This window comes from Hyaena hyaena, unplaced genomic scaffold, assembly GCF_003009895.1.
Source record: "Hyaena hyaena isolate Hyena2069 unplaced genomic scaffold, ASM300989v1 scaffold_72, whole genome shotgun sequence".
NCBI lineage: Eukaryota > Metazoa > Chordata > Mammalia > Carnivora > Hyaenidae > Hyaena > Hyaena hyaena.
In genome coordinates this window covers 1,723,500-1,795,588 of record NW_024080703.1, presented here as the reverse complement: position 1 = coordinate 1,795,588, position 72,089 = coordinate 1,723,500, and the positions used below count along the sequence as shown (strand labels likewise).

The window sequence follows — 72,089 nt, the reverse complement described above, 5'->3', positions numbered from 1 at the left end:
ATTGACCCCCATAACATGGACTAAATGTTTCCATTACTTTATGTTTACTTTTTCTCCTATCTGCTCAACTAGAAGTTAGATTTCCAGAAGACAGAGGCCATCCCTATCCTGTCTCCTGTTATATTCAAAATAACTGGTTGTTCTTTGGAATATGGTTCACTATCTACTGAATAAATGGATAGATGTGGGGAAATTGGGCCTGGCTGCATATTCCTCAGCTTCTTCACATGTCTCTTATATATCAAGGAAGCTAGGACTTAGGTAGTATTCAGTCTGTGGCTAAGAACTACTAACATACACTGGAAAATGTACATAAAAGCACTCTGTAAACTGTGCTTACTCTTATCATCACATTAGTCTTAGAGGCAATAAAAATCTCTTCCTCCAGAGTTTGAATTTCAACTGTTTCCAACAACTGCTGTGTTGTTTGCTTATTCTTCCCTCCTCAGTCTGTTTCTTTCGAATGTTTCATTGGTTTTCTCTCTGATTACAAAAGCGGCAGTTTATTTTGGTATTTGGGCACGTTGAAAGGTATAGACAAATGTGAAGAAGAAGATAAACCCATGTCCTGTTCTTAAAGCAGGCTTCTTTGCCCCAAATTCAAGTTTATGTGACCTCATGGTTTGCAGATTAATGAGACTCAGTGCTTAAATATTAAAAAAAAGTTTGTTTTAATGTTTATTTATTTTTGAGAGAGAGAGAGAGACAGAGCACGAGTTGGGGAAAAGCAGAGAGACAGGGAGACACAGAATCCAAAGCAGGCTCCACGCTCTGAACTGTCAGTACAGAGCCCAATGTGGGGCTTGAACTTGTGAACTGTGAGATCATGACCTGAGCCGAAGTTAGACACTCATCCGACTGAGCCACCCTGATGCCCCCAAAATATTTAGAGATTGAAAGAGCAATGAAAATTATGTTGTACTAAGTGGTTAAGAAAGTGATTCTGAAGGTATTTAGTGAGAGGACTCAGGAATGCCAGAAACCTTCCGCCAGTGAGCCAGTCACCTTTTTTCCTGGGTGAAGTCGGGGGGTGGGGGGGCGGTTGAGTTTGCTGTTAGGATAGAGCACGGGGACAGAGAGGATGGAGGGCTGGAGGGGAATACAAGAAGACTTCCTATCTCTCTGACTCTAGTCCAGGTCTTGATCTCTGACTTTGTGGGTGGCTTTATGGTTTAGGACCTCTTAACCATGATCAGCAAGTTCAGAAACTTATACATAGTTCTACCCCAGGATATTTACCGAAGACACCTTTCCTACCCTTGGTTATTCCTTTTATTATCTTCTCCAGGAGACTGCATCTTTCGAATGAGCTCATCCGGCCATATGCATCTATTGGGGGAGTATTGGTTTCAACTGTGTATCTCCTTTTTTCTCTTGCAGAATTGAGCCATGTATTTATCAGATAAAAATCATCAAAAAGATAAAAAATGTGAAGATTGCACAGATCAGTGGTGTGGTTCTGACACTGATAAGCAAAAATGTTAGTTGATCCCAACAAGCAATTACGTAAGTAACATCCAGACACGTTAGCGCCCTGTACGGCTATTATGGTCACTAAAATTTAGCAGTCACTCTGTATTCATGCATGACATTAACTAAGTGTTAGATTGATAAAATTTGGGTTGTTAAAAAAAACTCTAGCATGTTGAAACACTCTGGTAACCATCTGCTCCATTTAATAAATCCCAGGAATCTCTATGACATCATCAGCAGCCAATCAGGGCTTTTGCTGGCTGGTGGTCACTTCTCTAGATAACTGTTTACTTCCTTCCACATGCCAGGCGGGCTCTGAACACTGCTCTGAGAAAGATGAATGAAATAGGCTCTTTCTGGAGAGCTCATAGTTAATTACTGTTGGTATATTCCAATAAAAAAAGTAGAGAAATTGACATTTAACTAGCTTGCATAACTTTACGGAATTATGCTTTTTACTCATCTTTTAAGAACACTAAAAGTAGCTCAAAATCCTCATTATTATATTCCGGAACACCTGGTGGAAAGCACTGGTTATGTCACAAACCTCAGCAAATGTCACCAATGTCTCAAAACATCAGAGTCTCTGTTCTCAGTTTTATTATGACTTGCTTGTGGTTTTTAAAATGTCCTAAGTAGGTAAAGCTTTTAGTAATCAGTTACAAAAGGAGAAGGAATACAACAAACTAGTTTGAAGTTGTGAACCGTAACTGATTGAAGTGGTACTGCACGGACACCTTCAGTGAGGCGATCCCTTCTAAGTATCAGACTTGATCTCCAGATGCTGAAGCCCTTTCAGTTTCTTTTAGGATGGTCTTGGATGCAAAACTCCGGTTGTCACTAGAATTACCTTAAAGTCGCTCATTAAGTGAAGATACAATCGAAGAACTGTGTGGGAAGAGCCTATTCTCTATTCCTGACAGATGTCATTCTTTCATCTACATGGGTATCCACGCAATGAACGGTCCATCCGGCTCAACTGGATAAACACGGCATTTATGGAGCAGCATGTTCTCCTTTCAGATGCACATGATTTCAGCTGGATTCTAGAAATTTCACTGAAAAAAAAAAAAAGGCCAAAAAGATCTTCAGATCTGGACTCATCTTCATCACAAAGATCCATTCGGGAGACTAAAATGGAATTTCCGGGACACGTGAGTGGCTCAATTGGTTAAACATCCTCCTTCAGCTCAGGTCATGATCTCATGATTCATGGGTTCCAGCCCCGTGTCGGGCTCTGTGCTGAAGATGTAGAGCCTGGTTGGGATTCTGTCTCTCTCTCCCTCTCCCATGAATGCACAGGCTCCCTCTCTCTCTCCCTAGCTCTCTCTCTCAAAATAAATAAGTAAATAAACTTAGAAAAAATAAGGTGAGATTTCCTTTTCTCCATTAAAAGACCATAACCTGAAAATGCACCATGGCACAATAGTGTTTGTGCTGGAATGGGACAGCCTTCGGTTCAAGGCCTGGTCCGGCCTCTTACTGTATATTCTGTACCTAATTTTATTATCTATAAACCTGTGATAAGAATAGTGGCTACAGGGACTGTGAGGTTGAACTGAGCGTATACAGGTAAACTTTGTAAACAGTCTAAAACATATTAAGGATGTTGGTCATTATTACGTGGTTCCATCCAAAATTCTCTGTTAAAAAGATATTTCCTGGAGTGAAGATGATCAGATAATTTCTCAAATAGTAGTTTCAGAAGAAATAGACTACCTCCTAAATTTTTAAAAAAATTTGTTTTTTACTAACGATCGCTTGGTCTTTGTATATTACTGAGTAAACAGAGAGCCAACTGAAAGTGCCTTTCTTCTTAGAGGGTTTTTCAATAATGCAAACATTGCCATGCGGTTGAACTTTGCTTCTTGAGTCTAGTAATTTTTCCAAGGATCCAAAACTGACTGGTAGAATTTACTGGTGTACTAAGAACATTCTGCGTGTGTCTTCATTACCATACTCAGAATCAATGAAGCTAATCAATATATGCTTATGGTTGCCAAGTTACAGAAAAACAAATCCAGTATTCCTAAGGTTGTAGTAAAGGGGCTACAGTTTTAGCAATGCTCCCTGACTCATCTTTTATCATTCTGAGTCATTTGTAACCGCCTAAACTCTTCCCAAAGCTAATCCTGTTCTAAGAAAATGTCCAAGTAAATGAGACAGGGTGGTATTTTTGAAGCTCTGACCTCACTTAAAAAGCCAGAAAGAAAGAGAGAAAGAGAGACAGAGAGAGAGACACGCACACACACACACACAGAGAGAGAGAGAGAGAGAGAGAGAGAGGGAGAGAGAGGGAGGGAGGGGGAGAGGGAGGAAATTTCCCTCTTAAAAAAAAAGAATAAGAAGAAAAGCAAAAAACACAGTCAAAAACAAACCCTTTGGAGAAAGAAAAGTTGCTCTTTTCCACTAATCATCTTGAGATTGTTCTTTTGTTTGCTATGCTTAGCTCTGGGGGAGTGTGAGGGCCTGAAATGGAAAGGAGAGATCCATTCAGATTTGTTTAAAAAATAGATTCTTAGCAATCCCAAAATGTTTAACCGGAAGCTATTTTAATGAATGACAAATCCTCACATTAGGGAGATTTATACAGTGACAGCAGAAACTTTGCAGGACAAGCAAGCCATGTAGGTCAGAAAGGCTCACAGGACAGTAAGAGCGACTGGAATATTCTTGCAGGATTATGCAAAGATCTCTCTAGAGATTGCTTCGTTTAGACTCTAAGTTAAAATTTTTAAAAAATATTTATTTTTGAGAAAGAGAGAGAGATTGAGACAGAGTGTGAGTGGGGGAAGGGCAGAGAGAGAGGGACACACAGAATCAGAAGAAGGCTCCAGGATCCAAGCTGTCAGCACAGAGCCCTGATGTGAGGTCCGAACTCACGAACTGTGAGATCATGACCTGAGCTAAAGTCGGTCACTTAACTGACTGACCCACCCAGGGGCCCCCAGAACTCTAATGTTTAGAACAGTAATCCCTGGCCCAGAAAGAGGAGGAAGCAACTTGTCAACTAAGTTTTTTGTTTTTTATAAGAAAAATAGAAAATGTCGGGCTTGCTTCCCTAGGTACAGGGACACACATTCTATTCAAGAAAGATAACCCGTGAAAGGAAAACTCCACACTTGGAGGTAGGAGGTAAGAGGAAGAAAACTAAGTGTTGATAATATGCCTAGCAATCAATTCTTTTTTTTTTTTTTTTTTTTTTTTTTTTTTTTTTTTTTTTTTNTTTTGAAAGAGAGGGAGAGAGAACAGGACAGGGGCAGAGAGACAGGGAGAGAGAATCCCAAGCAGGCTCCGCTCCGCAGTGTCAGCACAGAGCCCGACACGGGGCTCCAACTCATGAACCTCGAGATCATGACCTGAGCCCAAGTCAGGGGCTCAACCAAATCAGCCACCCAGGCGCCCCTACATCAATTCTTTTTTAGCCACTTCATTGAGATCTAATTCACGTATCAGGAAATACACTAGTTTTAAAGCATCTGTTTCATGGTTTTAAATACATTTACAGAGCTGGGCAACATTCCTATACACTAATTTTAGAAAATTGTCACCATCCTCCAAAGCAATCTTGTACCCATTACCAGTCACTGCCTGCTTTCCTCGGTATTTCTTCCCCCACCCCCCAGGCCTAGGGGACCACGAATCTACTTTCTGTCTCTATAGATCTGTCTATGCTGAACATCTCACAGGAATGAAATTCTACAAGGTGGTCACTTGTGATGACTGACTTCTTTCACTTTGCTTAGCGCTTTTGAAGTAACACGTATCCGTACTTAATTCTCGTGTATTACTGATATTCTATTGTGCTGCCATACTGTTTTATTTATCCATTCATCATTGAATTTGTTTGTTGCCACTCTCAGGCTATTATGAATAATGCTGTTATGAACATTCATTTCCAAGTGTCTGTTGGACGCCTTCTTTCAATTCTCTTGCATAGATTCCGAGGAGTGGAATTGCTGGGTCATATGGTGACTATATTTAACCTTTTGAGGAACTGCCAAATTGTTTTTCAAAGTGGCTTCACCACTGTCTAGTCTCACCTGTAGTGTCTGAGGGTTTTAATTTCTCCACATACTTGCTAACACTTGTTATTGTCTTTTTTTTTCTGTTTTATTGAGGGGTAATTCGCATTACAGTAGAATTCACCTGTTTCAAGTATACAATTCAATGGGTTTTTAGCATATTCACCATGGCCCCAACCATAAGCACAACCAATTTTAGAACATTTTATCACCCAAAAAGAAACCGACACCGATACCTGTGACTCTCCAATGCACCACTCCTCACCCCTGCAGTCATTCATCTACTTCCTGTCTCTATAGATTTGTGTTCCTTTTCTTCAAAGATAGTCCAGTAAAGGGGCGCGTGGGTGGCTCAGTTGGCTGAGTGACTGGCTCCTGGTTTCCACTCAGGTTATGATCTCACGGTTTGTAAGTGTGAGCCCTGCATTGGGTCCTGTGCTGGTGGCTGAGTGCCTGCTTAGGATTCTCTCTCTCCCTCTCTCCCTCTTCCCTGCTCATATTCTTTCTCTCAAAATAAGTAAATAAACTTAAAGAAAAGTACAGTAAGAAGCTTTATCTAATTGTGGCTTTCGATTTACATTTCTGTATAGACTAATGGTGTTGAACATCTTTTCATGTGCTTATTAACCACTGCTGTATTTCTTTTGGAGAAATGTGTATGAAAACACTGTGCCTATTTTTAAAATTGGGTTGGGTGTTTATTGTTGAGTTGTAAGAGTTTTTTATAAATTCTGGGTAAGTCTCTTATCACATACATGATTTGCAAATGTTTTCTTCCATCCCCATGGGTTGTCTTTTCATTTAGTAATTTCTTTCTTTTTCGTTTTAATTTAATTTTTTATTTTTTAAACGTTTTTCTTAACTTTTAAAAAAAATGTCTTAACGTTTATTTTTGAGAGTGTGTGTGTGTGTGTGTGAGTGGGAGAAGGGCAGAGAGAGGAAGACATAGAATCCAAACCAGGCTCCAATTCATGAACTGGGACATGTGACCTAAGTCAAAGTCAGACACTTAATGGACTGAGCCACCCAAGTGCCCCATTAGTAATTTATTTCTTTAGATCACTCCTTATTCCTAGAAACTCCACATCTTCAATCCAGTTTGAGGCTACATCTATAGATCTGACTCTCCCCTCCTTCCTCCAACTTAAGCACCTTTACTAGCAATCTTTTCTCAGTCCCCTCCCCCCCCCTGCAGACAGTCTAAAAATCCATTTCCAGTTCTCTATGCCTCTTTTTCCCTAAAAACAAATAGTTTTGGTAAATTTGCCTGTCCTAAAGCTTTGGCTTCCATCAAAAATGTGAGCTCAGATTGCAGTGTGAAAGCCAATAAGCTAAAGGCAACAACACTCTTTAATTTGTAACATGGAATTTATTTAGTTTTCTGCCTGGAAAAGGGTTCTAGACATTTGGTTCCAATTTTCTTTCCAGAAGCCTGAAGTCCTTCTTTCTTTTCCAGCGTTAGTTTTGAAATAAGTCATTATTTGAGTGCCTAGAGCATTGTTTTCATCAAGAATACAAAATGATGTTTACCACTCAAGAGTAGAAATATAACCAGGAACGTATGGCCTATATATGTTAATTCAAAAAAGATTCCAGGGCACCTGGGTGGCTCAGTTGGTTAAGTATCTGACTTTGGCTCAGGTAATGATCTCAAGGTTCATGAGTTTGAGCCCCGCATCAGGCTCTGTGCTGACAGCTCCAAGCCTGGAGCCTGCTTCAGATCCAGTCTCCCTCTCTCTCTGCCCCTCCCCCACTCACCTCTGGCTTAGTCTCTCTCAAAACTGAACATAAAAAAAGAGAGTCTTAATTAAATTTAATTCCTAATTAAATATGATACAATTTTACTACTTATTTGCATTTATTTTAAGTTTTCACATCCATCTGCCCCTATAAGTTCTAAAGGTACATATGAGTATTTGTTCCTATCCTGTGACAAGATAGATTTGATTACAGGTTCCTTGGATTTAAAAAAAATACCATACAGCAAAATTAATTAAGGACACTATAATCATGAGATTTAGGAAAGATGTATATTAAATATAGATTATATTTTTTAAAAATATAATTTAGTCATATTCTGGGTACTTTTTAATCTCAAAAACATTTACTGGAGATATGTTTAATGGAGAAGGGATGTAAAATTTATATAATGAAATGCCTATTAGTCTACTACTAAAAATTAATAGTTGACAATGAAAAATATTTTTAATCTCCTTTGCTCCATAGTCCTTTAAGTTCAATACAACTGAGTAAATACTGGGCACCTAGGTGGCTCAGTCACTCAGTTAAGCATCTGACTTTGACTCAGGTCATGATCTCACAGTTCAAGTCCTAGATTGGGTGAAACCTGCTTCTCTCCCTCTCTTTCCCTCCCTCTCCCTCTCTCTTCCTCTCTCTCTCTCTCTCTTTCTCTCTCTCTATCTCTGCCCCTTGCTCACTTGCATTCTCTCTCCCCTCCCCCCCCAAAATTGAGTAAATATTCTTACCCCATTTTATTGGCTATGAAATGAAAACATAGGCTGCCGTCTAAAATGTAAGAGGCATATTAATTTATTTACACATGGTAATTAAATATAAATACAGATTTCTGTTTTGTTTTCAGTCTTTTTAGGTATATGTGAGTTTCCTCAAGGTGAAAGGGTTTATCCTTATTATGAGAGAAGCACACGTTCCTCTTTAAACATTGATTTATTCAAACTGACCATCTTGAGCCAAATCTAGCCAATTACAGTATTACTGCACAGTCTATGGGGATGCAGTAGGGAGAAGGGACTGATCATTTCTTTATGTTCGCAAAGCTTGTGATCTGGAAGATGGCAAACCAGTGTGATGAGGCCCAGGCTGCTATGAAAGTGTAGACATGAAGCATTTAACCTAGACTTGCAAGGAAGAAGCAAGTCTTCTTGAAAGTAGACAAGAGTTCCCCAAGAAAAGTGTTCAAGCAAAGGGACCAGTATGTGCCCAAGCCCAGTGACTAGAGAGACAGGGTCCAGTTAGTGGACTTGATGAAGTTTCCTATGATTTGAAGGTAAAAGGGAGACAGAGTACGAGTTTTGCAAGATGAGGGCTGAAAAAGAAGCCAAGAGCCAGACCACCAAACCTGTTAAACTCTGTTAAGAAAAGCAATGGGGAGGAGCGCCTGGGTGGCTTAGTCAGTTAAGCATCTGATTCTTGATTTCAGTTCAGATCATGATCTCATCGTTCGTGGGATCGAGTCCCGCATTGGGCTCTGCACTGTCAGCCTGCTTCTCTCTCTCTATCTGCTCCTCCCCCATTTTCTCTCTCTCTTGAAATAAATAAACAAACTTAAACATAAAAGAAGAGCAAAGCAATGGGGAGTCACACAGGATCTTAAGCAAGGCAGGATAATAGGATGAGATTTGCAGTTGAGAGAATAATAATAATCATAATAAATAACAAGAATAATCATTGCTACTCTTTATTGTGTAGATAACATGTGAGACACTATACTAAATGTCTTATATCAGACACTCTCTAATGTATTTTTCAAGTGCAATTACTGTAGCTGACAATGAAAGCTGTATACGTTATGCTAGAATTGTCAGAAAATGGAAAGGAGAATCGTTTTATTTCACATAAATGGAGCTGGATTCCATGATTACCAGCACAAGTGAGGTGTTACGTGATGTGTGGACCCCGGCTTCAGAGCATGTCATTTGACAACATAAACAAATAGGGTACTTTTCATTTTGAGAACATAGAATTATTTGGGAAAATTGGTTAAAGTACAGAGTGGTTCTGAATAAATTTAAATTATGTTTTATTTATTTCCCTACAGTGCCGTTTTGTGTGGGCTTAATGATTGTGTGTGTGTGTGTGTGTGTGTGTGTGTATGTGTGTGTGTATGTGTGTAGTAAGGTAAGTGGGGAATTGGTGGGAAGGCCTTGGAATAATGTTACAAATGTATGCCTTGAATTATGGAAATCTACATAAAGTCTTTGAGAAGACAGAAAACTATCAGCAGAATAGTATCTTTATGCTGTTGGTTTCTCAAAGGTGTTGTTGAAATGAAGACCTTTAGGAACTATCATAAAGTTACTTTGTTGTGGCGCCTGGGTGGCTCAGTTGGTTAAGCATCCCAGCTTAGTTCATGATCTCTGTGAGTTCGAGCCCCATGTCGGGCTCTGTGCTGACAGCTCAGAGCCTGGAACCCGCTTCAGATTCTGTGTGTGTGTCTCTCTCTGCCCCTCCCCTGTTCGTGCTCTGTCTCTCTCTCTCAAAAATAATAAATAAACATTAAAAAAATAAATAAAGTTACTTTGCAAGCCATAGGCTGGACATGCTTCCAGAGTGACATTAAAAATATTTAATAGCCATACAACACATGCTGAGATCACCGGGGGGCCTTGAAAGAGGGAGCATGAACGTTGGAGTGGCTGGGAGGTCTCAGAGGTCATAGGGTGTTGGCTTTTTCTTAAGGAATATAGAACTATTTCAATATTTTATTACCAACTGGTATGATCACACCAGCAGGTATTGGCTTAATATTAGCTGTACATGTTCTTATTTTTAGTATGAATAGGAACAGCTATATAAAGATGGCAGGATGGTAGGCATCTGTATAAGCTACAGGGAAAATGTGCTCTGAGAACACTGCATTTGAAAAAACAATCAGTAAATTTAACATCCTTCAAATAGACTTCTGTTCCAAAGAAAAATGAGTCAGAACCCCAAAACAGAGCACAAACAGAGCCCAATTCTAAAAAGTGTAACATTCATCATAATGGAGATAGATTGTGCTCAACATTGAAGGAAACTTAACATTGGTTCTTCACTAAGTAAGAGCATAAAATTGTCCGAATGGACGCTCCCATTTTCAAATTTTTGTTAAGCTCTTAGAATACACAAGAGCATTGGGTGGCTCAGTCGGTTAAGCGTTCGACTTGGGCTCAGGTCATTATCTCACTACTTGTCAGTTCAAGCCCCGAGTTGGTCTCTGTGGTGACAGCTCAGAGCCTGGAGTCTTCTTCAGATTCTGTGTCTCCTTCTCTCTCTGCCCCTTTCCTGCTCATGCTTTTTCTATTTCTCTCAAAAGTAAATAAACATTAAAAAACAATTTTTTTGAAGATACATAAGAGCATTGAGAGCAAAAGTAACATTCTTCTGGGGCACCTGGCTGGCTCAGTGAGTAAAGCATGGGACTCTTGATCGCTGGGTCATGATTTCAAGCCCCATGCTGGGCGTAGAGACTACTTTAAAAAAAAGTAACATTCTCCTTAACAAGGATATCTTCCCTGTTGAAGTGCATGGCTAGTAATAGAGCAGAAACTTGAAAGTGGCGATGTCTGGCCTGCCACTTACTGCCGGTTGATCTCTGACAGGTTCACTGTTGGTTAGAATATTGGTTCAATTGCATTAATAGAGATCAAGATAATAAGGGCATAAATAGAATATATTACTTTATTTCTCTCTCACTTAAAACTTCAACATGGAAGACAATCCAAGCTAATAGACAGCTTCAAGTGGTCATCTGAGAAGTTGGGTTTTGCAGTGTCATAAGGTTGTGGTCTTATTTGCATTGTGGAAATTGACTCAGCACTACAGCTATGTTCCTGCCTGGTGGGAGTGGGGGAAATACAGGTCAGTGAAAGGTACTCCTTAAAAAGGCCTGACCTATAAGTTACATACGTCTACTCTAGTCCCATTCCACTGACTATTATTGAATCATTTGGCTATTTCTGGCATGCAAAAGAGGTTGAGAATCATAGTCTCCAGTTGGCCAGCTATGTACCTAGCTGAAAGCATGAAGGTTCTAGGATGAAAAGGAAGAAGGAAAAAATGGATATTGGGGAATAATTAGCAGACCCTGACCCCTTTAACTTCTCTGAGCCTCAGTTTCACTTTTGTGAAATGCAGAGAATTATATTAAACAATCAGTGTGTGGAAATCACCTAGCCTGGTGCCCGGCATGTTAAATGTTCAACAGTAATTAGTTTCTCCCCTACCTGTCTTCATGCAATGGTAGCCCTGGTAGTGTTTGTGGGATTCATGCTCATACAAGGCCCAGCTAGGTAACAACGCAGCCCTGGTATAAGAGCAGTCATGTGGTGCCAGCCCTGTTACTATTTTTCATTCTGTGTCACATCCATGAAGATGGTTCACGAGTATTATGATGGCATGAGGTTTATTGGTTTATGGCTTTTTTTTAGTTCACAGGTTTTTTTTTTTTAAGTTTATTTATTTATTTTGAGAGAAAGAGGCAGAGAGAGGGAGAGACAGAATCCCAACCCCAATGCGGGGCTCGAACTCATGAACGGTGAGATCATGACCTGAACCGAGATTAAGAGTCAGATGCTTAATTGACTGAGCCACCCAGGCACCCCATTAGTTCACAAGTTTTACTACTAAGTAGTGTCTTCCTTGAGCCCCAGGATCCCTTTGTATTTGGATGAAATGAGTTTAGTGACCTAAAGGAAGTGTCTCTAGGAAATGAGACGGATCCCTTTGGGATTTAAGCTCTGAGGAAGAATCTAGTACAAATCCTACTGCCAGGCATTCAACTTTCTCTTGCCCATCCTACTTTCCTAAATATATTCCAAGGTGCTAGGCTCCACCGGGGGTCATCATCCTTTCTCTTCTATCTAGGTCCTAGGTTTCTGAGACCCTTTCTTTACAGCTCTTTCTCTACCTTTCCCCACAGTTTCAATATGCCAGTCTTGTTGTTGTTGTTGTTTATTTTTGAGAGAGAGAGGGAGAGAAGAAAGAAAGAGAGAGAGAGAGAGAGGCAGAGAGGGGGGAGGAGAGAGGATCTGAAGGGGGTTCTGCCCTGAAGAGAGAGAGCCAGATGCAGGGGCTCAAATCCATGCACTGTGAGCTGAAGTCGGACACTTAACCAACTGAACCACCCAGGTGCCCCTCAATATGCCAGTCTTAAGATATCTTCCATCTCTTATTCCCTGAAGGGATTAACTCCTTAACCAATTGTATTTGTATTTCCCTTATTTCTATAATATGTCATGTCCAAGATGGCTCCCAATAATCCTCACTTCATGGTATTCACTTTCCTATATTGTCTATTTTCACAATGAGTCAAGGCTGACCCATGTGGTTCACAGATTACGATGGAGATAATGGTATATGACATCAAGGCTGAGTCATAAAGGCCACCGAAGCTTTTGCTCTGCTCCTTTTTTGATTCCTTGTCCTGGGGGCGTGTGAGCCACCATCCCATGAAGACATGGAGAAGCCTTTGGGAAACCTGTGCCAATAGCCAGCTGTTTGCCACCCATGTGAGTGAGCCAGCTTGGAAAGAGATCCTCCAGCCCCAGGCAAGTCTTCTTGAACTTGCCTCCATCAACATTTGATTCTGACTTTATGAACTACTAAGCCAAGCTATTACTGAATTTATGTTATGTCTATACTGTAAGAATTAATAAATGTGCACGGATGTTTTAAACTATTATGATTTTGGGCCATTTATTACACAAATATAGATAATTAACATACTATTAATCTGTACTCTATATTTTTGGGGATAGTCATGCATTTCTTTTCTCAAATCTTCCACTGTACTTGAGCATTTTCTAGGATGAATCATCATGATTCTTTAGTCTGGGTGTGTAGAGCACAAAGTAGTTCTCATGACACTGAGACAATTGCAATCAGCTGTTAATAATATTAAACTTCTTTAGGAATTATTTCTTTTTAAAATATAAGTTGGAGTGGATCAAACTTACCTACTAGCTGGCTCAGTTGGTAGAGCATACAACTCTTGATCTCAGGGTTGTGAGTTCGAGCCCCATGTTGGGTGTAGAGATTACTTAAAAATAAAATAGTTGTAGGGATAAAAAGTTTACTTCCATATTTTACTTCCTCATATTCCCTTTTGCCAAATCCCAGTATATACATGGGAGCATAACACTTATGAAAGTTATGTATACCATGATAATAGATAGGTAGATAGATAAATAGATACTTAGATAGAAAGATAGGAAAAGAAAGATTGAGAATCCATTCTCAGAACAAATGGATTAAATTTCACATACAAAATATACTTTCTCTTCTTCATCTTTCCTATCCACAGTGACAGTCATCAGCATTGACAGTATATATATATATGTATATATAAACTAAACAGACAATGGGATGCCTAACCCAGGCATCTTGGCAATGTTACAAGCATCATTTATATAGTTGAAACAATCATATGATGTTATATATCAGTCATCAATGAAGCCAAATAATTGGCTTGGTTATGACAGTTTCATGCACAGATTCTGATTCTACAACACAGTTGCTTGTCTTTAAGATCTAAAAATCCTTTTTCATATTATGCTGAGTGAAATAGGTCAGTCAGAGAAAGACAGATATCATCATATGTTTTCACTCATATGTGGATCTTGAGAAACTTAACAGAAGACCATGGGGGAGGGTAAGGGGAAAAATTACAGAGAGGGAGGGAGGCAAACCATAAGAGACTCTTAAATACAGAGAACAAATTGAGGGTGGATGAGGGGTGGTGGGGGAGAGGGGAAAATGGGTGATGGGCATTGAGGGGGTGCACTTGTTGGGATGAGCACTGGATGTTGTATGTAAGCAATGAACCACAGGAATCAACCCCCAAAACCAAAAGCACACTGTACACACGGTACTTTAGCCAATTTGACAGTAAATTATATTTTAAAAATACAAAATAAATACAAAATAAAAATCCTTTTTCTCCCCCTGCCTTTTCTTCCCAGCTTTATCATTATTCCCAAGAGATTGTTATTTCTTCTTTTGAGTTTTCTTCTAGATGCATCTTTCTGGAATTCTAATGGAATGGTAATATGGAGTCCACTCAAGTTAAGCGTTTAAACTTACTTGTGAAAACGTGCATGTCTTTGCTGCTAAGATCATCTCTAGTCACTTCACATGGAAGGAAATCTCTGCGATGACTACCTTGTGTCCCCCAAATCATAAACACATCCATGTAGGCTTAAGTCTCAGAGTCTTTGATCCACTCTCCACGTGCCGCTGCTCGGCATCGCCTTCTCCCCAGCCAGCCTTGAACTCTCCCGCCTCTCCTGTCTCCCCTTGTCCAGAAGAGGGTCTTCGTTGTCTCATCGCAGACTTCTGTCCTTTAGGACAAGACTAACTTCTCTCCTTAGTAAGGGTTTGCTAGATCAAGCTTAGCTATGGTATATCCCTCAGTATTCTTAGTGGTACAAACAGCATTTCCTCCAAGTAGCTTCCAACACATCACATAACCTCAGGATGTTCACCAACTCCCCCAGGAGAGTCAGAGGGGGGCTAGAGCAAGCCCACAGTGTTTTTCAAGTTTATTATTTTTAAATTTACTTTGAAAGAGAGAGATACAGAGCAAGCAGGGGAAGGGCAGAGAGAAGGAGAGAGAGAATCCCAAGCAGGCTCTGCACCCTCAGCAAGGAGCCGGAACTCGGGTTTCAAACTCATGAAACCACAAGATCATGACCTGAGCCACAGTCAAGATTTGGAGACTTAACCACGTAGGCAACCACAAGCCCTCATTTTAACAGGGACTGCTGGGTGGGGGGTGGGGGGAAGGCCTCCATCTCCCTGCTGGCACTCACAGGGGCGCCACACTTGCGTAGATGATGCTGGTGACTCCGCGGCAGGAGATCCTTGCCCTGTGCACCCGCTTGTTCCTTTCATTCCCTTCGGAACTGAAGTCCGAGGCCTGCGGTGTGTTAGGTGGCTGGAGTCCCGGTCAAATCCTGGACCTCATTTCCTGGGTGCTGGGAGAATGAATCCCGTCTTCCTGCTGGGGAGGAAGGGCACTTCCCTTACAAAAAGGGTGTTTCAAGAGATGCTGGGCCATGCCAAACACAACAAATGCCCTCTGCAGTCGGTAACTCTTAAAACCACATGTGCGGTGTTTCATTCGATTTGAATAAAATTATGAGGATTAACTTATTCGGCAACCATGATTTTATTTATGTATTTATTTAATTTATTTTGAAAATTGTAGTTGACACATGGGGTTGCGACCATGATTTTAAATAAGATCTACCTGGGGCACCAGGGTGGCTCAGTTGGTTATGCCTCTGACTTCAGTTCAGGTCATGATCTCATGATTCGTGCATTTGAACCCCACCTTGGGCTCTGTGCTGATGGTTCAGAGCCTAGAGGTTGCTTTGGATTCTGTGTCTCTCTTTGTCTTTCTGCCCCTTTCCTGCTTGTGCTACCTCTCTATAAAGTTAAATAATAAATAGGGTCTACTCCTAACAAAATTGTGATGTTAACAGTATTGTCCGCCTCTCATTTAACCTCTCGGCATAGTTTTCTTCAACCTCAGACTCTTTCTTCTTACCTGTTTTTCTGAGTTTCATCTGAGAAACTTACTCTAACCTAATCATCTTGTCTTTTCTGCGGATTGTCACTGGATGGATAAAAGAAGGGGACCCTCTTGCGGCTTCTAATTCTATTACATATTTGGCTGTTAATTCTTTGAGCCCAGCTCAAGCATTCTTATTCAGACATTTATTTGTATTGTATTTATTCCCCCTTTGGGGGAAAGGCTGGGTGACTTAGTTACCTCATTTATATTGTAAGCTTTTTTTCCACATCGTTTCCTATGGTACAAAGTCACTTAAGTTTTTTTTAGTTTTTTTTTATTTTAAAATTTATTTATTTATTTTTAGTAACCTCTTCATAAACATGGGGCTTGACCTCGCAACCTTGAGATCAAGAGTCACATGCTCTTCCAACAGCAAGAAGCCCCAGAGTCATTTAATTTTAGGGTTGAAAGGAATCATAAAGATCATTCAACCCATGGGGCGCCTGGGTGGCTTAGTTGGTTAAGCGTCCGACTTTCGCTTAGGTCATGATCTCGCTGTTCGTGGGTTCGAGCCCCGCTTCGGGCTCTGTGCTGACTGCCAGCTTAGAGCCTGGAGCCTGTTTCAGCCTGTGACTCCCTCTCTCTCTGACCCTCCCCTGCTCACGCTGTCTCTCTCTCTCCTAGAAATAAATAAAAAATAAAAAAAAAAAGATCATTCAACCCTTATTTTATATATAAAATAATTAATGGTTGGGGAGATGTAAAGATTTGTTCCAAGCTGTTCATTTAGTTTTGAAGTTGAGAGGAGGATTGAGGGCTCCTGATTCTAGCGTATTCTAGCAAATTATCAGACTCATTAACCAAATATCAGAGATCCTAGATTTTCATGGATGTGACAGAGGAATGTGGTGTAGGAGAAAATAGGGAAAAATATGAAAATAACTCTTCCTTCACTTATTGGTAGAGTGATCACACCTGCCATTTTGTCTGGGACACTTGGGGTTGATCCCTGATGACTAGAATAATAATTTATTTATTTTTTAATAGTTATTTATTTATTTATTTATTTTGCTTTATTTATTTATTTATTTTACAAATAGTTTATTGTCAAATTAGTTTCCACATAACACTCAGTGCTCATCCCCAAAGTGCCCTCCTCCACGCCCATCCCCCCTCCCCCCCACATCCATCAGTCCTCAGTTTTGGTCAGCATTCAAGAGTCTCTCATGGTTTGCCTAGAATAATTATTAAGAGGAACCCCTTTCACTCTCAAAAGTGGACTGGAACATAAATGATAGGTTAGCTTACTTAATGAAAAATTACATTGTTCTTCAATGACTCTATCTTCTCAGCAAATGTAGTGGAGTAAAACGGTCAGCCTATACTGTAAATACAGTGATTAAATGGGGTGAAACTAAGGCTATAATAGTTTTCAAATCCCAAGTCACAATCATTGGTGGGTCATGAAATGAATTTGGGGTTATAGTCAACATTTGCTTATTTAAAAAGATTTTTTTTAAGGTTGATTTATTTTTGAGAGAGAGAGAGCAGGCAGACAGACAGACAGAGTGTGAGCAGGGGAGGGGCAGAGAGACAGGGAGACACAGAATCCAAAGCAGGCTCCAGGCTCTGAGCTGTCAGCACAGAGCCTGACGTGGGGCTTGAACTCACAAACTGTTAGATCATGCCCTGAGCCGAAGTCAGATGCTTAACCCTCTGAGCCACCCATGCGCCCCGGGATTATAATCAAAATTTAAAAGAAGGAATTGAATAAAAATAAAATAGATGCATGTATGTAGTAAAGGTAAGCATTATTTTAAGAAACTTATTTCAGTTCTACATTTCTACATATATACATACATACACACACAGTAGCGAACTTGGTCTTAATGTAACATCTGTTTCTTATTGTAGGTTGCAGTAAAAAAAAAAAAAAAAAAAAAAAGGGTGGGAAAGCCACTGGGTAAAGAAATCCAGAACTTGAACAGCTCTAAAAAAAAGATGAAAGATCATGACGGTTTATACCACTTTGCAGTAAGCTACTACGTGAATTGGCTGGATCAATAAGGTAACTAAAATTCACATGCTTTGAGACATGGTAAGGAATAAATATTAAAGCTTTCACTACAATTATAGAGTCAAGGGAAGCAATAATCACTTTAAAAGGTATATTCTTTAGTTGTCTTCATATTTCAAGGTATTTATAATGAAGCAGATCACACGATGTTGTCCCACCTGCTGCAAATACTATTTGACACTTACATGCACCTTTACGTAAAGATGTCACAAGATTTCTAAAAGACTTAAAGATCTCTGATCCATTGAAATGCCATCAGAGAAAAAGGCCGTCGAAGTATATTTTTCATACGAAAGATATTTTGACATATCAAGTAAAAAAAATAGATGACAACATAGTACCTACAGATGACCTCATTTTGGAAGACATTGTGTCTGTATCCATGTGTCATGTGTTTCAGGTTTTGCCAATCTTGGTACTCTTGACATTTTGGACCAGAGACTTATTTGCTATAAGGGGCTGACCTATACACTATAGGATATTTATCAGGATCCTTGACCTCTGATGGCGGGTAGCAGCCTCTGTCCATCCAACTGTGACGATCAAAAATGCCTCCAGGGGCGCCTGGGTGGCTCAGTCAGTTGAGTTTTTATTTAAAAAAAATAAAAAATTAAAAAAAAATTAAAAAATGCCTCCAGACTTTGCCAGACCACCTTGACTGAGAACCACTGATATAGATACAATCGACCAAGGAATTGTCTTTTCAGTGGATGGACTTCTTAGGAAAAACTTTCTCTCTTTTGCATTTTTGTAATAAGAAATCCCATACAACTGTATTTACATCGAAAAAAAAAAGCATTGGCTTTCCAGCAGTTTTTATACTTTTGATGATTGAGATTTTTTTTAAACATTTTATTTATTTCTGAGAGAGAGAGTGTGATTAGGGGAGGGTCAGAGAGGGAAGGAGACACAGAATCTGAAACAGGCTCCAGGCTCTGAGACAGCTGTCAGCACAGAGCCCAACACGAGGCTCGAACCCACAAACTGTGAGATCATGACTTGAGCCGAAGTCGGTTGCCCAACCAACTGAGCCACCTATGCACCCCTGATGATTGAGATTTTTAAGCTGGAAGATGTTCCCAGAAAATTGAGGGGTCTCAGATATAAAGCTGCAGTAGTCAAGAGAGTATGATTTTTTATTTTGTTTTCATTCATTTATTCAAAAATGTGTACTTATTAGCACTGTGTAAGTTTACATATGATAAAGAGAGACCCTTTAGAAATATAATCATTGGGGCACATGGGTGGCTCAGTCGGTTAAGCATCAGACTTTGGCTCTGATCATGATCTCACTGTTGGGGAGTTTAAGCCCCATGTAGGGTTTGGTGCTGACAGCTCAGAGCCTGGAGCCCGCTTCAGATTCTGTCTCCCTCTCTCTGCCCTTCTCCTGCTCACACTCTGTGTCCCACGCTCTCTCATTAAATATGTCTCACAAATGCAGTAATTTCCAAAACAAATCAGATTCACTGGCATTCAAAATCTATTTGGGTTGGTAAACCTTCTCGTGAATTACCTTCTAAAAGGTTTTGTCCTTGAAACCCTCATTTAAAGGTGCAAATATATGTACAAAGACGTTCTCTGTGGCATTGATTGGCTAGTGACAAAATTAGAACAATCTATATGTCATTAAAAATATATTACCCCACATCCATACTTTGGAAAATTTTGGTAGACATTAAAAAGAACAAGATAGGTCTATATATAGGACGTGAAAAATGTTCAGTATATACCAGTTAAGGACAAAAGTGCATTGCAGAGAAACGTGCACAGTATAATCCTACTGGGGAAAATGGTGACAGGCACCTAGGTATGTGAAATATACAAGCTATATGCTTATAAACGTTCTAGAAATATATGTAACAAAATGCTAATAGTGCTTACCTCTACAGTGTGAGACAGGGGAGATGAGATGGAAGGAAATGACACTTCTATTTTTACATGTTTGCATTGCTTTAATCTTTTACAACACACTTTTGTTTTTAAAGCACTTTTGAAGTAGCTGAACGTCTATCCTCCATCTTCTCTTTTTAAGTCTTGGCAAAATAGTTCGGTAAGGGCGGGGCATTTTCACAAGCGACCTCTCAGTCTTTAAGGGTGTGCCTCTCAACCCGGCCTTCCACCTATACAGAGGGGGAGAGGAGTGTGAAGGTGTTTCTTGCTCCCCATTGGTCTCTAGGAGTGGTGAGCTGTATTACCATCATGTTCACCTGTTTACAGATATTTAACTGTGTAAACACTCCAGATTGTGGATATTGAAAGTGTTGGCATACAGCCAGATGGCTGAGTAATGTTAGAACGACCACTGGCCACAGATTACAGCATTTACTGCACTGTTAGTGTGTGTGTGTGTGTGTGTGTGTGTGTGTGTCTTGTTTTTGCTGCTTTCTGTTAAGCCCTTTATCCACAGGGGCTGTCTTAATCCAGCCAGGCTTTTATAACAACATACCACAGACTGGCGGGGTAGCCTGTAAACAACAGAAATTTATTTCTCTTGGGGGAGGTAATAAACAAAGGTGGGGGAAGGATTACAATGGGGAATGGGGTTAAAGAAATGAAATTTATTTCTCACAGTTCTGGAGGCTGGGAGTCTGAGATCAGCGTGCCAGCTCAGTCAGGTTTGGTGAGAGCCCCCTTCTGGGTCACAGACAGCTCATTGTGTCCTCACATGGTGGGAGGGGCTAGGGACCTCTGGACCCTCTTCTGTAGGCACTGATCTCATTCCCGAGGGCTCCACCCTTGTGAGTTAAACTCTTCCCCAAGACCCCCAACCCCTAATACCATCATCTTTGTAGGTTAGGAGGTTAGGATTTCAACACAGGAATTTGGGCGTGGGGTGGGGGTGGGGGACACAGAACCCAAATCATATTAGGAACCATATCTTATAGTTCCATTTCTTCCTTTCCAACTAGCAGGCTGAGTTCTTATCAGTAGACCTGATCATCATATTGGTTAAGGCAGCCGGAAGCAGGTAACAGAGCACAGAACAAAATGTTTCTGGTCTAACCACTCCTTTGCTAATACCAGATCTGATGAACAGAATTCAGGGAACACCTGAGGGGTTTGGGCTCCTCCCCTTCGCGCTGGAATGATTCAAAGCTGTGTGGGAACTGATTATTCTGCTTAGATTATGTCATTTGCACCTCCCTGTGAATACCAGCCCTGGATTTGCTTCTATTCTCTTAATAGTCCATTGAATCCACAAGAAAAATGCCATTGCATGAGTAGGGACTTGAGCTGTATTGTTTGTCACTAGGAGACTGTTAGACTATTTATCAAAAGGTCTGCACATTTTCCAAGCCTAAACTTAGGAAATGATTACACATACTTCCCAGCTTTTTCTCCATTCCTTGTCCTATTTTTTTTTCCTATAAAAAGCAAAAATCTACTGATTACTTGATCTAGTTGTCCTGAACTAATTTAGATTTCCTGGAGTTAAGAGATCTTCAGATGATGGGACTTTCAATGATACTAATAAATACAATTTCAGAAGAGCTCTAAGGTTTAAAAAATTGAATGGAGCTTTCATTTCTGTCTGGATATTTCACTTCTAGCCCGTGACATGTCAGCAGTGGTAAATATGCTGGAGAGAACACTGAAGTGTTTGTGTGCTGTGCTGCTCTTTATTTATTTATTTGTTTACTTTAAATTGTCCGTATAATAGAAGGAATCTATATCAGCCCACACAATATTTCCCAGGATTGTTTTTACAAGCTTGTCTTTACTGCTTATGTTCCATTTTTTACTTGATAATATTTAGAAAATATTTATTGAGAGCCTGCTAAGTCTCAGGCACATTTCAGAATCTTTTCCCAGAATCCACTTTGTATTTTAAGTTTGGTTGGTTCCGTACACGGTTAGGTTGGGACATATTCCCATATGCTTTATGCATAGTAGTTCTCAATAGCTGTTAAACAGAATGTACAATTATTTTTTTATATCATGACGATTACACAAAAATTTTAAGAAAAAATTATGGATTCAAATGGCTTACCTTTTCAAATATCCTTTTACCTGGCCTTAAACAATTTGATTTCAGGAAGTTTCAAATCCTTTATACCATTTTAACAATTAATTTAAGCTGTTGACAATTACAATGAATTTGTCAGAAAAATCATTAAGATATATAAAATGTGTGATGCTTTGTAGGCTTTTGAAAAACAGCTTTATTTAGATGTAATTCTCATGCCCTAAGTTTCACCCTTTTAAAATGTTCAATTCAGTAGTGTTGTTTTTTTAAACGTTTATTTATTTTTGAAAGAGAGAGTGAGACAGAGCACCAGCAGGGGAGGGGCAGAGAAAGGGGGAGACACAGAATCAGACGCAGGCTCCAGGCTCGGAGCTGTCAGCACAGAGCCTGATGTGGAGCTCGAACCCACGAGCTGTGAGATCATGACTTGAGCTGGAGTCAGATGCTCAACGGACTTAGTCACCCAGGCATCTCCTCAATTCAGTGTTTTTTAGTATATCCCCAAAGTTAGGCAACCATCACCATAATCTAATTAGAAGTATTCCTAACATTCCAAGAAATTCATTCCCATTGGTAGTCCCTCCCTGTTACCCCTTCTACCTAGTTCTTGGCAACCACCCATCTATCTTCTAGTCTCTGTGGGTTTGCCTATTCTGGATATTTCATATAAATGGAATTATGTGACATGTGTGGCCTTTCACGTCTGGTTTCTTTCACTTAGAATGTTTTCAAGTTGTAGCATGTATCACTCTTTTTATGCTGAATATCATTTCACTGTGGATATACCACATCTTGTTTATCTATTGATCAGTTGATAGGTACTGGGTCCTTTGCAGGTTTTGGGTATTACAAATAATGCTACTATGACAAAGATGACTTGCAAGTTTTTGTACTTGTGCTTTACAAGTTTTGGACTTTCATTTCTTGGTTATATACTTAGGGCTGGAATGGCTGGATCATGTGGTAATTCTAGGTGTAACCTTTTGAGGGATTGCCAAATTGTTTTACAAAGTGTCTGCATCATTTCAAAATCCCATAAGCAAGGTATCAGGGCTCTGTTTTCTTCACATTTTCTCTAATACTTGCTAATGTCTGATTTTTTTTTTCTATAGTTATCCTAATGGGGTAAGGAGTAGATCTCACTGTGGGTTTTGATTTGCATTTCCCTGATTCTTTTTTACGTGCTTATTTGCTGTTTGAATATCTTCTTTGGAGAAATAGCTATTCAAATTATTTGGCTATTTAAAGAACTGGGTTGTTTTAATTATTGAATGCTAAGACTTCTTCATATATTCTTTATATATTTTAAAGTCTTATCAGATACTTGAATTGTAAATACAGTCTTTCATTCTTTAGTTTCTCTTTTCACTTTCTCTGTGGTGTCTTCTGATGCACAAAGATTTTAGGTTCGATGATGTCCAATCTGCCTACTTTTCTTCCATTTGTGCTTTTGGGGTCACATCTAACAAACCATTGCCTGATCCATGGGACTGAGATTTCCTAATTTCATTTAAGGATTTAATAGTCTTAGCTCTTCTATTTCATCCATTTCGAGTTAGCCTTTGTATATGTTGTGAGGTAAGGGTTCAGCTTTACTGTTTTGTCTTGCAGATATCCAATCGTCCCAGAGCCATCTGTTGAAAAGACTATTCTTTCTCCCACGGAATTGTCAGTGGCACCCTGGCAAAGGCGACTGACCAAAAATTTGTGGATTTACTTCTGGGCTCTATTCGGTTTCACTGATTTCTATGTTTATCTTTAGGCCAGTGCTACACGGTCTTGATAGCTTGGAAGTTACTTTTGAAACTGGGAAGCATGAGTCCTCCAACTTTGTTCTTTCTCAAAATTGTTTTTTATAGGGGTGCCTGGGTGGCTCAATCGCGACTGCGGCTCAGTTCATGATCTCATGGTTCGTGGGTTCGAGCCCTGCATTGGGCTCTGTGCTGACAGCTAGCTCAGAGCCTGGAGCCTGCTTCAGATTCTGTGTCTCCCTCTCTCTCTGACCCTCCCCTGCCCCTGTTGTCTCTCTTTCTCAGAAATAAATAAAGAACATTAAAAAAATTAAAACAAAACAAAATTGTTTTTTATGTCAGGGTCATATAAAAATGATTATTTCCTGAATGAGTAAATGGATGAATGTTTGCATTTTTAAAAGTTTTGTCTTGAGGGTGAGGAGGTTTTATTATCTTTAATGGAATCGTAGCTAAGAGATAGTGCTATTTAGATATACATATCCTCAGAAAACATGCCAGGATTGGTCCCGTTTTATAAAGATGACTTTGATGGCTAGGTTTCTACCTGGGCTGCTTGACAGAAATCATTTCTCAGGTTTCTGTAATTGGTAGCATGCTGAGGGCATAGCTGGCGCTCGATAAATATTCATCGATGAAATGCCTTGTTGTTTTGTCTTGTTTTAACCTATCGCTGGTTTTGTCGCTACTCTTTGGTTGACCGTTGCTAAAATTTCCCATTTTTCCAACCTATTCAATAATGGTAATTTGGTTTAGAACCCACCTTTCCCAAACTTCTGCCTGTGTTCCTCACAGCACCAAAATATGCTCCACGGATGCTTTCCCAGGATGGACGCATTAGGAATTCTTTTCAGATGGCGTATCTGGGAATTGGCTTTGCCTCTCTCTTTCCTACCCCAATCTCTTTGCTATCACTTGCAAGGGAGTAGCCTCCCTGGGGCGGAAAATTCCCATTGCCAAGGCTGGCAATCACTTCTGCTTTGAGGTTCCTGAAGTGTCATTTCCTCCAGGAAGACTTTGCAGATTGAGATACAGAGTGGACACTGATTCCATAGTGAAAATGCAGTCTTGCGTAGCCCACCACATCCTCGCACCGATCCCACAAGATAAAAGGGAGGAAAAAAGCCTTCATATACGTTAACATTTTGTATTTTCACACCTTTGTTTTTATCTGTCTGTTCCCAACTTGGTACATCCTGATTGGGTACAGTGTTCCTGTGTTTGACCCCCAAACCTGTGAAAAAGCATTCTCGCTTTAGGATTGAAATTGAAGTTTCCTTATGTCCGTCCAGGCTCCTTGTTATGCTAGCTCCGCTAGGCACTTAATGGGTACTTAGTAAACACTGAGCTTTTTTTTTTTTTAAATTAATTATCCTGTCTTCTGTTTCAGAACACCAACTAGTGAGAGGCTAAATAAAGGTAGAGCTCAGTGTGAAGCGCTTAATACACAGAGCAACAGACACTCCCACAAAAGCAGTGATGAAATCTTAAGTCCTCTCTCCCTTTTCTAGTTAGCCATGGGGGCTACGAGCTTCCAATAGGGTAGCCCACCAGCAGTTTTTATTTCCTTCTGAGTGGATTTACCTAACCGGTCGGCAGTACCTGAGCAAAAGGCTCACGGCCGGGATCCCGACGGTCACCAACGCCGCGCCCCCGTCGCCCCGCCTACCGTGGCAAATCAAAAGTCCTGGCCCGTGTCCGGAGACCGGGATCCCAATTCTGGTTTCCCCAAACTTTAAAGCCCTGGGGACTCATTCTGCGTTGATTAATTTATCCAGTAAATATTAGCTCCAGTTCTATGCCAGGTACACTGCTAGGTCACCGTAGCAGCGAACACGACAAACTATTTTCACGCATGGAATGTACATTTCAACGGAAGGTTGGGGGAGGGCGGAAGCGTACACCGTAGCCCACGGTTATTTCCCCATTTCTTAAAACGACTGGAGAGCTCCCAGGTTCGGTTTGAACTTTCGGGGCCTGTTACTGGCACGTGATCAAAGCTCAGAATGTGGCGAAAGCTGCCGCTCCTATAAGGTCAGTACACGGTCGATCATACGAATATTCCAGCTCTCTTCTACAGAGAGGGTACAACCAACAGTTGAGCATAACTCTTTTCACTGTTCTACTCGGCGTCGGTTTTGCACCGCGACTCGGACCCATGGTGAGTAGACGCATCTGTTTCCCAAGGGCCCGAGGTGGTTAGGCATGTGGCATTTAAGGCTGTTTGAAGGGCTTCCCTTTGCCCCAGTCATGCATGTATCTGCCAGTCGTCAGGGGCTAGGGGGGTGCGGAAAAGTTGCTTTCGGCTAAGCAGGGCAGCACGGTCCTGGGGAGGGCGCGAGGCGGCACGCTGCGTTAACATTTGAATCCACAGAACTGAATCAAGAGCGCGGCAGCGGTGCCATGGCCCTGCAGAGGCCGGGCAGGTTTTAAGGAGGCGCTCTGTCCTCCATGCCGAGCCTGAAAGTTCCTGCGAAACGCACGCTGTCAAAGCATCGAAGCTTCCCTGAGCAGCGCGCGTGCCGCCATGATCCGCAGCCGCAGTGCAGAGCGGCGCCGCACCCAAACCTGTGGCACCCAGCGGCGGGCAGCCACCGCCCCCTCGCCCGCCGCGGCCGGGAACGCCCAGACCGCGCAGGCCACCCGCGCGCACCGCTCTCCCGCCCGCGCCACACGCGCGCGCGCGCGCGCCCGGCCTCCACCCCAACCAGCGCCGCGGGCCACGCCCATGACGTCCGCCGAACGGGGCGGGGCGCGGGCCGGGGGGCGGAGCGAGCCCGCGCTGCTGAATGGGCCGCCGCGACGAGCCGCGCATTCCAACGGGCCCACGTGACGCGGCCGCGCGGCCTGAGGTAAACAACCGCGGCCCCGCCTCCCGGCCCCTCCGCGGGCCCTGCACTGCTCCTCGCTGTCGGGACGCGCTCCAGCGGGGCGGGCGACTTCCTCCGAGAGTCCCCAGCGGCCGCCGCGGGCCGGAGCAGCGGCGAGCGGGCGCGGCGCCCCGGGTCTGCGGGCCGAGCGCGCCGGCCGGGGTCGAGCGCGCGTCCCCTCCCCGCCCCCACCCGCGCGTTGTGGCGCAGCAGGAATTTGGCGGGGACCCGGGAGCTATTTGCGGCTCTTGACGCGCCGGCGGCCGGTGGCCCTTCGGTCATTTCTATTCTAGGGGCACTGGGTCATCGCGCCCGGCCGGCCCCCTCCCCCGGGCCCGGAGGGTGTGCCCCCCTCACCGGGGCTCGCCGCGCCTATAAGGGGCCCGAGCGGCGGGCAGGGACATGCAGCTCTACAGCAGCGTCTGCACCCACTACCCAGCCGGGGGACCGGGTCCCACGGCCGCAGCGCCCGCTCCTCCCGCCGCCGCCGCCGCCGCCGCCGCCGCCGCCGCCCCCTTCAAGGTCTCTCTGCAGCCCCCGGGACCCGCCAGCGGCGAGCCAGAGCCCGAGACCGGTGAGTGCCAGCCCGCCGCGGCCGCCGAGCCCCGAGAAGCCGCCGCCGCCCCCGCCGCCAAGATGCCCGCCTTCTCCTCCTGCTTCGAGATGGTGTCCGGGGCCGCCGCCCCCGCCGCGGCCGCCGCCGGCCCGCCCGGGGGGTCCTGCAAGCCGCCGCTGCCGCCGCACTACACGTCCACGGCGCAGATCACGGTGCGGGCCCTGGGCGCCGACCGGCTCCTGCTGCACGGGCCCGAGCCCGGCGCCGCGGCGCCCGCCGCCCAGCGCGGCCGCTGCCTCCTGCTGGCCCCGGCGCCCGGCGCCCCGGTCCCGCCGCGCCGCGGCTCCTCGGCCTGGCTGCTGGAGGAGCTGCTGAGGCCCGACGGCCCCGAGCCCGCCGGCCTGGACGCGGCCCGCGAGGGCCCCGACAGAAACTTCCGACTGAGCGAGCACCGCCAGGCCCTGGCCGCCGCCAAGCACCGAGGCCCCGCGCCGCCGCCGGGCAGCCCGGAGCCCGGCGCCGGCCCGTGGGGCGAGGAGCACCCGGCGGACAGGAGCCTGCGGGGCTGGGAGAGGGCGGGCGACCGCGGCGACCCTCCCGCCGCGGACGAGGCGCGGCGGCCCGACCCGGAGGCCGAGGCGCCCCCGGCGCGGAGCGGCGAGGCCGCCCAGAGCGGCGGCGCCGAGGCGGTGATCGTCTCCCGGCCGGATCCCCGGGACGAGAAACTGGCCCTGTACCTGGCGGAGGTGGAGAGGCAGGACAAATACCTGCGGCAGAGGAGTAAGTACCGCTTCCACATCATTCCCGACGGCAACTGCCTGTACCGGGCGGTCAGCAAGACGGTGTACGGGGACCAGAGCCTGCACCGAGAGCTGAGGGAGCAGACGGTGCATTACATCGCCGATCATCTCGACCACTTTAGCCCCCTGATTGAGGGCGACGTGGGGGAGTTCATCATCGCCGCTGCTCAGGACGGGGCGTGGGCCGGGTACCCGGAATTGCTGGCCATGGGGCAGATGCTGAATGTGAATATACACTTAACTACTGGAGGGAGGTTGGAGAGCCCCACGGTGTCTACCATGATTCACTACTTGGGCCCCGAGGATTCCCTACGGCCTAGTATTTGGCTCAGTTGGCTCAGTAATGGACATTATGATGCGGTGTTCGATCACTCCTATCCTAACCCGGAGTATGACAATTGGTGCAAGCAGACTCAAGTGCAGAGAAAACGCGATGAAGAACTTGCCAAATCCATGGCCATATCCCTGTCCAAAATGTACATTGAACAAAATGCATGCTCTTGAAGTGTCTGGAAACGTACATCCTGGGAGAATTGCATACGTAACTTGTGTTGGGAGAATTACGAACTCTAATCAGGGTAATAGCACTTTTAAACTTCCTCGTAGATTTACTCTAGGTGTAATGCCTTAATCATTTTGTTGAATGTTTTCTCCTCAGAGCTGAAGGTTGCTGGGCACCTCAATGATGTTTCATGATGGCTTTCGATGGTCCCACTGCTATTTATAACTTGCTGTATAAAGTTGGCACTCCTTCATTTGCAAGCTCGTTTCCCACGGTGTAAATGTGTTCATTCCTGGTAATCTGTTTTCTATACAAATGTATTTTTGCACAACGTTTTTAAAAATCGGTGTACCTTCCTCCCTGACGCGTGTTCCATTTTGACAGCTTCCCAGCGTAAATCCAGAGAAGTGCTTTATATGGAGTTTATTGCTTTGAGCAGAGTTTGTGACTTAGTAGTTATTTTGTGTTGTTCACTTTGAACTTTATGATGCTTCAGTAATTATTTCAAGTGGATATTGATGGCATTCGTGTTACCAGATGATTGGCCCATTCCATTTTGATGAAAAACAGATTTGTTGTTCCGGAAATCATTATTTTTCTAGAAATGGTAAACCTTTTAAAGAGAAATACTTGAGGGGAGGTTGTGGGAATTTTCTTTAAGGGATAGTACCAGCTCTTACTTGAATGAAAGTCTGATATTTGCTGATAGCGCAGTGACGACTCTTCTGTACTTGGGTTGGCGTTTAGAGTGGATTGTCTGGTGCTCTGAACTGTTTTTATTTATATTTGTTATTTTGTTAAAGAAGCATTTTAGCTTTGTGACAGCTAGGATAAGCCTCCTGCCTTGTATAGCTTCTGGGATTCAACTAAGATTTGAAAAACAGCATAAATGCCTTGAATCAACTGTCGCGGTTGTTTTTTTTAGCAGGAGAATACTGTCTTAATATTCCTTTTAAATTCTCTCCAAAGGCAAAATAGGACTACCCGGTATTATGTACAAATAAAAACGTCTGTAAACAGATCTTGTATGGTTTGCTGGGTCAAACAACTGTCCCCCAACCTGAAATCTATCTTATTTCCACTTTAACTACTTTCAGTCATATTTATTAAGTACTGCAGTTTGTACTTTTTTATTTTGTAACATTTTGTGATTTTTTTGTACAATGCTGTATTTGTACAATAGAGCGATTCTCAGCCGATGGAATGAATGAATAAAATGTGTAATTTTACTTTTACCATGTCTTTTTGGCCAAGGTGGTTTTTTGCATTTCAAAAGTGACACTTGGGGGGGAGCCTTTTCTTAAACTGGTTGTGGCTTTTTTCACGTGTGAAGCTGGGAGGTTTCTTAAGTTCTCACACAAGCAGGGTAGGATAATCATTAGTCATTTCAAAGGATAAGTCTTAGTGAAATAATAATTTAAAGGTGGAGTAACTCGGGGCATTGCTCTCATTATTTCTAATTATAATTCCTGTCAAGCTATAGAGGCTGGCTAGTAAACAGAGACGTGCAAGTGTGGTGTTAACGAGCACAGGGTCTAAGTATCATAGTTTTGGGTTTCACTTATTCACTTGTTAAATGCTTCAGAGAGTAACCAAAGCAGTGCCCTAATTTTTATCCAGTCTGGCCTCTGGAGACCATGGGGATGTATTAATTTTAGAATGTGTTTGGATTTAGTTGACAAGGACACTTGTGTATATATAATCTGGGTATATTGTTTATTGCGGAAAACAGCGAGTTTGGATGTTGTACTTCGCAGTTGAGATGGCCTATGTTTATATGTCCTGGTGATAGGCGTATTGGAGCCTGAGTTCATTGCTTAACCACATTTTTGGAAGAATGCCAATGGTTATCAGGACGATTTCCTTTAAATGTTAACTAGTGAGTTTTTTAAAATGCTAACTAATCCTGCATCTCTGCTTGTTTAGGTAAGGTAAGGTCTCCTTCATGGCTTCACTGACTGACTTGGGAAAAAGTTATTTCAATTACTTGGCAAAATATGGCTCTTCCCTTTTCTCCTGCTTATTTAGACATGTATAACATTCGGATATGCTTAAAACTTAAACAATTGGGGCGCCTGGGTGGCTTAGTCGGTTAAGCGTCTGACTTTCGCGTAGGTCATGATCTCGCGGTTCGTGGGTTCGAGCCTCGCGTCGGGCTCTGTGCTGACTGCCAGCTCAGAGCCTGGAGCCTATTTCAGAGTCTGTATCTCCCTCTCTCTCTGACCCTCCCCTGCTCATGCTCTCTCTCTCTCCTAGAAATAAATAAAAATATTAAAAAAAAAAAAAACTTAAAACAAATGAATAGACTACTTAGGTATAATTTCCTAAAAAACACTAGAAGCCCCTTACTGTTTGGAAGAAACCTATTCGGCTGGGTTCCCTTGTGTTTTGGAGTTAGAATCCCAACTCCTCCCCTTAGATTCTCAAGGGTGATGCGTGTAAACAAATTGTATTGCATGGCAGGACTTTTTTTGGTTGTCTTGCCTGAAAGATCTGGGTCTTTACTGTCCTCTTTTGATGGCTCCGTTTTTTTTTTTTTTTTTAAGAAGTGTGTATTGTAACTCCCTTATGCTCGGTATTTGTTCTCTGTTGTCATACCTGGTTTGTATATTAGCATTAGGAGTGCTGGGTCACTAAAGACAGGCAGTTGGAGAGGTGGAAAGGTGGTTGACTTAATTTACTTTCAGCCCAGATTTGTTAAACAATATTCCTTCAGATCCTCCTTACAGCAGCTAAGAGGCTCAACACCTTATGAAGGAAATAACTTGGATGCTGCAAGCCAGTTTCTTTAGCGTTTACTCCCTTCCCCATAAAGTATGATGGAGAAGGATAAAATCTGCAAGTCCGCCCAACTGCGGTTTGGTGTCCAGTAGTATGAAAATCCTGCTGTTAACTTAAAAACGTTATGCAAGTGGTACATGAATAAAAGCTGATACAGGTAACTGGTTTTTTAAAAAACTTGCTTCACTTAAAAATTAAATGGCATAGTACTTCCAATGTGTGGGCAAAGACCTAATTCTCTGAACCTATTGTTCATTTTCCACTTGGGCTTTTAGATAAGAAAGTGTACTCATTCTTAATATGTTTAATTGGACTAAGTTATTATTGATACTGCTAAGTGCCATAAGGACATGTACATATGATTTTTTTTAATGTTTATTTTTGAGAGTGGGACAGAGACAAGGTGGGTGGGGGAAGAGCAGAGAGAGAGGGAGACAGAATCTGAAGCAGGCTCCAGGCTCCAAGTTCCAAGCTGCCAGTCAGCACAGAGCCTGATGCAGGGCTTGAACTCATGAACTGCAAGATTATGACCTGAGCCAAAGTCGGCCGCTTAACCAACTGAGGCCACCCAGGTGCCCATATGATTTTTTTTTTTTTTACATGTGATTCTTAAATTACATTTTTCTGAACTTGTAGTCGATACACTGTATATGCCAAAATTTTCATTAGGCAGGAAGCCCTCTCTCAGAAACCACATTCTATAGAGGAGAGGAAATGCCTTAGGGTTCCTTGACCATCAGAATCGGTTTACCCTTGGCTTGGGTACATAGCCATCATGTTGCCATGTTTTCTTCGTAATTTTCGTATTAAAAAAGAGGCTCTTGAGCTCATCTCACTGCTTTATTAAAATTTATTCGTTTTCCCTCTTTCCCTAAAAGGTGAGAAAGTTGAACTCTAAAATTTTACCATGGTATTCGGTGTGCTCTTATGGAGGAAAAGCATTAGAGAATAAAAATAGGGTTTAAACCTTTGGACGTCTGATAATATGCAGGTAAACATACTGGATAAATTCAAGTGTCTATTTCAGATGTGTCACGTTCACACTTAACCATTGTTTGTTACGTGAAATCATAAGTCCAGACCTTATTTGATAGTCCTGGAGGGTCTATGACTATCTCAAAGAGGCACCGAAAAACTAGGATGGCATTGGATTCCATTTCATACCCTAAATATACTAAGTGCAAGAGGGATGGACGGTATTCCCTGTTGAATCCTGCGCTCAAACCTAGTAACTAACACAGTAAATGCTCAGTATTTCTTGAGTGAAAGAATGAATTGCAGGAAAACGTGAGCTTTGGAAAATATTTGGGGGATGTGAAATTAAGTAAAAATGATTGGATTCTACAATTACCGGGAATGACCGCTGACAAAGTTACTCTGAGCATGTTAAAGAGAAGTGGTGTTATAAAAAGACAGTAGAGTATTTCATTCTATAATGGAAAAAGTAGATTTTGAAACCCAAGGATCAGAAGTTGATGTTCCCTCTGTGTCCTCTTCCAAACATCTTGAGAACTAAAGTAAGAAAAATTATTTAAAAATAGAACCTCCATTAATCTGAAGTGATTTTGAAAGTGTGGCCTCACCCCAGGGACCTTGCCCTGACTTGCTTTAGGGGTCCCTTGTATCTGGAGTCCAGTCCAGGGCATTTCCTAGTTCTGTTATGTTTTCTTTCTACAGCCTGATTCGGAAGGAAATGTTGGACTGATTTCAAGCATGTTTTAGGGTTGTTGTGTTCCATAGCATCGGCTTCAGGCTAACACCATTGGTCAGCGGGGCCTGGGGAAGCAGATCTATTAGGGGAAAAAGAATCCGTGTATTTCCTCCCACTGTAAATTAGGTCAGTGACTATTCTATGAGTAGCAGTCAGAGGGAGAGTTCACTGTCATCAGATTACTAGTAGTAAAATCCTATCTAGCCTGGCTTTCACAAGTGAATTTTCTAATGGTGCAGTCTGTTTATGTATAAGATTTAAAACAGAACTGCTTTTGATAAAATTCTCTAAGAAGCCATCTATGGTGCACTTAGTTGCCTTTGTGAAATAACAATATAGTTTTATCTTCCTTTAATGACTGAGTGCTTGCATGGTGGCATGGGTACATGGCCGAGAAGCTTGGCAGCTTGCTGACGTCTGACAAGTCCTTTTATACTTTAAAGGATCTCAGAGTGCTAGGACTTTTATCTTTGTGTTTTATACTTTCCTGTCTCCTCCCTCCAACCCAGACTCCCGTCCTGATTTCCTAGGTTAAATTAAAAGACACCAGTAAGCACGCTTGTCAGAATTGACTCTAAGATAATAGGAAGTGGGTTTCTAATTTGAGAAAAGGATGTTCTGCTATGAGTAATGTGCTTAAGCTTCAGTTTTTGGGCAACCAGAGAGCTTTGCTTGCATCTTTGTCTTTTTATTTATGTATTTATTTTAGAGAGAGAGTGGGGGGGGGCGGGAAAGAAGGAGAGAGAGAGAGAGAGAGGGAAAGAGAATCTTAGAGACAGAGAGAGAGCAGTGGAGGGGCAGAGAGAGAGAGAGGGAGAGAGAATCCCAAGCAGGTCTGCACTGTCAGTGCAGAGTCCAAGGTGGAGCTTGAACCCACGAACCGTGAGATTGTGACCTGAGCCGAAACCAAGAGTCCGATGCTTAATTGACTGAGCTACCCAGGCGCCCTGAGGGAGAGAGAATCTTAAGCAGGCTCCATGTTTAATGTGGAGCCCAATGCGGGGCTCCGTCTCACAACCTTGGGCTCATGACCTGAGCCGAAAACAAGAGTCAGATGTTCAACAGACTGAGCCCCCCAGGCATGCCTCTCTTCTTTTATGCATGCTGTGGGTAGTATCCTGGAAATGCTGAATTTGTCTGATGAAGGGACCCTGTAATGAATGTAGTGCTGTATTAAAACAAGACAGCTCGAGATTAACTATCTTAGTCCTCAAAATTGCAGTCGATTTGTCATTGCCTGGTTAATACTTTGCTTCCTCTCTGCCATAGGTAATCCTTTTTAGTGCCTACCTGCCATTGTCTTCCTTTTGCTTTTTGTATTTAGTTTTCTGGTTCACCATATATGCTAATTATGAAGTAATTAAAATATCAGTTCTGCATTGAAGTCTCCAAAGGACAATACACATAGATAGGTCTAGAACAAATATGACTATTGTCTTTTGAATGGCCTCTCCCTAATACTCCTTTAATGAGTGTCCATTATGTCTGCATTGGGTAAATAAGTTAGTCTTCCTCATCCTGGCCTTCCCTTTCCTTTAAAGTATTTTTCCCTCATATTGATTAGAATGGTTGAATAGGCCCTCTGCATTAACATGTGGTTAAATAAAACTCAGGCAACGACAATTTGAAAAAAATCCCAGTGGGGTTTGTGCATTGAATATTTTAAAGCAGTTAAAGGAGCACCTGGTTGGATCAGTCCGTTAAGGGTCCGACTTGGGCTCAAGTGATGATCTCCCGGTTCGTGCGTTCGAGCCCCGCCTCGGGCTCTGTGCTTGCCAGCTCAGAGCCTGGAGCCTGTTTCAGATTCTGTGTCTCCCTCTCTCTCTGCCTCTCCCCCACTCACACTCTGTTTCTCTCTGTCTCAAAAATAAACAAACATTTAAAAAATAAAGCAGTTAGAGAAAACCTTCCCCCCACCCAAGACTTTTATGTTTTGAACTGGAATGATTTTAGCAAATATTGGTGCCAAGTAGATTGACAGTAGATAGAGAGGTAGCCGCAGCGACGTATGCTTGGAGTAATGACTGAGACCTAATGTTCTACTTAGATTAGAAGTACTCTCAATAATTTTAACCGTGGACTGTGCGGCTGCATTTTGTAGCTTATCAAAGTACAAAAGGGTGGTGTGCAAAGTAGGTAATTGTGAAGGGAATTTAAACCAACGGGTCATGTAACACCTGTGCAGCCAGTTTGTAAAATAAACTCAAATAAAGCTTTCAGTCCTAGTGACAAACAGGAGACATTCACACCTTTTGTCTCTTACAGTGAAATTCGAACTGTACTGATGATATAATAGGACTGGAGAAGAGGAACAACATCCCGAGGACATTCTCCGCTGTCACTTCACCGTCTTGGTCATCTTGCCGGAAAGTGCCAGACGTGGGGGGAGGGGGGTTGTTAACAATTACGTTTTTTTCTTCCTACTCTAAATCTAAACAATACTCCTATCTCAATAAACAGTCGATGCCTGAACCAGAAACCTGAGGCCCTGCTTATTCTGCAGAAATTTAGGACAGATTTAGAAGGGAGATGTAAGATGTGTGTTACCCTTTTCATTTTTTAAAAGTTTATTTATTTATTTACCTTGAGAGAGAGCATGAGCAGGGGAGGGGCAGAGAGAGGGAGGGAGAGAGAACCGCAAGCAGATTCTGCACTGCCAGTGCAGGACTCGAACTCCGGAGCCGTGAGACCACTGCTGGAGCTGAAATCAAGAAGTCAGACTCTCAACTGACTGAGCCCCCCCAGGCGCCCCAACGTTTTGCAACATAAAGTCATTTCCTCAGACAGATTTTTCATTACCTTCCCATGTTGCTGATGGTGGCCATTTTCAGCAGTCGGTACTGCTCAGAATTGAGGCGATTTGCAGAGAGATGGCTGGACTGGCTTAGAAAGCAAAGGAACCTCCAGAAACAGAGAGTGTGGGGGCGCCTGGGTGGCTCAGTGGGTTAAGCGTCCGACTTCGGCTCAGGTCATGATCTCAAGGCTCATGGGTTCGAGCCCTGCGTTGGCTCTGTGCTGACAGCTAGCTCAGAGCCTGGAGCCTCTTTGAGATTCTGTGTCTCTCTCTCTCTGTGGCCTTGTCCTGCTCAAGCTGTCTCTCTCTCAGAAATAAAAAAACATTAAAAAAAAAAAAGAAAAGAAACAAGGTGATTTTGATACTTAAGATAGTTAAGCTAAGCCTGTAACAGAAGCTCATTTCTCTTTCACTTAACTGTGCCGAAGGGAGCAGTCCAGGCTGGCTTGTGCTCGTAAAAGACACTTTCCCCAGGACACTGTCACTCTGTGCACGATCTAAGCTGGGCCGCCACCATGTCTGGATCTTAGCTCAGAGAGAAGAGCACACACCCCGAGGTGGCAGTCTTCATTTCTGCCCTTGTCTGTTGGCCCGAGCTTCATCATATGGCCTTATCCAACTGGGAAATACCATCCAGACTGTTCCCGAGAGGAAGGGTAAATGGATTTTGGCAGAAAAATAGCAATCTTTTCCAAATCTTTTTTTTTTTTTTTTTGGACAGGAAATGGCTTAGGATTAAAATCTTTAAGAAGAAAATTATACTATGGCAGTATCTGGGAATAAAATATACATGAACTTGTTTCCCTGAATTGATAGTTGCTGCCGAGTAGGGCTCCTTATCAGCTCCCCACAGTGTGTTTGCCGCGAGTTAAATACCCACGTGCAAAGCCTTCCTTGTTTCAAGAGGGCTGCTATTTTTCTATTTCCCTTCCATTCTTGATTGTATTTTAGTATATCGGAAATATCTTGGAAGTCTGGCCTTCAGCACAAGTCCTGGTTTTCTTCAGAGAGAACAATATAGAAAACCTTTTCCTCTTACGTTTTTATAGATCTTGCTTCTCTGGGATGTTGCTGCGCTTACTTCTCCTCCTTTCTCTACTTTCTAGTTCTTTTTTATTTACAGTTCCTGCTTGGTTTTCCCTTAGAATAGCGTTCTGTGCTTAAAATACGGTGATCTTTGCTAATTTTTACTAATTTACTAGTTTTACTGATTTACTCGGTCCTTAAAAGAAAACGTCTAAACTGCGCCAGAAAAGGGGGAAAAACTCACACCATTAGTGGGTACTGCGTGGACTAGAGGCTCCGTGTAAGTGTCGTAATTAAAATTTAAGGATGAGGCTTACCCTCTCGTAATTCTTAATCACTTTCGTTTTTAAAATATTTTTTTAAATTTCAAAAAAATTTTTTTAACTTATTTCTAGGACAGAGAGAGATAGGGTGAGCAGGGGAGGGTCAGAGAGAGAGGGAGACACAGACTCTGAAATAGGTTCCAGGCTCTGAGCTGGCAGTCAGCACAGAGCCCGACAAGGGGCTCGAACCCACAAACTGTGAGATCATGACCTGAGCCGAAGTCGGACACTCAACCGACTGAGCCACCCAGGCACCCCTTAATCACTTTCGTAAGTTTAATAAGATTCATCATAAATGGGGCAGAGCCGCCAGCTGTCAGCAGAACCCATCCTGAGAGATGGTCACGAATGCTCTTGTTGAGAAGGGCAGCCATCCGGCTGAGTCAGGACAGCTGTACTACGCGCATGGTCTTGGGAGGGGTTAATCAAAAGTCACTGATGTGGGCGCCTGGGTGGCTCCATCGGTTAAGCGTCCAGTCATGACCTTGCAGTCCGTGGGTTTGAGCTCCGCATGAGGCTCTGTGCTGACAGCTCAGAGCCTGGAGACTGCTTCACATTCTATGTGTCTCTTTCTGCCCCTCCCCCGCTTGTGCGCGCGAGCGCACTCACTCTCTCTCTCTAAAAAATAAAAGCTAAAAACAGTAATCGATGCAAAGAAAGCCATGACTCGTGCAAGTATCTGTATCTGAATTATCCAGCTGCCTGTCTATCTTGCCTTCAGGAATATATTGTCACAGAGAGGGGTAGTGTCCATATGATGTCTGGAGAAAAAAAGAACCAAGAAAGAATATTGGTCCATGTGTCTCTGTTCATGTAGGTGAGAAGGTGTCCTAGGCAAGCCACACTAATGTGCTGAATAGATGAGAGAAATAAAGGAAAACACTTCTTGGAAATAGGAAGTAAATACGCATTCAACAAATATTGACTGCCTTTAGAGTTGTAAGTACTGGGCTAAGTAGTAGGTAAACTCACAGGCTATTTGGTAATAGATCTATAAAAACTGAACGCTAGACTAATCATATGTTGCATAAATTATGTTGTGCATGAGAGGTCTTTGGGGTCAAGCTAGTTGGGATTCAGTTTGAGGGTGAACACCACTTCCTGGAAGCATGAGTTGGAGTGAGCTAGTTCACCTCCTTAACCCCTGCCTCATTTGTGTAAGGGAAACAGTTATTGTATTTATTTTAGAAGGTGGAGGAAGGATTAAATGAAAATAATGTATAATGGGGCTCCTGGGTGGCTCAGTCGGTTGGGTGTCTGACTTTGGCTCGGGTCATGATCTCAGGTTTGTGAGTTCCAGTGTCGCCCCCTCTCTATCCCCATCGGGCTCTGTGCTGATAGCGCAGAGCCTGGAACCCACTTTGACTTCTGTGTTTCCCTCTCTGCCTCTCCCCTGTCCCCCACCCCTCAAATATAAATAAACATTTTAAAAAATAAATACAAATAAAAATAAAATGGTGAGAGGCGTTGTTTACATAGCCAGGGGCGGTGCGGGGACCAGGACCCAGGCTTCTCTAGCCCAGCATGTTGTAGGTTAGAGTGCCATTTTGACATTTTCCCCCAGTGGACGGGGCTTGGCGGGCAGGGGCCCTGTGCTGAGAAAGAGCCAGGCTCAGGCTTGGTAGGGGAGAGCCCCAGCTCATGCGAGCAGAAGGAAGCGGCAGCCCACGTGACCCACATGTACTCTCTGTATTTTAGACCGTGTTGTCTACATGGCCTTTTGTGTGGATACTTTGCAGAGTTGGGGAGAACTTCCTTTATAATGATTCTCTATGAAATATTAGCTTTGTTTCGCTTTGTGACTCATCGAGAAAATAAATACGCATGCTTCAAATTTCACTGCTTCATTGTTACAGAGGCAAACAATGAAATTCTCGGTATTAAGAAAACAGGATTTTCAGGGCAATGCAAAGCCACATAGATGAGGACGATTAGTTTCATGAGGAGATGGATGTGTGTGTATTTATATAGGTGCGTGTATATATCTTTATTATGTTTGTATGGGTATATGTATATTTTTATATGAGGTATATGTGTATATATCATATCTTTACTGTATTTGTGTGTGTGGGTGGGTGGGTGTGCGCAAAAAATGGTTCAGAGAGATGTAGAAGGTCTGGGGTGAGGCATGTGTATTATAGATTTAGAAATCATGCAGGCTAGGGGCGCCTGGGTGGCTCAGTTGGTTAAGCGTCCGACTTCAGCTCAGGTAATGATCTCGCTGTTCGTGGATTCAGGGCTGGAGTCTGGCTCAGATTCGGTGTCTCCCTCTCTCTCTCTGTACCTCCCCCACTCGCTCTCTGTCTCTCCCTCAAAAATAAATAAACATTAAAAAAAGAAGAAGAAATCACCCACATGATTTTGACACTCAGCTAGGTGTAGGAAGCCCTGAACTGCCGGCAGATCTTAGGAGTCTCCCTGCCTGAGTTGAGCAAGTGCTCTGTGAAGTTTAGAAAGACCAAGCATACAGGAAGAATAAGAAGGAGTCTGATGAAAATTCAGAAAATCCTGAATGTCAGGAACAGGATGAACACGAATGCACTCACCAAATCTTGAAATACCAAGACGAGGTAAATTTATTCAATTTGATTCTTGCCCGTGTAAATATGTCCATATTTGTCCCTAACGTGTCAACAGAGGAAACACAGAATTCAGAGTGCCGGGGACCCTGTCAGGGAAGGGACCCTTTGGCAGGCTCCAATAGCTGGCCTGCCTGTGGGAGCAGCCCTTTGCCACCAACCCTGTAGATGGTCCACCCGGGAAGGTCAAGTTCATTCTGCTTCTTAAAAGGAAAGGTCAAGGGGCACCTGGGTGTCTCAGTCAGTTAAGCATCTATCTGACTTTGGCTCAGGTTATGATCTCATGGTTCATGAGTTCAAGCCCTGAGTCAGGCTCTGTGCTCACAACTCAGAGCTTGGAGCCTGCTTCAGATTGTGTCTCCCTCTCTGCCCCTCCCTTGCTCACAGTCTGTCTTTCTCAGAAATAAACAGACATTTAAAAAATTTTTGGAAAAAAAAGGAAGGGTCTAATATGAGTCAGGATTCTTTAGATTGCAAATGCCAGAAACTTGATTCAAAGTGGTTTCTTAGCAAAGGGAAGGGGGCTGTATTGACCCCTGTTGCCGGGGGAGGACCCGGGCGCAGCTCACGGAGCTGAAGATGCCGCTGAAAGACTGGGTTCTGGGGCTTGCTTGTGAGCTCTGCCGCGGAAAGTCTGTCTCTTCTCCAGCTTTCCTTTCACACACTCTGGCCTTCCTGACATGCTGGCCTCAGTCTTCCCAGCATGTGAGACCTCCGCGGTGGGGATGGTCCCCAGATAGCGCCTCTGATGAAAGGGAGTCCATTTCCTTGTCTCTGTATCGGTGGGTCCCAAACGGCATCTAAATAATCTGAATGTTTTATTAAAGGACAGATTTCAGGGCCAACTCCAGAGTTTCCTTTTTTTTCCCCCCCTGGTATATATTTTTTTTAATTTCTATTTTTTGGGGAGTGAGAAGCCAAGGGAGAGAGAATCTTTTTTTTTTTTTAACGTTTTTTTATTTTGAGACAGCGAGAGTGAGCACAAGTGGGGGAGGGGCAGAGAGAGCCCCACTCCATGCCGATGTGGGGCTTGAACTTGAAGACTGGGAGATCATGACCTGAGCCAAAAATCAAGAGTCGGACGCCCATCCAACGGAACCACCCAGGCGCCCCCCACCTCCGGCGTTTCCGTTTATGTAGTCTTGGGTGGGGACTGAGCGTCCGAATTTCCAACATGTTTCCAGATGATGCTGATGCCGCTGCTCCCAGGACCACAGGGAAGATCTTTTCCTTTCCTCTGGGCTTCGCACATGCTGTTCCCTATGCATTGCTTGGTCCCCATTGTTTTCACAATTACAAGTTAAATTCAGTGCTTTACCTGCTTTTCTCATTTACTTCTCAGGATAATCCCACACAGTAGGTACTATATTGTTGCTACATAAAGTAGGGAAGGGGAGAGAGGTAAGCACCTGGCACACCTTCGGCCTTACACAAGTTTTTCAAAGTATGGAGGGAATATTAGATTTTTTAAAATGGTGTTTTTAACATATATTCCACCTTTCCCTCTCACAATACTTCCTGGAAAATGATGGGGAAAAAAAAAATCACAATCCCACAAGGACAAAGAAAATGGAAAAGGAGATGATGATACTTAAAGTGTGGGAACTAGAAAGACGGGTGGCCAATAAGTTAGCAGCTCAGAGAACCAAACACCTTACCGGACTCAGGGAAGGTCCAGAAGCAGCCCCGCTCTGCAGAATCGCAGAGAGCAAAGAATTAGAGACACTGGTTACCTCTGCTGGTGGCGGTGCAGGGGGCGCTGAAAGCAGTGGATGTGGAGATGCGGGGCAGCCGCTCCCTGCACTCAGATCTGAGAGTACTGGCTGTCAAGGCTGATGCCTCTCCCCTGCCTGCCGCACCCAACCTGAGGCGGATCTCTTTCGGGGAAAATAGACTAGATCTAGAGAAAAGACCCCCTGGACCCTTGGCTGGGATCCTCAGGAAAGCGGGCCCTCCAGGTCCTGGAGAGGGAAGTTACCCCCGAGGCCACGCCTGTACACACATTCCAGACAGTTTCCGTCTGAGAAATATCAGTGCCATCGATCACCAGGCATTTAATATCATCTCTAACCTAAACGTGAGACACCCATAGATGACAGAGGAACAGTAAATGAGAAGGAAAGAGAAAGGAAACCATGCAGTGCATAGGAGAAAATTGAAAAGGAAAAAAGTGAGTGAATCTCTACTTGATATCTTCCGAGAAATAAGATAAGATCTTGGATCCTGGAGAACAGAGTGCTGCTATTTTTAAAAAGAACTCTTGTAAATTAAAAATAGCATAGCTGAAGTTAAATATTCAGTGGAAGTTTGGAAGATGAAGTGGAGGAAATCTCAGATAGTGGTACAAGGAGACATGGAATGAAAAATAGAGACCAAATAAGAAAATGAAGAGACTAATCTATGAAGCCCAATATTTGACTAATAGGTATTCCAGAGATAGAATGAAGACAGTGGTTGAGAAGAAAGTTGATATAAATGATTTCCCAGAGCTCAAGGATAGCAATCTCTAGGTCCCACAGATGTCCACAGTGTCATCATGGACAGCCACGTAGGTTGTGTCTGTGAATGTTATGGGAATAGTATTCCCCACAGAGTGGTGCAGTGCACAACATGTACAACTGTGTGTGGCAGCCCAATGAATGCAACCCATATTATAACCCATGTTTTTGTTTGTTTGTTTGTTTATGTTTATTTATTTTTGAGAGGAAGAGAGACAGTGTGAGGGGAGGAGGCGCAGAGATATCAGGAGACACAGAATCTGAAGCAAGCTCCAGACTCTGAGCTGTCAGCACAGAGCCTGATGTGGGGCTCGAACTCAGGAACCTGCAGGATCATGACCTGAGCTGATGTCAGACGCTTAACTGACTGAGCCACCCAGGCACCCCATACCATGTTATTTTGAATAGGTATTTCTAAATCCCGAATACTTAATTGTAAACAGCAGAATCTATATAGTTAGTTTCAGCAGATAAGAAGTTCACTGACCTTACACTGTTTAGGTTGTTTATGGACTTTTCTGGTAAGCAAGAGAATGCAGGCTTGCACACCAAAAAGCACTGTGGAGGCTGCACCCAAGCAAATGTCCCCACCACCACACCTCATCTGGACAGATGCCAGAGAGTGCTGGCAGCAATGATGAGTCAGTCAGCTCGGCTCTTGAGCCATCCCCTCCCCCACAGAGGAGTTGGCTGTTTCCACAATCTACCACAAAATAAAAAAAAAAAATTTAAAAAGGAAACAGCCACTTTCTCATTTTGCTTACTTTTTAAAAAAAATTTATTGATTTATTTTGAGAGCGAGTGTGTGTGGGGAGGGACAGAGAGAAAAAGAATCCCAAGCAGGCCCTGTGCTATCGGGTACACAGCCCTACGCTGGGCTCGATCTCACATAAGGTGAGATCATGAACTGAGCCAACATCAGAGGCCAAGTGCATAACTGCTGAGCCACCCAGTCGCCTCCTACATGGCTCACTTCTGAAGTCTTATATGCGTATGTGTCATTGGAAGCATTTAGGCTGCATACCTCCCTCCCAACCCCAGCAGCCAAAGAGCACATTCTAGATGTTACCTTGGAAAAGTGAGACCCGAGATGTGGCAGATTTACCAAGCGAAAAGTGACCAAGAGATCTTGGGGGTAGTACCGAAAATAATACTAGACCCGCCAAACTATTAAGAATGAGGGTGGAATAGATGTATTTTCAGATGCTGAAGTTTCAGAAAAATGTGCCTCCCCCTTAGCCTTTCTCAGAAAGCTACTGGCATGAGTCCTACACGAGGGTGCGAACCAAGGAAAATTAAGACGCGGGATCTAGGAAACAGGCCTTCATCTCAGCCGAGATAAAGGGAAGCCCTGGGCTGGTGGTGGAAGGAATATCCAAGCTGACGGCTGGGCGGCGGCCCTACTGAGAGGCTGGAGCAGGAGAGCTCGGGGCTCCTGGCTGGCTGAGGGCTGGGGGAGTGTGGTGAGGGGGCTGACCCTGCTGTTGAACAGTTTGGGGATAGATCAGTGACAAAAACCGAGAAAATCAAGTGAATAGAAGAAAAAGAGACAATTATTACTTTTAGGGAGAACGGAAAAGTTGAACAAGAAGAGGAAATATAATCAAAAGACCAAATGTTTGTACTCAGCTGTGCAAGATCACTGCATAACGTAAAATGTGCATCCTGGATATTGAGTTGGCCAAAAATGAAGTAAATAACTGGGAAGAGAAGAGAGGGGAAGTGTATATATAAATGCGTGTCGGAGAGTTAAAATCTTATTTTCCATAATAGAAAATAAATACTATCTAAAAGTAAAAACCAAGAAGTTTAAAAATAGTTTTAGTAAAGATAACTATAGTATATATTTGTATGAGTGTAAGTTACATCTGTATTAATAATTCACATAATAATGTAAACATTATTTTTAATCATGGAGGCATATGCCGGAATAAAGATTAAAGGGGTAGAGCCAGCTACTTCTGGGAGGGTGGGAAGACTATTGTTTTTCTCTTAAATTTTGTGAAATTTTAAAAATTTTAAGTAGGCTCCACACCCAACGTGGGGCTTGAACTCATGACCCTGAGATTAAGAGTCACACGCTCTATGACTGAGCTGGACGGGCACCCCTGTTTCTCATTTTAAACCGTGTTGAACCATTTGACTTTCAAATAGGAAGAAGAGGTTAAATCTGATGTGTTGAAGATGGCCAACTTTAAAACAAGGGTGTGCTTTTTCTTGATGTATCTTGGCCTAAAATAGAATTTCTTATTGTAGAATTAAGCATGCTAAATATAGAAAATGCATATATCTTAGATATTTTTTGACAGAGTTGCATGGAACAGCTTTGTTAGAGTGGAAATGCTCTTAAGCATTTGAGATTCGATCTGGGCTAAGATGTTTTCCTTGCCCTCTGGTAGTCTGTGACCTTCGGGAGACTTCCTTATTCTCCCTGAAGTTTGGCTGGTTTCCCCAACTTTTAAATTGGGCAAATGTGGTAAAATGCAATTTTCTCAGTTTTTACCCTTTTCTCTAGAAATTTCCCTTTGCCCCCATCTGCAGGGATCAATCATTGGGAAGCCTTACGCCCCCACCACTCTGGGGTACACATCTGACTGAAGTCATACAATCAGTTTCTTTCTTTTGGAAATTTGGAGCATTTGCCCACCTGGGATGGTAACATTTGAACTTAAGGCTGTGTGTGTGATCTCTTCCACAGAGTCCTGCGGAAGCGGACGAGGTAGCTGTTTACAGAAAGAGAAGAGAATAAGGGCACTGGGGTGGCTCAGCTGGTTCAGCATCTGACTATTGATCTCAGCTCCGGTCATGATCTCACAGTCTGTGAATTCAAGCCCCACATTGGATTCTGCATTGATAGCATGGAGCCCGCTTGGGAGTCTGCCTCTCCCTTTCTCCCTGCTTGCACCTTCTATCTCTCTCTCTTTCAAAATAAATAAATTTAAAAAAAAAGAAAGAGGGAAGAATCAGGTAAATGTGCTAAGAGATCTAGGTCCCAGAGGGAGAATGTCCAGGTTATCATTTCCAGCGTTGACCTCTTTCTAAGGCTTTGCTGCCTTCCTGCATCCTTGCAATAAATTAACCTTTTTCCCCCCTTAAGCTAATTCAAGTTAGTTTTGATTTACTTAAAATTAAGAGTCTTAACGCATGCAAGATCAAAATAGCTCTCGGTGCACCCTATGCACCTCCCCATATTGCTTGGCCTTACCTCCTTGACTCTGGTCCTTGCTTGACTGAAATCCCAGTCACCACCTCATCTCCTTGTACCACTGGCTGCCTCTGCAGTGTGGCTTCAGCATGGTACCCATCACACTCATTATGGGGAGACTCTCATGGTTCCAGTGACATTGGGTTGGGGTCCCAGAAGCCACAAAGCTCCTCCCGCCATGTCTGGACTCCAGGGAAACACCGAACATGGATCACAAGATCTTCCTTCTCCAGCAGCTGCCCAAAGGGCCAGATATCCCAAGATATCCAGATATCTCTACTGTGGGAGAGCCCATCAGTTGATTTTTGCTACGCACCCCAAAACGTAATGTCTTTAAACAGCAAATACTTTTTCTCCCAATTCTGAGGGTGGCTGGGCCATTCGGGTCCACCCTGGCTCCTCTGGCTGGATGGTATAGAATGAAACTACAGTCTGTTGGTTGGCAGCTGTTTGGTCTGGGGGGCCTCACCCTCACATCTGTCAGTTGGCTCAACATTAGCCGGGACAATTGCATGTGACCCTCATCACCCAGCAGATGAGCCGAGGATTATGTACATGGTGGCAGAGGGTCCCAACGGCAAGAGAGGGTGTGCCCCAGTTCACCGGCACTTTCCAAGTCTCTGCTCAGAACCAGGTTTGTTTGCTAATGTCCCGTTGGCCAAAGAAAGTCATGTGACCAAAACCAGATTGAGGCGGTGGAAACAGACCTGCTCTTCTGATAGGAGTTGCTGCAAAGTCACAGTACACAGGGAAACATACAAAGATGTATCCAGGAACAGTAGGAAATGTTGTGGCCATTTTTGCAAACTCTACCAGGAAATTTTAATGCCCAGTGGGGCGAACTTTGATGATTAGAAGATAGAACAGAGAGATCCACACTCGCTGTGTCTTCTGTCTCCCCAGTGGACGATTCTGAGGCTCACTGGTTCCACGTGCTCTCGTTGGAGGTGTCCCGTGTGACCGTGCAACTGTCTTGATAGCTTTCCTTCCTTCCCTCTTCCTTATGCCCCACTCTTGCTGCCCCGGGATGGTGCCCACTAGCCTAGCATCGCATGCAGCCTTTGCCTCCGGTTTATTTCATAGGTGTTCTGAGCTCAGACACTATTATATCAGATTCTCGAGAAGATTAAAGAGGATATAATGTTTCTGGGTTATACTCCAGGAGCTGTGACTGTTATTAGTATCACTAACAGAAGTATTTCATAATAATAAAATCTGAATGGACTTTAAACGTAGAGGCATACCTCGGTTTACTGCACTTCCTTTATTGTGCCTTGCAGATATTGTGTTTTATTTTAAATTGAAGGTCTGTAGGTTACTCCGCATTGAGGCCATTTTTCTGGCAGAATTTGCTCCTTTCGTGTCTGTGTGTCACGTTTTGGTAATTCTTGCAATAGTTCAAACATTTTCATCCTTATTATATTTGTTATGATGATCTGCGATTGGTGATCTTTGATGTTACCATCGAAATGGTTTTGGGGGTGCCATAAGCCACTCCCATATAAGACAGTAAACTTAAGTGATAAATGCTGTGTGTGTTCTGTTTTACCAACCAGCCATGCCCCGTCTCCTCTCTCCCTCTACGTGGACCTCCCTATTCCCTGAGATACAACAATGTTGAAATTACACGCATAGCCCTACAGTAGCCTCTCAGTGTCCAAGTGAAAAAGAAGAGTTGCACGTCTGTCCCTTTAAGACAAAAGCTAGAAATGATTAAGCATAGTGGGGAAGGCATGTCAAAAGCTGAAGTAGGCCAAAAGCTAAGCCTCTCGAGCCAAATGGTTAGCCAAGTTGTGAAGACAAAAAAGTTCTTGAAGGAACTTAAACGTGCTTGCAGTGAACACGGGAATAAGAAGGTGAAGCAGCTTTATTGCTGATGTGGAGAAAGTTTGAGTGATCTGGAAAAAAAGCTCAAACCAGCCGCAACATTCCCTTAAGCCAAAAGCTTCATCCAGAACGAGGCCCTGACTCTCTTTAATTCCATGGAGGCTGAGAGAGGTGAGGAAGCTGCAGAAGAAAAATCAGAAGGTAGCAGAGGTTGGTTCAAGAGGTTTGAGGAAAGAGACTGTGTCTATAACACGAATGTGCAAGGTGAAACAGCAAGTGCTGATGTGGAAGCCACAGCGAATTATCCAGAAGATCTAGCAAAGATAGATAATTAATGAAGGTGGCTACACTGCATAACAGATTTTCAGTATAGAAAATATAGCCTTATCCTGGGAGAAGATGCCATCCAGGACTTGCATAGCTAGAGAGGAGAAGTCAAAGCCTGGCTTCAAAACCTCAAAGAACAGACTGACCCTCCTGTCAGGGGCTAATGTAGCTGGTGGCTTTATCTGGAAGACCATGCTCACTTACCATTCTGAAAATCTAGGACCCTTAAGAACTCTGCTTGTGCTCTATAAATGGAACTGCAAAGCCTGGATGATCGTACATCTATCTACGACATGGTTTTCTGAATACTTTAAGCCCCCTGTTGAATCTACTGCTCAGAAAAACAAGATTCCTTTCAAAATGTGGCTGCTCCTTGACAATGCCCCTTGGTCCCCTAAGAGCTCTGATGGACACGCACAGTGAGACAAATGTCGCTTTCCTGCTAACACAGCATCCATTCTGCAGCCCGCGGATCAAGTAGTCATTTCGACTTTCAAGCCTATTGTTTAAGAAATACGTTTCATAAATCTCTAGCTGCCATAGACTATGATTCCTCTGATGGATCTGGGCAAACTAAATTGAAAGTCTTCCAGAAAGGACTGACTATGCTGGATGCCATTAAGAACGTTCATGATTCAGGAGAAGAGGTCAACATATGTAATGTAAACAGGAGTTTGGAAGAAGTGGATGCTAAGCCCCAAGGATGACGTTGAGGGGCTCAAGACTTGAGTGGAGGCATTCACTGCAGATGGGGCATAAAACAGCAGGAGAGCTAGAATTAGACGTGGAGCCGGAAGACCGGAGTGAGTGGCTACAATCTTGTGATCATACTTGAGTGGAGAGCAGTTGCTTCTTATGGATGAACAAAGAAAATGATCTCTTGAGATGGGGTCCATTCCTGGTGAGGATGCTGTGAAGATTGTTGGAATGATAACAAAAGATTTAGAATACCGCGTAAACATAAAGCAGCGACACTGTTTGAGAGCTCTGAGTCCAGTTTGGAAAGAAGTTCTCCACTGTGGTGCAAACACTATCAAACAACAATGCACGCTGCAGAGAAATGGTTTGTGAAAGGGAGAGTCTACTAATGTGGAAAACCTCAGTGTTGTCTTCTGTTAAGAAATTGCCCCAGCCACCCCAGCCTTCAGCAATCACCACCTCTATCCTTCAGCAGCCACCTGCCTCCAGGCAAGATCCTCCCCCAGAATAAAGATTATGACTCTTAAAGGTCAGATGACGGTTAGTATTTTTTAACAATAAAGCATTTTTGAGAGAGACAGAGACAGTGCCAGAGGGGTAGAAGCAGAGAGAGGGAGAGAGAGAGAAAATCCCAAGCAGGCTCCGCACTATCAGCACAGAGCCTGATGTGGGGCTCGAACTCAAGAAATGTGAGATCATGACCTGAGCCAAAAGCAAGAGTCAAACGCCTAACTGACTGAGCCAGCCAAGTGCCCCGGCAATAAATTATTTTTAAATTAAGGTATGCACATTGTTTTGTTTAGATACAATGCTATTGCATACATAATAGACTAGAGCATAATGTAAAAATAATTTTCATCTGCACTGGGAAACCAGAAAAGTCATCCAACCCACTTTATTGTGATATTCACTTGAGTGCAGTGGTCCAGAACCCACGTGTCTGAGGTATTGCCTCAGAAATCATATAGGCCACATTCTCAAATCACCCTGCAAGAAAACTAGAATTAATAAGTTTAAAGACAACACGTCTCACCTGATGGATAAAAAAAAAAACCAAACAAAAATAAAACCCACAGATGTTTCTGAGTAGCATTTGGTCAATAATACAAACAACAGACTATTTACGAAATAAGTGAAAAGAGAAACTTAATGTTGAGAAATCTCCATGGTATGCAGTCAAAACTGTTCTCACGATTAAATTCCTTAATAGTCTTCATAAGCAAGAAAAGAAAATAAAGAGACATAGAGTATTCAGTGTAGGAGATTAGAAAAAAGAACATAAAACAGAGCCAAGGAAAGAGGGTGCTGGAATCCACCCTTAATGGCTGCTCAGGTAATTTTTAGGAATTTGGTGAGGTGGTTGTTAAACAGCCATTAATAAAATATCTCATTATAAAAACTTAAAGAAATTGTATTAAAAACAAAAAGGAGGGGCGCCTGGGTGGCTCATTTGGTTAAGGTCCATCTCTTGGTTTTGGCTCAGGTCGTGATCTATCAGTTCATGAGTTCAAGCCCCCCATTGGGCTCTGTGCTGGCAGCTTGGGGTTCTCTCTCTTCCTCTCTCTCTGCCCCTCCCCTGCTTGTGATCTCTCTCTCTCTCTCAAAATAAATAAATGAACTTTAAAAAAAGATGATACTCAAGTCATCACTTCTTAACTAATTTAGTTCATTTCACTATTATATATGCTCTTCAGTTTATATATGTCAATCGTAGGTGTATAGTGGAAATACCACGGAATGGTCTGCCTCTGAGTATCTATTTGCAATTCTGTCTGCTTTGGCCAATGTCACACTGACAGCTGGAAATCAGCCGTGGTGGCAGTATTTACACCATGGCATTTGGCAGGGCTACAAATTAGAGCCATTGTCTCCCTCCTCTTCCTCCGCCTCTTCCCTTTCTACAGAACTGCTGTTAATAAGCATACCACTGACCATTAGTAAATAATCATTTTTTAAAGTTTGTTTGTTTGTTTATTTATTTTGAGAGAGAGAGAAGTAGGGGGGGAGGGAGCAAGAGAGAATCTCAAGCACTGTCAATGCAGAGCCCAGCCTGGGGCTTGAACCCATGAACTGTGAGATCATAACCTGAGCCAAAATCAAGAGTCGGATGCCTAACCAACTGAGCCACCCAGGTGCCCCAGTAAACAATTTTTTTGAAGGGATATGAATTTTCCATGTTGAAATTAGAATTTTCAGAAAGCATTAAAATGCTTTATAGAGTTCAAACTTATTTTAATGTGGTGGAATTCTCCAAATCTCATGGATACACTTCTTTGGTTGGGATGCGTGCAGTTAAATCACTTCTAATTAATGCAAGATGGACCTTAACACTTAAGAGTGAGCCAGATTTCACAATGTTTCTTCAGATTGGTGCTATATAAGGACTGGGCTGTAGAGAAGCTTTCTGGCCAAGTCTCTCTATGCTTCTAGGTTATCTAAAATCTAGAAATGGAAGACATGCATTACTGCATATATATATGTATATATATTCAAATGAAATGTACTTTATACATGTTTTTCTATAAAACAGGAGAAAAATTTAAGTAGGTTGGTGAGTTTTAAGAAAATAATAGCAACAGTGACAAAAATCCCTTTTCATGGTGGGCGTTATTTCCTTTGGATTTAAAGTCATTCTTAGTAAAAACTTCTTCGTAGCAATTTGTGTCAAAGATGTTTTAAACCGTAAGCTTAGTGTGGAGAGTAAATTAATGGCAATTTAACATACAGGATTAGGTTAAATATGTTGGCTTGAGGAAAAATTGGGAGGCAGCACCCAGCTCCATCAGGTACCGATAGTTTATTCCGGGTTGTTTTTTTCCAAATTCATGAAATTGGGAAAGAAAAAGTTCTTTTAATGCACTTTGTATACTTGATTAAGTCTTTTTTTTTTTTTCATGTTTCACTGTATTAACATTTACACATAACAAAGACTGGATTTTGGAGGAAGAGAAATTGCAGTGTTAAGAAAGTTTTGCTGACAGTTTTCTCCTTTATGCCCAAGCTGTGTTGTGATCCTGTGAGGTAAAGAACATATATCAGAGCAAGTTAACCCTGTATCAGAGAGTATCATATTTGAGCAGTCCATGCCTTAATGTTTAAGAATGCTTAATTTGTGCCCCTTTCTTATGGTCTATAGAATATATTCCACTTTTTTATTTCTTTATTTGATTTTTAAAAAATCGTTAGTATTAGACTTTAGCTTTTTTTTAAACCAATACCTTTCTTCATTATTTTTACAAATTTTCTTGAAATAATGATAAGATTTGTTTTCTTTTTTAAAAAAATTTTTAATGTTTATTCATTTTTTTTGAGAGAGAGACAAGACTGCAAATGGGGGAGAGTCAGAGAGAGACAGAGAAAGACACAGGATGTGAAGCAGGCTCCAGGCCCTGAGCTGTCAGCACAGAGCCCAGTGCAGGGCTCGAACCCACAAACTGTGAGACCTGATGACCTGAACCGAAGTCAGACGCCTCACCGACTGAGCCACCCAGGCGCCCTGGTAAGATTCATTTTCTAGTCAGTTAGAGAATTTTCAACTTGAAAATAAACCATTTCCAAATATGTCTTTGAACTAAGTCTGACATCTGAACTTTCTTTTTAATTTGTTCTTGGCATTGTTAGCGCTTATGAATTCCCTGGGCTTATTAGAGCATGTGAAGCTCTTATGGCTTTCGGTTAATATGATAAAACCTGTTAATGTAAATTTATCTTAGCGTTCTGCGTGAGTTTGCTGATTCTACACACGTGAGTCATTCAGATCTAGATGTAAAGGATCATATTTTGAAAGCAAGGAACTAAATGATCCTCCCTACTTGTGTTAAAATATTTAAACATTTGGCCTTAGATTAAAGATCTCTGGGAAATATGGCTCTACATGTTTTGTTTCGTTTTTTCCATTTGCTTTGAGAGATAACCTAGTTGCTTTATAACGTAGGTGGAAGTGGATTTTCTGGCTGAATGGGCTATCGTGAGATTTGGGCTACTCCAATACACAACATGAGAGGAAGCATAGACATTGGGGACCGTACCACTTACTGGGTCATGAAACAATATCTCTGGTCTGTTTAAGTAAGCCCTCTCTTAGAGCTTTTAAGCATGATTTGAAGAGTCTACTCTCAGAAACCTGATAGCTCTTTTACCTGCCTGACCCCATGTAAATAAGTATTTGTTAAGTAAGTGTCAGGTAAGAAAATCATAATCTAGAAAAATAGCCCATGTTTTCCAACCAATTTTATATCTTTATTTGAAATCTCTTACCTTTCTAAATATAAGTTTAAGTAACAATCTGGATGTCTTTATTCGTGGATTTGCCCAAGTAAAATTGAGGGCTTTATCTGCAGTCTATTTTTGTATCGTGATAATTCATCCATTGGAAGCACGTTTGACATCTTGAAGATGAAAGTGGTGTCTTCTAATAAAGATTCCCAGAATAGAATCAGCATATTAATAAACCTGTCCATCACCCACGTGAAATCCATTAACTGAGTGATGTTTGTTAACTAGTCACAGATTATACCTGTATTGACACTTCTCAGTCTTTAAATTTCACTAATTCCTGGCTATTGCGTTCATTAGGTGCTGTTAGTAGAACGAAAGGGCGGTAAGCTTCCCAAAATGGTCAACAATGGTTGTTTACTTAAATTCCAAAAAGGAGAGCCTTTAAAAAATATGTTTTGTATGAATTTCGGCGAAGCATCCGACTTAGGCTCAGGTTATGATCTCACAGGTTTGTGATTTCGAGTCCTGCATTGGGCTCACTGCTGTCAGCACAGAACCCACTTTGGATCCTCAATCCTCTGCTCTCTCTGTCCCTCCCCACTCGCTCGCTCTCTCTCTCTCAAAAATAAAAACATAAAAAAACCCCTCTCCAACTGATGGAGTGATTAATTAACAATCAAATCTGTCATCTCCAGAACAGCTACTATTACATGATTGATTTTCATTAATAGACATCAGGCAATGGATGACCCTTAGTACAAAAAGGGTGACCCTATAGAATATACTCTTTGGCTAATACATTATAGGTATTATCGTAAGATTTTGTATTATTAGTTGTCAACCAAAAAGCTAAAAGTTAAATAGCTATATGACGGCAGGGTTGGACAGAAGCTGAACTTTCCTTTTCTCTTTTTCTTTTTCTTTTTGTTTATGTGAGAGGATAAGCTCTATTTCTACTCTTAAACTCTGACAACGTTGCAGAAAGTCCTCATTCCTAGTTCGGAGATGGCAGAGACTGTAATAAGCTACCACTTCCACGTACAACACGGTGAATGTGAATATCCCCCTCTCTGGAGGAAGGGAGGTCACACTACACACTTTTGGAGACACCCCAAGGGTTGTCTGACACTTTGGTACAGAAAGGATTTGGTCCAATCTCTCTGGCATAGCATACTAAAAGGCATATAAATAAAGTCGGTTGCTCAACCACTATGGGCTGGGGTTGGGCAGAAGGCGGACAGGGAGGTGGTCCGGGACAGATGGGAAGAGTGTGGGTGTGGGCTCAAGTTCTTGTGACAGAGGGAGTGGATCCTGAGTGGCTGCTGAGGTGGCTGAGGGCAGCCTGACTGCTCTGGTGGCCTTCATCTGCCCAGTCCACCAGCCCACTGCTCTGGAACTGTAGCTGGCTCTCCCTCTGCGCCTCCTCCACGGAGTCACTCGCCTGGATGACGTTCCTGCTGATGTGGACACCGAAGTCCTCTCTGATGGTGATGGGACAGCCTCAGCTGAGTTGGTGTGACCTCCCAGGACCTTGAGGTGCAGACCACGTCGGGGCCTTTCCAGACCATAGGCATCATGGGGGAGGATGTAGCTGTCATGTAGCTGGTGATGTAGCTGATGAGGGTCGGGTAGAAGGGCTTCCTCTGCGGACCGCAGGAGTGCTCAGAGAGGACCCTCTCTGGCGCCCCCAGCATCTTCCTCCCTACCAGCAGGAAGCTTCTCCTCTCAAAGTGCTAGATCACATCTCCAAAGAGCCACCACAACACCCCATTGGGCTTCACTGCAACCCGGGGTTGCTCCCAGGTGCAGGAGGGCCCTCCCGAGCTGGGGCATGAGAGCAGGCCTGGACAGGGACCTGCTCTGCACCCTGAGAGGCTGCCATGACCCACTTGTGGGCCACTGGCTCTGAACTTTCTTTTCATGAACACAGCGGAGATAAAACTGCCAATAGTCAGGTTTACCTGTAACATTTACCAATTAGTTATCATCCAAGTGAATACATGACAATAACTTTGTTAGGTTCTAGCACTGTGATTTTTGTGAAGTTGGCATACATTGGAAAATTTAAGAAAAAGTGTCATTCATTTCTTTACTTAACAGATATTTATGTACTGAAGTATTAGATGAGGTTGGAGATGGGGGCAGGGGCCAGGCTTTGTAGTGTCTTGTAGGCGATGGTGAGGAGTTTGGACTTTGTTCTATGGAAATTGGAAAGAAATATATATATATTTGATTTACTGTCTAAAAATATCTCTGTGATGACTAGGGAATAAACTGCAGTAATCAAGAGTTAAGGGGTTATTGCAATAGTCAAGGCCAGAAAAGATGGCGGAGTGAATTGGGGACAGGTCAAGGGCAATGGAGAGAAGTTGGCAGACACAGGATGTAGGTCTAGAAACTGGTAGCTGAGCAAACAGATAATTTATTTATTCACTTTTAAGTTTATTTTTCAGAGAGAGAGAGAGAGAGAGAGAGAAGGAGCAGCGGAGGGGCAGAGAGCGACGAGACAGAAAATCACAAGCAGGCTCTGTGCTGTTAGTGCAGAGCCCCCTGCAGGGCTCAAACTTATGAACCGTGAGATCCTGAGCTCATGACCAGAACAGAGATCAAGAGTCAGACACTAACCAACTAATCCGCCAGCGCGCCTTGAGCAAGCAGAATTTAAACTCCACCTAAACCCTAGACCTTCTTTCTTAGATGAAAGGTGATCTTTACTCTATTTGTTTTTCAATCAGAAGTTCTGGAAAAGGTCTACAAATCATTCCATCTCATCCACTCTCTGGTGATGTTTCTGAACAGAACTGTATTATAGGGCATGCAAAGCAGAAAACAGAAGCATACAGACCATGAAACATTCACAAATGATGCCCCGACAAAACTTTTTAAAGTCCCAGGTGAGTGGTTTCCAATGGAGAGAGCAAGGTAAAGCTTTCCCCCTGTTGAATGGCCCAAGGTAGTTGTTGGTAAGAACACAGCTCCTAGATCGCTGAGGTCAATTGTCTACAGAGCAGAGATGCATCATGGCAAGGGTATGGAATCGCTAACAACAAGTGATGTTGAGATCGTCTGAGCAGTAATCCAGCATTCAGGCGATGTCACCAAAGCGATTTGCGACTCTGATGTAAATTCTGAAGAGTCACGTTGTTGCGGAGTTTTTTGGTTTGAAGCTTTCAGCAGGCGATTTAGCGAGGTTGGTTTGGCCAACAGCAGAAGCCATCACGTCATTTTATGTCATTCCAACTGAGGGTTCATCATGGCACCAGTACAAGGAAGCACTCGGTGTTTTCTGCGACCATGTTTTTCATCTATTTGAGGAGCTAACAGATAAACATGCAGAGCAATGAACAAAATAGCTTGCATGCTGAGGGTCCCCACATGGTGGAAAGAGCACAGACTTTGAAGTCAGACAGAGCTCAGATCCTTCTTTCTCCTACTGACTGCACTATTTCAGGCAAATTACCAACCTCATCATCTGTCTTTTTTTTTTTTTAGTTTTATGCGAAGGAAAAAAAATGAAATGATGGGTGTCTCTTTTTTTCCCTTCCAGTTTGTTAGGATTAAATTAAAAAACAAAACCTGAATACAGTTTTTTTTAAAGGGAAAAAAAGGAGAACCGCGAACAATGATAATAGGCACTTAATGCATGTTTTGAGTTTTGAGAAAGAAAGTCTGAATTACAGAGCAACAAATAAAAAGAAAGAAAACAAAAAAGAAGACATCCTCATGCTGAACGAGTTGTGATAACTGTTGATAAGAAAAACATTTAGCACATCCATTTGTTATAATGGTCCCAAGGTCTGAGATGAATGGAAGTATTAGCTTTTGTGCTCTTGAATAATCAGAGACTAGAAAAGCCTAAAGTGTGCACATTGTGAGGTACAGGCAAGTGTGAAAGGAATGAGAAAGGGAAAGAGGAGTACAGGCTTTTAGTAAACTGGAAACTATTAGTCTCAGAAGGCTGATCAGAGAGTGGATAAGCGTGTGGGAGAAGGGCGTGACAGGAAACTGGAAATATCTATTACCTTTCTCTTCTGGACTGAAATTCTCTTCCCTGGCCAGCATCCGGTGCCGGCAGGACCAGCCAAACCAGATGATCTTTCTGTTTTCCTTTTCCTGGTTCAGTTTCTGCAGACTCTGACTCTCAGCCAGAGTAACTCAAAAGGTCTCTGCTTTCAAAGCCGGTTTACTGCCAACTTCTCTCTCCACATCTTCAAAATCAAGGTAGGCTCTTACGCTGCCAAATGCACTGGGACAAAGAGCAGAATGACCCTGATTTCTTAGAAACAACAATACGTATGGAGCTCCTCTAACACAACAGAGCTAATGATGTGCTTTGGAAAAGAAAGAGATCAGTAAACTGGTGCTTAATCTCAAGGCGTTAGAGACTTCAGAGTCTAATCTAAGGGTGGATATGTGAAATGAGATTGCCCTGAGATTCAAATGGTAAAAGCCACCCACCATGGATTGGTGAAGAGGGGCAGGTAGTCTGAGAAATGAAGACCACACCGGCCGTGGCGGTTAGGAATCAGTGAGCAAAACGTGGAAGCTCTTAGAACGGCACCCTGCACACAGGGTGTTTTCGGTGGATGTGAGTTATCGTCTCCAGGCAACGTTTCCTAATTTCCCTAGCGATAAAAACCACTTGGACTTGCTGAATTGAAAGAGTTCCGTGGCCCCTCACAGGAGATACTATTTCAACTGGCTTCAAGGGGAAGTAGAGTTTGTATGCTTAGCCTCTGTCCCGGAATTCTTTAGATTTCTCTAAGTTTAGAAAACACCACCCGAACGCAATGGATCTCCAGGTTGGGTGCCTCAGTCACTTAGTACTCCATCCGCAGAGTCCTGAGTGGGAGTGAGAAATCTGCATATTTGCAAGTCCAGGGTGATTCGATGCCAGAGGTGAAGGAAAGGGGATTTACTCTGCTTAAAATAAACGTCCCCTTAGGAACGCCTGAGTGGTTCAGTCGGTTAAGCGATGGACTCTTGATCTCAGCTTGGGTTCAAGCTCAGTGTTGGACTCCATGGTGGGTGTGAGCCTACTTGAGAAAACAGATTCACTGACTTCTTGTCAACTATTCCCAAACTTTGGTTCTTGGTCCAAATATTGAAAATTATTTGGGGCTGGAGGGAGAGGCAGGTGAGTGCCTTACAATTCACTTTCCCAGGCTTATCCTGCTGAGATTCTTAATCAGTAGGTTTGGGTGAGGGTTGTGCATCAGTGTATTTTAAGTTTCCTAGGCAAGTCTCTTGTCCATTCTGGTTTGGGACCCTTTAGACTCTACCCCAGAGCAAGGCAGCTTGGTAGGCATTAAAATATCTTAGGGGGGAAAATGTGTCAATTCAGAACAGGATCGGTCCCTGGAGAAACACAGGAAAAAAGAGAGGCCCAAAGCAAGTGAAGGGCCTTAGGGCTCCTGCTTGCTCGTTCTTGCTTCTAGGCTTCCAGACCTGCCCCTCTCTGAGGCTGTCTACACCAGCCCTCCCCGAAAAAGAAACCTGCCATAAAGGGCATCATCACTGAGGTTTTCTCTACGCGGGCCTACGGAGTCCCTTTTGTAGGTTCCCTCTGTTGGGACTTACCCAAGGCTCTAGAGCCTGTTCCCATTGGCCTTGGCCTGGGGTGTGGCTCCTGTGTTCCCTCATCTCTATCACTACCTTCCTCTTAACCCTTACTGCCCCAAACAGCTTCCCTGATCCAACTGCCTTCCACAGCCCACCAACTGCCCTTCCTGCGCTTTCCAGAGCTCCTGTTCTGTGAGCAACAAATACATCCCCTTCTGTCTCCAACTATCTTGTACTGTTTACTTCACTTTCTTGACTCACCTGAGACCTTCTCTAGTCAGGGCTGTTTATTCCCTCTTTCCCTAAATATCTCATAGTCAGGATGAAAGGAACAGTGTCCTTTGTGATCCTCTCCAACCCCTTTTCAAGGTCGTGAGGGCACAGAAGGAAAAACAATCCATCTTTCCCCTGGTCCTTATCGCCTCCACTCCTGATTGTCTTAGAAGATCACAGCGATCTCCTCATGACACATCCACCTCCTGAGCCACGTGGTTCCTTGATCGTGTGAATACGATGTTACATGTGTCTGACACATCACATTGGTGTCCCTAATATGCCCAATAGGAGAACAGAAGTGGCCTGAGACGGAGGGATTATGAAGCCAGGTTGGATGAGCAGTACTGAAAAATGCACAGCGGGGTTTAGGGAGGCCTGCCTGAAACATTTCTTAGGGGCGACTTATTTATACCAAAAAGCAAGCAGGTGGGGTGCCGGGGTGGTTCAGTTGGTTAGGTGTCTGACTCTTGATTTTGTCTCAGGTCATGATCTTGCAGTTCGTGGGTTCGAGCCCCACATCGGGCTCTGCGCTGGCAGTGCGGAGCCTGCTTGGCATTCTCTCTCCCGCTTTCTCTGTCCATCCCCTGCTCAGGCTCTCTCTCTCTCTCTCAAAAAAAAAAAAAAAAAAAAAAAAAGCAAGCAGGCATTAGTACCCCGTATTCAGCTCATGAATTACCGTAAAATTGTGAAAAGCAGTTAAGTTGTTGTGAAAGCAATCAAGTTGTCTGATACAGAGTAATCTTCAAAGTGGTGTGCCGAGGGAGAGGAGGTGGGGGTGGTCAGCCCCGGATGCAGGCAACAAGGGGTACACTGATGTAGAGAATTTAAAAACAATCATCAAAGTAGCTAAGAATCGGGGTGCCTGGGTGGCTCAGTCGGTTAAGCATCTGACTTCAGCTCAGGTCATGATCTTGCAGGTCATGGGTTCAAGCCCCGCATGGGGTTCTGTGCTGGCAGCTCAGAGCCTGGAGCCTGCTTCAGATTCTGTGTCTCCCTCTCTCTCTCTCTGCCCCTCTCCCGCTCATGTTCTGTCTCTCTCTGTCTCAAAAATAAATAAACTATAAAAAAAGTAAAAAAAAAACCCAAAGTAACTAAGAGTCAATGTGATTGTTTAAAAGAAAATCATCATGTGCTGGCAATTTTAGGCAGTATCAGTAATAAAATGTGCCTCTCCCCCAAAATCAATTTTGAACAACAGTTGTGGTTTCTGTTGAGTTTATTGTGGCATGAGCATCAGATGAACACATTTTCGTTACGTAGTCTTCAATCAACATTGTACTGTAACTGGAAGTTAATTTGGAGAACCTCTAATTATTCAGTGGGTTCTCCATGTGATTTCATTCAGAGAATAAATTCATGGACGCTTGGCATCTCTGGAACTAACTTGGAAGGCCTTTTCCAAGTCCCGTGATGTTCCACATTCCTCATTTAATGGTGTGCTTGAAATCAACAATGATGACACAGGCATTGTGGGGACAAGAAATGATTTGTCATTCTCTGTGACCACTTAGAGTTTCTACTTGCATTAAGATTTTAAAATTGTGGAAAAGAGCATGAATTGCCAAGTGAAATATTTTGGGTAAGTGTGGCTTTTGGTTCACACATGAAATATTTTATTGAATTTGAATGATATCTTTAAATTTGAAATTAAAAACATTTAATCCGAAATGATTTATTTGAAAACCTAAGAACAAATAAAAAAAATAATGATTATTACCGATTATTGCATGATTATTACTTTCTGGCATATTGAAGAGAGGAGGTTAAAAAGGATCCACTCTGATTGTCCAATCTGGACGATATACTAGATGGGCCCTGGTTTCTCAAAATACCATTGTTGGTTTCAACTAAAATATAATATAACATGTTAATCAGGATAGAGAGAAAACAGACTGGATGACCAACTTTTGTCTCCCTCCCCTCCCATAATTCAAGAAAAACCAAAGGACCAATGAAGACGTCCAACCATGCTTTTATTTGGGAACTACGAGGGTGTTTCTCACACCAGAGGAGTTTTTTTCTTGACTGGTATTCCAAAATTTGTGTAGGTCTGTACGATGGTAATTTCCAAAGTTGCCTTTTATTATTTTTTTAAGTTTATTTGTTTATTTTGAGAGAGAGAGCAAGCAGGGGAGGGGCAGAGAGGGGGAGAGAGAATCCCAAGCAGGTTCTACAACATCAGCGCAGAGCCTGGTGCGGGGCTCAAACTCACAAACTGTGAGATCATGACCTGAGCTGCAATTAAGACTCAGACGCTTGCTTGCACACAGGCACCCAGAGAAGTTGCCTTTTAAATATGGTATTCATGTTGAAGAGTATTTTAAATTTGTTGATTATCTATCATCTGGTGGCCAAAAAGTTCCTAATAATTTAAAAAGAAGCATATAGTCTTGGCATTGAGTGGTACCATTTAGAAAGTAGTGTAAAGTATTGCCACCAAGTTTAATTTAAATAGTGAAGTGTTGGGGTGCCTGGGTGGCTTAGTCGGTTAAGTGTCCGACTTTCGCTTAGGTCATGATCTCGCGGTTCGTGGGTTCGAGCCCCACGTCGGGCTCTGTGCTGACTGCCAGCTCAGAGCCTGGAGCCTGTTTCGGAGTCTGTGACTCCTTCTCTCTCTGACCCTCTCCTGCTCACGCTGTCTCTCTCTCTCTCCTAGAAATAAATAAAACATTAAAATAAATAAATAAATAAATAAATAAATAAATAGTGAAGTGTTTTGCGTGTTCTAATGGTGACACTTAGTGAAAGCCACCTTTGGAAAACTAAGCTTTTCAATGAATATTTGTGAATTCCTGAATGTCCTGGTGGTCAGGAGTATTGTCTCAGATGGGTCAAGTTCTCGCTCCTTCGGTGCCATTTGACCTCTTGGGTACATACTCATCCGGCCACTGGGAGTGATCACTTGTGCTACTTAAATCCTTCTCTTTCTCCTCATCCTTCTCCTATTCCTCCTTCTCTTTGTCACTCATTTGCTTTTGTGTCCTTCTCTTCCCATTTGTACCCCATACCAATGGCTTCTAGTTACATTCCCTGGATACATCCACCTAAATTAATCAGGTAAATATAATGCAACTCCATGGTATTTAGCACGTCATGATATTTTTGGTTTCTATTTTCATTTCACTTGCATGAACACAATTCAAGAAACACAGGATGTAGGATTCAGATCAATGCATGCATTGATCGTGGGTATGCTTTTGCAGAGTAATCTGACCTTAAAACGTATTTGCTTTAGGACCTTGCCAAAGGCATACTTTCGATTCTCTAGGGTTAGTGAAGAGTGGAACTTTCAGGGCACCAAAAGTCAATGATTAGTCCAAAGGTTTTTCTACTATCCCCTTTGTCTTCTACCCCAAACCGTGTTAAGCAATATCTAGATATTACTCTTGTTGGTTTTGGGCATTTATAAATGAGATATTTCTTCATAAAGTCTTGGGACAGTCCTGAACTCTTACTTACTTGGGCAAAAGTAGATACAAAGGAATTTGCCTGCAACACACCACTGGGCTCTATGACCTGAGTGCATTTTTATTCCGAAGGGCAGCAGTGTTCTGCCCCTCACCACCTCTGGTAGAATAAAATGTGTCATTGAGAAGACATTTAGCCATGGCTCTCTCCCTATTGGAGGCGTGTCCACTGGGCAGATTTTCTCTAATCACTACCCTGACTGGCGAGGATGCACACATTTTGGAACGAGAGAAAATTCCTACAGGCATTTTGCAAACATGACATGTTCTACCCTTGCTGCAATATTTGTCTTTTGGGAAATGGCTTGCAGAGCCTTGTGATAAGTTGCTTAATAGTGTTCATAGCCTGTTATTTCCATCTTTTTTTCTTCCTAAGAGAGACGGGAAAGAACTGTCTGGTGAATATCAGGGTCCCTGGGCTCATATGGGGACATCGGATCAAAGGGCTCCCAGAACTGCAGTGTTTTACTCTAAAATAGAAAGATTGGTTTACCGAAACAGGGATCTTGGCCGGAAGCCACGGCAATTTAGGGACCAGAGTCCAAGGGGCATCTTTGGCTGAGCTGCGGGATTCTGGAGATCCAGAATACTAAAAGAAGGCTGCACAATGTTTTTCTCATATGTACATTTCATCAGGTTTTCAAAAGCTTCTCTGACTTTCTAAAATGATCATCTGCAGTACTCCAGAAGCTAAGGTTTGTTTCTCAAATCGCATTAAAATTCATTCTTAATCAGCGTGCCATTGCCTAATTCCATTTTCTCGCGATGGGATTTTTCAGAACCCTCACGTATCTCTCACCCAGCATTGGCAATCATTAACAAGTGGCCAGGCTGCTTCCCTCTTATCCTGTACCTTCCACCTCCTCTCTGTTCTAAAGCAAGTCCCAGACATCATGTCATTTTACTGAAAGGAATATTTAAAGAAAAAACAACAGGGGCACCTGGGTGGTTCAGTCCGTTAAGCAAGTGACTCTTGATTTTGGATCAGATCATGATCTCCAGGTTCATGAGTTCAAGCCCCATATCAGTCTCTACTCTAATAACACAGAGCTTGCCTGGGATTCTTTCTCTCCCCCTCTCTCTATTCCTCCCTGGCTCAAGCTCACATGCTCTCTCAAAATAAATAAATAAGCTTAAAAAATTAAGAAAAAAAAAAGAAAGAACAATACACTCATCTAGATGAGAATTATAATCCCATGTTAAATATATATTAATGGTATTTTAGGATTTTTAAAAAGCACATTCATGTGTGCTATCTCATTTATTCCTCATTGTGATCTTTGAAGTACAAATTGTTATTTCCACATTGGAGATGAGAAAACTGGCTTTAAGAGAGATTGTCATTTCTACCCAGTTATAAGGCAAATATTGGGACAGAGATGGGACTGGAATTTAGGTTGTCGGATTCTGAGTCTTAGCTTCTTTCTGGCACACCACTACCACCTCCCGGACTGGTAGTGGTGCGTGAACTTCAGCCACATCCCTTTGCGAGGGAAAGAAAGGGAATTTAAAGCAGTTCATGAATTTTACAACCTAATCTTCCATTAGTTTGGAGCTTTCTGGGGTTCATTATCCTTAGATCAGTAATTGCATTTAGTGCTGCATTGTGAAACTGGATTATCAGTACCGTGTAGGAAATATTTTCAGTATGAACAAGACACTAGGTTTGAATCAGGTTAGTATGTAATTAGCACATTCTCTATCCTAGAGAAGTTGAGTCACTTCTCTGTACTACAGATAGAACTGATACTTTTAACAGTTTCTAAGTGTCAGATTTATGCATTTATTTTGCATTTAAACTGGCTATTTTTTAAAGGTTTATTTTGAGAGAGAGAGAGCGAGTGTGTGCATGTGAGTAGGGGAGGGGCAGAGAGAGAGAGAGAGAGAGAGAGAGAGAGAGAGAGGAAGAGAATCCCATGCAGGCTCTCTGGTGTCAATGTGTGGCCCAACATGGGGCTCAATCTCACGAACCACAAGATCATGACCTGAACTGAAACTAAGAGTCAGACGCTTAACTAACTGAACCACCCAGGGACCCCTAAACTTGCTATGTTTTAAGGGGACACCAAGATGAGCAAACCATATCCTGGCCTCAGGAAACATACAATCTAATGGTAGGGGGAAATATACATTAATATTTGTAATACCTGTCAAAACAATTATAGGTAAATTTAGAAGTCCAGAAGATACGATTCACTGTTTATGAATAGCTTCTATGTTAGGAAACAGGAACGTGTTGTATAATGCTTCAACACACACCTTTGAAGGCAAATATTATTAGCCCCAGCTGCAGGTGATGAAGTTGAAGTTTGTATGTCTGGTGATCTGGGCATCTCAGGTGAAGGGAGTAGCCTCAGAGAGGCACTGGATGAGCAAGGGGTCTGGGAAGCAGAGAAAATTCTCAGGTTCGGGGATCAGGAAACAGTGAATGAAAACTCAAAAGCATCTTTAAGGCCTCTAACCTGTAATGATAAGGAAAGTGGATATGGATTGTCATGTATAGGCTAAACAGGCAAAGTGTGGTTTCAGTGAATTGTCTACTGATCAGTGAAGTTCCCGGGTGTCCTCTGAGTGATATATCTGGGGAGACCATGACCTTAGAAGATACTAAACTCTGTCTTGTGCTTTTGATTTTCACCTGTGGCTCTTTCTTTTTTTTCATTCTAGACAGTCTGTAGTCAGCTTTCCACTGACCAATTTGCTAGCAGCTGAACTTTAGTTAAGACCTTTAACACCATACCCCCTCATACAATCACGTTACCTACAGAGAATAATTTGATAGTGAGTTTAGCCAACAGACATTTTTTAAAAAATTTCGTATTGTTTAACCATCTCTGTTCCATGTGGCAGTGACCTAAGCAATTTGTTTGTATTATTCAGGTCTCTCCTCGATTAATCAACTTTGATTCATAGATATTCTAACTTAAGAATTAATTCAAAATTCAGGCAACAAAACTATTTTGTATAATGCTAGTGGGTCCGTGTTATTATATATTTGTGAAGATGCATAGAAGGTACAAGACTAAGAGTGAAGTCTATTGCAAACTATGAACTCTGAGTGATGATGATGTATCAGGGTAGGTCTACCAGCTGTAACAAATATAACACCCTGGTGTAGGATGGCCCTCGTGGGGGACAGTACGCATCGACGGGGTCAGGAAAATCTCTGTGGTTTCTGCTCAAGTTCTGTGTGAACCTGAAACCACTTTAAAAAATAAAGTCTATTTTAAAAAATGTTACAAGGAGAGAGCCAACAAAAGCCAGAAGCCTTCTATCTCAGCAGCTTCGTATAGGAGGTCAGTTGTTGATGGTAAAGGTGGTGTCACAGCACAATGGGGGGCAGCAGGGAGCTGGAGTTCTTCCAGCTGCACCAGGGATGGCAAGAAGTTCTTCAGAATTAACAAATTCTCTTGTGTGAGAAGAGTCAGCCAAGAACACTACCACAGGGGAGAGATCATAGAGTCAAAAAGAATGTTCTAGAATCTTAGAAGGGCAGCATTCATTGTCCCGTTCTGTTTAGAACTGAGACAGCATGAACCAGTCTACTGCCCCTTGCTTTCCAAAAAGCCCTGTAGTGATGGCTTCCCTTAAGAATGCATCTTGATCTTATAATGAAAGTTGGCTCTGAGGCCATTTTTATTTAAAAATATTTCTTTTAATGTTTTATTTCTCTTTGGGAGAAAGAGAGAAAGAGAGACAGTGCAAGCAGGGGAGGGACAGAGAGGGAGACAGAATCCAAGACAGGCTCCAGGCCCTGAGCTAGCTGTCAACAGAGAGCCTGACGCGGGGCAGCTCGGACTCACGAACCGTGAGATTATGACCTGAGCTGTAGTTGGGCGGTTAACTGATTGAGCCACCCAGGCGCGCCCCCTTCCCAGGCCTTTTTTAATTTTTACCTTAAAGTTCAAAACACAGGGGCACCTGGGTGGCTCAGTCGGTTAAGCGTCTGACTCTGGGTTTCAGCTCAGATCATGATCTCATGGTTCACAGGACCGAGCCCCACATCAGGCTCCACGCTGACGGCCACCTCCCTGCTGGCTCTCTCTTTCTCTTGAAAATAAAGAAATGAATTTAAGACAAAATAAAGCTCAAAACACAAACACAAACATGTATATCTAACCTAATCTGATGCAATCTGTCCGATTCTGCCAAGTTTTTCTCCATATTTTAGAATGTCATTAGAAAATCATAGCAGCTGAATATATATCTATCCCTGGCTTATATGTGCTGTATTACTCTCACATGACTGTTCGACTAAAGTATTCTCTACCATCACTTATTCTTCCATCTCTGAACTCATTTGTTTTAAGTTTGCTTTTTTATTTTTACTTAATACTTTCTTTGAACTCTGAATATTAAAAGTTACACACACACACACTTGAAAAAAAGCAATAACACTATATCAAGAGTAGGAACCGAGTTTCTTTGGTATTCCTAATTTGCTAGTGTTAGGAGGCCTTAAGGTTCCATATCTTGTAAATCTTCATTAGCCACAACATATATTGACATTTGTTTGGGGTCCTAGTTCCCGGGCTAATCATTTTATTTCTTTAAAGAACTATATGATTTGCAGTTACAGGAAGGGGCTAAGCGAGCCAGGAAATGAGGGTTCCTGATTAATCCTTCACTCACTTTCCTGTAGGGTTGGTGAAGTCAGTGGAATCTTTGCATAATTCTAAATCTGGAGTTACCCAGATCAATCTCACTGAGTAGGAGAGTTTTTCAACTGGTATGATGCTTCTCTTTGAAGGGGTAAAATAATTAAGTATGTTGGATTCAGCTATGTACTTTAGTACAATTGTATTGCATGTTGAAATTTATTCTCTTAAGAGAAATATATTGCTTCTGAATTTTTAAATTTTTATTTTATTTTTTCATTTACACCCAAGTTAGTTAGCAATAATGATTTCAGGAGTAGATTCCAGTGACATATCCCCGATGTATAACACCCAGTGCCCATCCAACAAGTGTCTTCCTTAATACCCCTGTCCCAATTAGCCCGTCCCCCCACCCACAACCCTCAGCTTGTTCCCTGTATTTAAGAGTCTCTTATGTTTTGTCCCCCTCTGTGTTTTTACGTTCTTTTTGCTTCCCTTCCCTTACATTCATCTGTTTTGTATCTTAAATTCCACATACGCGTGAAGCCATATGCTATTTGTCTTTCTCTGACTGACTAATTTCGCTTAGCATAATACCCTCTAGTTTGAGGGCACCTGGGTGGCTCAGTTGGTTAAAGCAGAGACTTGGGCTCAGGTCATGCTCTCATGCTTCGTGAGTTTGAGCCTTGCGTCAGGCTCTGTGCCTGCAGCTCAGAGTCTGGAGCCTGCTTGAGATTCTGTGTGTGTGTGTCTCTCTCTGCCCCTGCCCTGCTTGCACTCTGTCTCTCTCTCTCTCTCAAAAATAAATACACAGTAAAAAAAAAAATACCCTCAGTTCCATCCATGTCGTTGCAAATGGCAAGATTTCATTCTTTTTGTTTGCAGAGTAATACTCCATAGTGTGTGTGTGTGTGTGTATATATATATACCACTTCATTTTTATCCCTGAATTTTTTTCTTGCATCTCAATCTGCCAATCACAGAGGCCTTTAGTAAATGCCTAAGAGACTAGGTATGATTACCTGAGTTTTGAACTTTTTTAATTCTACCATAATATTTTATTTTTTCCACGGTCCATCAAATATCTATGAGTCTATGTTTTGGCTTTTTTATGTTGCACGCTTGTGTGATTTCTAACTGGTGCTCTCTTGTTAACCCACGGGCAGATATTTACTCCCTTCTGTTTAAGTAGAACATTCTGGAATTACTTGACACATCAATAGCTCACATATTTCTTTGGCTGTTGAAAAGATTACTATTGATCTCAAATTATTGTTCATAATTTAATCTTTCAATTAGTCCTATGTTTTAAGTAAGAAAGTAAAACTATCTTCTTCAAAATATAAATTTTGGGGGGAAATCAGTGGTGTGTGCTATGAGACCAACCAGGCGACACCTAGGGTAGTTGACACACAGGAAACCCCTGCTAGCCACCCCTTCTGTTGTTGAAGGACTGTGGCAAGATTCTTGAGTCAATCTTGATATAGTCCACTTGAGTGAGTGGTTTACCATCCATTTTAACAAAGCAGCATGACACTGAGGAAAGACTTTAAAATCAGAAAGGCCAAGTTTCGATTCTGCCTTTTATTATTATTATTATTTTAATTTTAAAAATGTTTTTATTTATTTTTGAGAAAGAGAGAGACAGAGAGACAGAGCATAAGCAGGGGAGGGTCAGAGAGAGAGGGAAACACAGAATCAGAAGTAGGCTCCAGTGGGGCGCCTGGGTGGCTCAGTCGGTTAAGCGTCCGACTTTGGCTCAGTTCATGATCTTACGGTTTGTGGGTTCAAGCCCCGCGTCGGGCTCTGTGCTGACAGCCAGCTCAGAGCTTGGAGCCTGTTTCAAATTCTGTATCTCTCTTTCTCTCTGACCCTCCCCTGCTCACGCTGTCTCTCTCTCTCAGAAATAAATAAAAACATTAAAAAAAAAAAAAAGCACACTCCAGGCTTTGAGCTGTCAGCAGAGAGCCCGAAGTGTGGCTCGAACTTGGGAACTGTGAGATCATGACCTGAGCCCCAGCTGGATGCTTAACCAACTGAGCCACCCAGGCGTCCCTGAGTTCTGCCTTTATGGCTTGTGTAACCCTGGGGAAACTTATCTCCTGGGTGTAACAAGTTTCCTACCTTTCATAAATGTTTTTTTTTTCTTTTTTCTTTATTTATTTTTGAGAGAGAGAGAGAGTTCACACGTGGAAGAGGGGCGGGGAGGGGGTGTGGGTAGAGAGGGGAGACACAGAATCCAACGCAGGCTCCAGGCTCTGAATTGACAGCAGGGGCTTGAACTCATGAACCGTGAGATCGTGACCTGAGCCAGAGTCTGACACTGAACCCACTGAGTCACCCAGATGCCCCACGAGTTTCCTTGTTTCTAAAGGAGCATGGCCGTGCCGTCCATCTAAGGCTGCCAGATGGGGTGAAACGCAGTAGCTGGCCCTCAGGAAGAGTCTGGTCACCGAGAGGGGCTGCCATCCTCCTCCTCACTTCTGCGGCCCCATTCTTCTGGGTTGCTCTTTCCTTCTTGGAGAACTTTTCCTCGGGCTCTTCGTCTTCTGTTCACGCCTGGAACATGGGTACCTCCCAGCTGCCTTTTGTTCTGTAGGTGCACGTTCTGGCCAGTGATGTCAGCTAGAACCGTGACTCGCCCTAACCTCAGCAACACCTTCATAGCCTGCCCCGACCCCCCTTCAACATTTTTCCTGGGCTCCCAATCCAACTTTTTGCTAGTAATCTCTGCTTGAATATCCCCTAGCTACCTCAGGGACTCCACATGTCTGCAAATGACCTCGCCATCTTTCCTGTCACACATTAACTCGCTGCCTCTCCTACGTGGGTTAAAGTAGCACTGTTCACTCAGACTCTTCAGCCAGAAGCCTGAGGATCATCTTTAAACATTCATTACCATTTTTATACCCCGTCACCTACTCCATTTTGTCACTTAAATATCTTTTCATCTCCACTGGCCTAATTCGGGTCCCCATTCTTTTCCTACTATTAACTAGCTTTTCCCCCTTTCCAGCATCAATTCTCCCCAGACTAATGCAAGATCCCATGCAAAGCCAAGAGAGTATCTTTCTTCCTGATACTACTTTCTTTTAACATTTTTATTACACCCAAAAAGGCCTGTAAAAATGTCCTAAAATACAGATATGTAAAAAGAAGAAATAAAAGCTACCTGTAACCTACCAGCCAAATGAAACCACTGCTAAAGTTTGGCATACATTCTCCACACTCTTTTAAGCTTTTAAACAGCAGACTATGCTGTAAGGTTGAACCCTAAGAGCTGTTGAATCCTAGATGCGGTGAGTTTGAAAATAAACAGCCAAGGGGCGCCTGGGTGGCTTAGTCGGTTGAGCGTCCGACTTTCGCTTAGGTCATGATCTCGCTGTTCGTGGGTTCGAGCCCCGCGTCGGGCTCTGTGCTGACTGCCAGCTCGGAGCCTGTTTCAGTCTGTGACTCCCTCTCTCTCTGACCCTCCCCTGCTCACGCTCTCTCTCTCCTAGAAATAAATAAAACATTAAAAAAAAAAAAAGTTTGAAAATAAACAGCCAAGATCTGCAGTCTGATCTGCACTGGATAACTAATGGTCCATACACTGTGCTGATATAATGGAGTCTGACCCTTGGTTGATGATTGATTCTGGTTGCTTTCATTTTAAAGGACATATGGCCAAATAACACACCTGTGTCGAGGTTTTGGTTTCTCCTGAAAGAAATAGATGTCAGTCAAGGAGCAGTCAATCCTGGAGCATAAAACTTGGATGGAAAGCTGAGGTGCAGTGAAAGGTTTCTCTCTCTCTCTTTTATTATTTAAAATAATTTTTTAGATGTTTATTTATTTTTGAGAGAGAGAGAGAGAGAGAGAGCGCGAGAGAGAGCATGAGCAGGGGAGGGGCAGAGAGAGAGGGAGACACAGAACTCAAAGCAGGCTTCAGGTGCTGAGCTGTCAGCACAGAGCCCAACGCAAGCCTTGAACTCATGACCGTGAGATCATGACCCGAACTGAAGTCGATGTTTAATTGACTGAGCTACCCAGGCACTCCAAGTTTTTTCTCTTTAATAGCAGAATTTCCTTTGAGGATGTCAGGATATTTCCAGTGAATTAACAGCAATGGCTGCACAGGGAAATTGGGAACAAACAAACCAGCCTTCTTAGAGACCAAGGATATGCTCTGGGCACGCGCAGTAGAAATTCTGATGTATTCAGCTCGTGGTTCTTCCTTCCCAGTGTTCCCAAATGACAGTGAGTCGCCGTGAAGTTGTAGCCTGCTTCCTGCTGAACTGTAGGGAGACAAGGGAAAGGGTCCATTTGATACTTGAGACAAAATTACATGACTACACGGGGAGCCTGGGTGGCTCAGTCGGTTGAGCATCTGACTTCAACTAAAGTCATGATCTCTCAGTTTGTGGGTTCGAGCCCGGTGTCAGGCTCTGTGCTGACAACTCAGAGCCTGCAGTGTGCTTTAGATTCTGTGATTCTGTGTCTCCCTCTCCCTCAGCCCCCTCCCACTTGCACTCTACTCTGTTTCTCTCAGAAAGAAACATTAAAAAAATTTACTTGACTACATACATAAATGCAACTAGAAAGACTAGACAGAGCCAAGATAACCAGTAAGTAAATGTTGTTGAAATATATTCAGTATCTGCTCAGTGACTTGAAGTCAGTAGTAATAGAAGGCGAGGAAATTGTAGGCAGACAAGTGGCACCTCTTCAGCAATGATGGATGTTAATTTACTTGCACTCTGTGTTTTATAATCCTATGTGTCCAACTAACTTACCTGAATGACCTTTAAAAGGTAAAATCTTCTCTAGGTGTTTGATTTTTAGCTAGATAATAATCCTTTGAGAAAACAAGCCTTCGTAAACAATAGGTGGCCACGTTTCTTTGTTTGACTTCATTGTTCTGAAGCCCTTCATTGTTCCTTGTCATTCACGGGTTTCATGGACTCTGGGGCAGTTTCTGTGGTTAGCGGCCACCCTCCAGCCCACCCCCTCGATATTTCTAGGGTGTCTTTGGTGGTGATATTGCTTTGCCCCTTGCTCTATGATCCATTATCTTGTGAAGGAATGTGTAGCTGTCCAATTTAAATCTATCTTGTTAATGCGTCCTTGTTCTGCTTAGTGGGAAGTAGATCTGAGATTTCCTGAGCCTCTGAAGGCATTTTTATATACCAATTATTTTAACCTAATCTCTTTGGAGACAGCAATTAACATAGGATATTTAGATAGCTAAGTTTTTCCTCTGAAAATGCATATCCTGGCCTCTGAAATGTCACTGGTCATGTGTATCACATGCTATTTCAATCATGGGGAGGAGGTGTTTCACATTAAAGTAAAAAGAAATCAGCCTTTCCATTCTTAAAGGCAGTTTCACTTTATTGTTGTATTACAGATTCAGGTGGGAATCTGCTTCTGTAAGCTACCTTTTCTTTCTTAAGAATAGTCTTCTCACAGAGTTCAGCTAGGTACGTTTTCAGTCTTTCTCTAAATAGTTTGCATTTATGGATAGGAAATAGACATATTTTTGGTCTTACAGCACCAAGATTATGTCTGAATGTTTTATAGTGGAATAAAATAGACCAAGAAAATGTCTGTTTATCAGGTTGTTATACAATTATAAATTGTTTTCTACTGGTTGAATTAAATGTACACTAATGTTTAAATATATATGTAGTGTCTGCAATATTTAAATATTTGTTTTCTGCGAAGGCCCAGAACAGTGAGTTGTTTATTCCACTAGATCTCCAACTTTAGTTTGTACCCTCATTGCCTGGAAAATACTGGGTTCCATTCTGAGTTTCTGATTCTGTGGATCTGAGGAGGGCCAAGAATTCACCTTTCTAACAAGTTTTTAGGCAATGCTGTTGCTTCTGGCCTGGGGACCCCACTTGGAAAACCACTGGTTTAAACATTCAGAGGGAC

At 42.8% G+C, this 72,089-nt stretch overlaps 1 protein-coding gene and 1 pseudogene across 2 annotated transcripts; one reads left to right on the top strand and one right to left on the bottom strand.

Moving 5' to 3' along the window:
- Positions 1 to 26,728: 26,728 nt before the first annotated feature.
- OTUD1 (OTU deubiquitinase 1) lies at positions 26,729 to 35,250 on the top strand. Of its 2 annotated transcripts, XM_039233068.1 has the most exons (3): positions 26,729 to 28,355; positions 31,939 to 32,051; positions 35,037 to 35,250. In XM_039233068.1, exon 1 carries the CDS (start codon positions 26,824 to 26,826, stop codon positions 28,279 to 28,281), a length of 1,458 nt encoding a protein of 485 aa, XP_039088999.1. In that variant the 5' UTR covers positions 26,729 to 26,823; the 3' UTR covers positions 28,282 to 28,355; positions 31,939 to 32,051; positions 35,037 to 35,250. The 2 variants fall into 2 exon arrangements, with proteins under 2 accessions (XP_039088999.1, XP_039088998.1); XM_039233067.1 differs by lacking the exon at positions 31,939 to 32,051.
- An 18,299-nt stretch (positions 35,251 to 53,549) lies between these two features.
- Positions 53,550 to 54,237, bottom strand: LOC120232379 (annotated as a pseudogene).
- Between the last annotated feature and the right edge of the window lie 17,852 nt (positions 54,238 to 72,089).

What these genes read in the sequence shown, in the direction of transcription:
- OTUD1 (XM_039233067.1), top strand. Translation starts at nt 26,824, where the DNA reads ATGCAGCTCTACAGCAGCGTCTGCACCCACTACCCAGCCGGGGGACCG.